The sequence below is a fragment of the Stegostoma tigrinum genome, chromosome 25, assembly GCF_030684315.1.
Source record: "Stegostoma tigrinum isolate sSteTig4 chromosome 25, sSteTig4.hap1, whole genome shotgun sequence".
Lineage (NCBI taxonomy): Eukaryota > Metazoa > Chordata > Chondrichthyes > Orectolobiformes > Stegostomatidae > Stegostoma > Stegostoma tigrinum.
In genome coordinates, this window is record NC_081378.1 from 20,862,053 (window position 1) to 20,934,141 (window position 72,089).

At 45.0% G+C, this 72,089-nt stretch overlaps 1 protein-coding gene across 4 annotated transcripts; it reads right to left on the reverse strand.

The window, feature by feature from the left end:
- Window positions 1-5,818: 5,818 nt before the first annotated feature.
- Window positions 5,819-48,629, reverse strand: LOC132210976 (C-type lectin Cal-like). 4 transcript variants are annotated; one of them, XM_059654787.1, is made up of 7 exons: window positions 48,610-48,629; window positions 44,931-44,992; window positions 22,668-22,750; window positions 21,255-21,400; window positions 12,016-12,156; window positions 11,824-11,932; window positions 5,819-6,035 (listed from the first exon to the last, which is right to left on the reverse strand). In XM_059654787.1, exons 3-7 carry the CDS (start codon window positions 22,720-22,722, stop codon window positions 5,947-5,949), a joined length of 540 nt encoding a protein of 179 aa, XP_059510770.1. In that variant the 5' UTR covers window positions 22,723-22,750; window positions 44,931-44,992; window positions 48,610-48,629; the 3' UTR covers window positions 5,819-5,946. The 4 variants fall into 4 exon arrangements, with proteins under 4 accessions (XP_059510770.1, XP_059510769.1, XP_059510768.1 ...); XM_059654786.1 differs by lacking the exon at window positions 48,610-48,629 and having other exon boundaries at window positions 44,931-45,779; XM_059654785.1 differs by lacking the exons at window positions 44,931-44,992; window positions 48,610-48,629 and adding an exon at window positions 27,727-27,818.
- Between the last annotated feature and the right edge of the window lie 23,460 nt (window positions 48,630-72,089).

Sequence of the window (72,089 nt, forward strand, 5' to 3'; positions counted from 1 at the left end):
ACATTGATTGTCAGTGACGTAGCAGGTAGGGTCAACCCAACATCGTGCATGAGGACAGGTTCGTGCTGTGAGCTGACGAATAATGGATCTCCTGTTGTGTGAATTAGAGAAACTAGAGGTGGCACCCGAGGAATCTCCTCAAATGAGCAATGACCGAACCATTGACACGTATTTGATATTCTGGACATTCCCCGTTCACTCTCTGCTAACTCCTCATATGGGCACAGCTCCCTGCACCATCCCATCTGACTTACTGCCCCTCTCCCTTTGAAAAGCCTTTGGGGTCACTGCTCAAGTGCCCTGGCTCAGGGTGTCAACAATTACATATTTGTGGACATTTAGTATCCCACAGACCCAGCCAGTGGAGTACATCAACAGGAAGGGGTTCCATTCTATCAATGTCAAATGGATCTGTGCCCACTGTAGATGGATCATTTCAGTGTGAATGCGGTTCCGGAAAGCACAGATGCTCCGGTTTCCTCCCGCAGTCCAAAAATGTGCAGTGTAGGTGGACTGTCCATGCTAAATTACCTATAGTATTCAGGGAGGTGTAACTTCGTTGGGTTACGGCGGAATGGATCTGGATGGGACGCAGATGTTCTGACGGTTGGTGTGGACATGTTGGGCCAAAGGGCCTATTTCCACACTGTCGGGATCCTATGATGATCTGTGATGGTGATGACCGACAATCAAACTTTTTTTTCCAGAGGTACAAATGGAGTGCAGGGGGTTGATGCCTTGAGACATTTCTGTTCTATAATAAATACAGAATGTTGTAAAGCATGAGGAATTCTTTCCACTTTCTAAATCAGACATTAGCTCCCCCAAAGAACACAATGTGAAGGACCACACGATGTGAACTCAAAGAACTTCCAGTTCCACAGTCCACTGTCTGACTGTGTACAGGTAAACGGTGAGAGTGAGGGAAGCAGCATACAGGTTACGGAATTTTGTAACTTAATTGGGTTTCATGGATCTGTTAGACAGCATCACCACAAACAGTCCTCTACTAGTACATCACAAGCCTCTCCTGTGATTTTTAGGGAGTCATCAGATCTGCTTCTCCCTCCATATCCTCGCCATGGAACAGGGCAATGTGCTGCACAGAAACTCCGCTGTTCAAATCTTCACCAAACCCCTCACCGCTCCAGCCTGAAGTACCACTTGCAGAGCACATCTAATCACCACAATACAGCAGACCCTGTGTTATTTGGGACCTGGTGTCTCTAGGACCCTGCGGACTCCCCTGACCAGTAGGTGTGAAATGACCTTACCCAGGTACCCTTACATGTGTCAATGAAAGGACTAAGCAGCAGGAGGCAGCAGTGAGTGGGACAGTCATGTCTTTATTTGAAGACAACACGAGTTAGAGCTGAGCTTTACAGTTTTAACAACTCTCTCTCTAACTATCCGATTTGTTAGAAACATTGATACTTCCCAGACATATGTAACTTTTGTCAGTTTGTTGAATTCTTTGGCCCGTTCCTCTCTCTTCATGGGTTGGCTCTCTCTCTGGTCAGACAGCGAGCTGCTGTGGTCTCCTCTGTGTCCACAGGGCCCTCTAGGGTCAAAGGGGTGAGTGGCGTCAGGCTGAGCCCTGCCATGACCGGCTTCTTACACCTTCTCAAGTTTTACAAAGAACTGACCCATCAGAGTTGTTGAGTTAATTGTTTTTATCACCTTGAAAGGCTGTTCATGGCTTTCGATTGCTTGCTGATTGTGAACCCTTTAATATACCTGCTTTGGGCTCTGGGGGTCTGGTTTTGGTGTAAAATCTGCACCTCGTCTTTTGTTTTACTGAGGTACATCTGCTCCATGTATCCCATGTGGCGATCTGTTTGTCAGGAAATGTTGAACTACCCTTTTACACTTGTTAATGTGTTGTGGTACCTCTCTGGTTTTCAGTTGTCAGGGCTTGAAAATTACAAGGGTCTATCTCAAGGCAGAATTGTCTCTGCGTCTCTCTCTCTGTCTTGGACTGAGGTATTCCCAGCATACCTTGGTGTCTGACTAATTTCTGCGCCTGTTCATTTCAGTTGCTGTGTTTGTATGTCTGTCATTATTGTTGTTGTAGCTGGTTCCATTTTAAAGATTTTATTTTCCCTGAGCAGTCACAGGCTACGACACCTTGCAAAGGGATAGTGAAGGGCATTACCCAATCAATCTTGGCTTCTCAATCACATTATCAAGGGACAGTGAGCTGCTCAATGCTCAGTCAGAATGCCGTGTGCTATATCTTGCAGCTCGCTTCTGCATCCGTTCTTTTCTGTCACAGGAGTGAACAGCCATGTCCTCAGTGGGTAACCCTGGTCTCCTCATATCCAGCCTGAAGGTACATGGGGCTAGAAAAGCTGTGAATGTCTGATGCATATAATACTGCTTGCTAGAACCACACTCACACCTGAATGATCCATCTACGGTGGGTACAGATCCATTAGACATTGATGGAATGGAAACCCTTCCTGTTGATGTACTCTACTGACTGGGTCTGTGTGACACTAAATGCCCACATCTGTGTAATTGTTCAGATCCTGAGCCAGGGCACTTGAGCAGTGGCCCCAAAGGCTATTCCGCTTTTCAATTATAGATTGGAAAATCCCAAATCTAACATCACTGCTTTGGAAATGTAGGAGACAGGAGTCAGGTCATCACAGGCCACTTAATCTGGTACCTGTCATCAGGAAATGCTGGATCCATTATGAAGAGAACAATAGCAAATTATTGCTCACAGAGTTCACAGAATTCCTCCAGTGTAGAAACAGGCCCTTCGGCTCAACAAGTCCACACCAACTGTTAGAACATCTCATCCAGACCCATCCCCCTGTAACACACCTCATCTCCACATCCCTGAACACAACAGGTAATATAGCATGGCCAATCCACCTCGCCACCTAGGAAATCAGAGCACCCGGAGGAAGCCCACGCATACACGGGGAGAATGTGCAAACTCTACACAGACAGTCGCCTGAGGGTGGACGAACCACTGAGCCACCGTGTTTGCTTATAAATAAGTTAAACATTGCTGAAAGGAGACACCAATTCAATGTTTTTCATCTTGCTTTCACCAGTACTAATGTGCAAGAAATCAACATTGGAAAGAGAACATTAGCTTCAGTAATGCGAGAACAGGATGCTGATTGGTTGGGTCATGGTTGGTATGGAAAAGTTTTGGGAAGTGTTGTCAAGTTTAGTCAGGGCTAATTAAACTCACACCAGTCAGACTATAGTCAGGGTGTTGTCATGGGGAATGAAATTCTAATTAACCTTTTCTTCAGTGTAAAATATACAATTTAAAGACAAGTTCCTTTTGTCAGTACAGAACAGGGACCTGTGTGTAAACATGTGGAGCTTCCAGCTCATGCAAATGAACTATACTGCAAGACAAACTAATGACCTTAAATCAATTTTTGGTGTAATTCTTAGTACAGTCCAGATGGTTGGATCCATATCCAACATGAGGGGCAAAGCCATAGCCCTGCTGTGTCCAAGGACAAGTGGAGCCTGTGTCGACACTGCACTTTGCTAGTCCCCAGGAATCGGACTGACAGCCGGAAAACTCTGGGCCTCTTCCTGCTCATTGTAAGGGATCCTGCATTTTTACTGGGAGAGTCTTGAACCAGTCAATCTAGATCCAGACGAAGAAACATTTTATTTAAAACTGAATCATATTTAGTCCAAATCATGAGTAGAAGCAGAAAACAGTCATTGGGTCAGTGCAGGGTGTTGGGGTCCTGGCCAGGGTCAGGGACAGGAGCCAGAGTAAAAGATGGCTCAGGGACTAGTGGCTTGGACAGGGACTGGTGGTCAGGGGAGAAACAGGGTCAGGGGGTTGGCGACAGAGTGCGAAGGTCAGGGTAGGGGCTGGCTTCAGGGTGCGAGGGTCACGAGGCTGGCTACAGAGTGTGTGGGCTGGGGTAGGGGCTGATGACAGAGTGTTGGGGTGTCATCAGGCGGCAGGCTACGGGGTGTGGGTGTGGGGGCAGGAGCTGGCTTCAGGATATGGGTGTGGGGACAGGAAGCCAGAGCTGGGACTTGTGATTTCTGACTCTGGCCCAGAGGTGTTCTGTTTTGGGGAAGGAAGCTGTCCATGAGCCAGGGTCTGGGTCCAGTTTGAAGCCCATCCTGTACTTCATACAGTTATAACTTCTGTGACTGAAATTGCTGTTTGCTGTTAGACGAGTGCCTTATTTAACTATACTTCGAGCACATCTGATTTTATTCATCTAACTCAACAATGACATGAAATCCCATTAAAACTGATCATTTTAAGCCTAACGATGATAGGATCTGAGTATTTAATTCTGGCGTTCTTAACGCCCACTGATTCACAGCTTAGTGTCCTTGTTAATGCCAGACCCGGAGAGATGAGGGTATACTTTCTACCTGTCATTAATGTTGAATATTAAAAATCAAAAACTTAGTTGTTAGTATATTAGATAAGGAAAGTGCATCACATGCTTGATGCCAAATTGATTTTCTTTTACATTGTAAAAGATAATACCCGTGATATTTCTACCTGACGATGATAGAAGTAGCAGACCCTCATTACAGCTTTGTTCCAAACAGGGACAAAAGGACTGAACTCTAGGAATGAGGTGACAGTAACTGCCCATGACCACAAGGCAGCACTTTAACAGGCATGGGACCATGTAGCCCCAGCTACAATGGAGTCAATGGGAATGTTCTCCACTGTTTGGAGCCATCCCTGACACAAAGGGAAATGGTTGTGGTCAGTGAAGGCCAAGCAGCTCAGCCCCAGAATGTTACTGCAGGACTTACTGAGGATATTCCTCTATTCAGAGATGTTATTACAAGCCTCTGGAGCAGAATGGAATTGAATCCAGGACTTTCAATCCAGGGGTAGGCACACTACCACTGTGCTACGAGAGGTCCCTTAAAACGAGGTACAGGCACAGCTAACATATGAACCCAGCCTTTCCTGTCTATCAGGCAGGTGCTTTAATCAACTAAGTGACAGCGCCACCACTTCCTCAGGATAAGGTCCTTGGCCCGAGTATCTTCAGCTGCTTTATCTTTGACCCTGTGACTTAACATTTATAATGTACACATCTTATCATCAGTAAGAGATAATCCAACTAAGTACCCTTGCTTTTCAAATCCCCAGCAGCAATAGCCAGGTGGCTTTTATTGAACAGCTGTATAACATGCAGGTCAGAGGCTGTGAATTCTGCAGTGACTGACTCACATTCCAACTCCCCAAAGGCTGTTGATAAGATTGAAGTCAGGAGTGCAATGAAACACTCTCCACTTGCCTGGAAAAGCACAGTTCTAACAACACTCTAGAAACTCAACAGCTTCCAGGACACGGCTTGCTACTTGTTTGGCACTTTCCCCACCAACAGCACACTCTGGCAACAGTGTGTACAATCTCCAGGATGTCCTCAGGCACTTGCCACGGCTCCATTGACACCACTTTCCTAATCTGTGACCTGCAAGTGCATGAGAACACCACAAAGTGCAGTGTCCCCTCCAAGGCATACTCCATCCTGATTTGGAACTAATGTTGTTCCTTCACTATCGCTGCTCCTAAATCCGAGAACGCCCTGTCTGTCATAACGGAGTGTACCTGTGGCAGTCATTCAGATTCAAGAAGCAAACTCACAAGCATCACCTTCCCAAAGAGGGGTAGAATTGGACCTTGCAGTAATGCTCACATTGCAGAATTGGATTGTGAAAACATCCATGTCCCTGTTGTGCTGTGTCCTCCCCTGGTATAGCATTGAAAGAGCAGATGGGTAGAAAGCATCAGTGGGACAAGAAGGCTGCGATAAACTAGACACAGTAACAAACACACAACTCATGATGCAATTTTTATTCTTGGCTGAGAAACTAAGTCAGTACAGTCATCATTGGCTGTGACCACAACTACAAGCCGATAGAAGCACGAAACCCCAGACAGGATCCATGGAGCACTTATGGATTCTTTCAGTGACTGTAGGGACTTGGCAGTTTATACGAACACAGGAAACTCAATTTTGATTGGTAAGGCAGATCGTTCCAATTAATTGTGGGGTCTGGAGGAAAGAGAGAAGAATCCAGTAAACTATTTGTATGATTGGTCAATTCCCTGTTGTTGACAGTATTAAGTGATCTTGTGCTTATCCCCATTGCTTTATTTAAGATATAGATTGTCACCTTAAATTTGCTGGTCAGCCACAATGAGAAAAACAATCACATTAAAGAGATAATGGGAACTGCAGATGCTGGAGACTCCAAGATAATAAAATGTGAGGCTGGATGAACACAGCAGGCCAAGCAGCATCCCAGGAGCACAAAAGCTGACGTTTCGGGCCTAGACCCTTCATCAGAGATGAAGGGTCTAGGCCCGAAACGTCAGCTTTTGTGCTCCTGGGATGCTGCTTGGCCTGCTGTGTTCATCCAGCCTCACATTTTATTATCTAACAATCACATTAAGCTTGCTGTATTGAAAGATCAATTGGTTGGATGATGCCTTCATTGTTCTCTTTGGTGTTCTCTGAAGGGGTGTGTGTTGTCATTAAATGTTGTAAATTTTGACACTGTATCTGGCTGAAGTTCTGATTTGAAACAAACTGGATGTGTGATGACTGTTTGTCAATAGGCCTCAGGGTCGTTCTGTATAAATGTCATTTTGTTCATTACACAACACAAATGCTGTAAGAGAATTGCTTCCATGAACAACCTGAACAAACTGGCCTGAGATCAAATATAAGCCTCTTTCCAGAGGGAAAAAGCATTTATCTTAATGAATGGAAGATGAACTGCTGCATTAAATGTTGCAAAGTTTGCCAATGATCATTCACTGAAAAAAAAGGATCTTGCCAATGTTTAATCACACTAGCAGCTTACAAGAAATGGAGGATAACAGAATGTGACGCATGGTGATTGCAAGTGAGCTCAGGAAGAGGATAACCAGGTGTGGAGCTGTCCTGCTGTGTTTATCCAGCTCTACACCTTGTCATCTCAGACTCCAGCATCGGCAGTTCCTCCTATCTATCAGGATGAGTTGTCTGGAGTAGGCTGATCACACGTTCCTGTCTGATCTGGAGTGGTTTCTTCAAAAAGGAATTTGAAAGTTCACCGTGGGAGTTGAAGGGTTTTGTTTAAAAGCAAGGCTTGCTGTTAAGTACATGATTGGTAAGGAGTGTTACTTTGCTGTAGACCCCTGCTAGGACTGTTTTTGATCAATTACTGGCTTGGGTGAATCTGTGTTTATCTGTTTCAGTTGGAGAGAGGGCTGCCTTGGACCACTTACCCCGCTGAGTGCTGCAATTCTAAAGAAAACCATCAGTTTGAATTCAGGGTGGTATAATCAGCCACAGGAGGAGAAGTGGGCCATTCAGCCCTTCAAGGCTTCTCCATCATGAAATGACATCATGGCTGATCTCACAATCCGCAACTCCACTTTCCTGCCAATTCCCCATAATCCTTGATTCCATTCCTAATTCAAAACCAATATGGGTTTGTAGCAGTATAGGAGATTGCCATTTGAGGTATTGTCAGCCTGTGCAATGTTTCTGTGGATAATGGAGAACATTTTGCATGGTCTACGCCAGGTCACCACTTAATTCGAAGACAGACTAACAAGAGGGAATGCTAATAAGGAACACTTAGAGAGATTGCATTTCGTCCTGACAAGCTTTTCCTGAGGCGAGCATATACCTTAGAAGGGAAACTTGTGTTCCAACCGATCCCAAGTGACCTACTTGAGGTACAGTGTTGACAAGACTGGGTTACACCCATTGTAAGATGAAGTGAAGGTGATCAGAAGTGCCCAGGCTCCCACATCTGTCCAGGAGCGCAGGTCATTTCTTGGGCTGGTAAATTATTATGCAATGTGCACACATAACCTGGGAACCATCCTAGTACCTTTGCATCAACTCCTAACAAAGGGTCAGCCTTGGAAATTGTTTCAGACAATCCCTAGCTTTCAATGAAATAAGAAACAGCTGGCATCTTCTGAGGTGTTGGCACACTATGATCCCAAGAAAGATCTTCTTGTATGTGATGTCTCCTGTTATGACATTTGGGTGGTGTAAGCTCATAGGTCGCTCAGTGAACAGGAATACCCAATAGCCTTTGCATCCAGGACTTTGGCTCCTTTAGAGGTTAAATATACCCAACTTGAAAAGAAGCAAATTTAGAATGAAAAAGTTATCTTTATGGGTGAAAATCCGTGATAATCACGGACAGCAAACCCCTACTTGGCCTGCTTAAAGAGGACAAGACACTGCCCCCCATGGCTTTGGGCCTCATCTGGCATTGGGCTCTCAAACTAAGTGCTTACAATTATAAGTTAGAACACGGTTCAGAAGGCTGATTAGCAAATGCGGATGCATTGAGCTGTCTCCCAATATCAGATACACCACGAAAATGATATTACATTTTCTGGACATTCCCTTGGGAACAGCCGACTGGATAAGACTCTGGACACCGAAAAATCAAGTCCTTTCCAAACTGAAACAACTAGTATTAATATGGAAAACCAAAGGGCCATCGCTGGAATTGAAAGGTTTTTGGCCAGGAGAGACCAGCTCATGGTAAAGGACAGCATATTCCATGAAGCAAGAGTAATTGTCCTGAGAAAAGGTCATAGTCAAATACTGGCTGAACTCCACCAGGGCCATCCAGAGGTCTCGAAATTAAAGATCTTGGTGAGAAGTTATGTCTGGTGGCCAGGACTGGATACAGACATAGCTACATTTGTGGGGCTGTACCAGAGTGCCAACAAGTAGAAGCCGCTGTTCCACATCTTTAGGAATGGCGAGGTAAACCTCGGGCTGGGTTTCACATTGACTGCACAGGTCTTTTCATGGGTTTGATGTTCTTAGTCATTGTAGGTGCCCACTCAAAGTGATTAGACATGCATAGGGTCCATGCATCAAACATGGGAACAATGACAGAAAAACTGTTCACCTTTTAAACATATGGAGTCCAGAAATGTTAGTCACAGATAACAGGATATTATTGACTTGCAGGGAATTTAGTTGTTTTTTCAAGTCGAACGTGTTTTGACATATAAGGACAGCTCCACACCACTCCTCATTCCATGGCCTGGCAGAAAGTGCTGCCCAAACTTTGAAGGTTGCATTGAAGAAACTGCGTGTAGTCTCGCTAGACACCAAGCTGTTAGGGTTCCTGATTGATAGTGGGACCACGCCACATGCACCAGCAGTCACGAATGGGTAAATTCTTCCCAAAGGCAGGGGAGAGTGAAATGGCGTCAGGAATTCTCAAGCCAGATCCAAGACTTTGCCAAGTGAGAAGACAGTTTGATACAGGGGGTGAAGCTCAGTGGAAGAATCACATAAATGGACCCGCATCTCAAAGAGGCGTGTTCGAATGGAGGTCAGGGCCAGTAATTTAGGAAATTCCATGTTGTGGCGGTTCTGAATAAGCATGTGGACCATATGAAAGCTGTAATTTGTCAAACAGTGCCAGAGTAAAATATTCCCTGTCCCTCAGAACCTTCGGCACATGCTGCTGGAACCCATGTATCCACCTTCACCATCAAGCATCGTTCAGCCCTCCGAATCAGAGATAGAGTTGAAGTCGCCTGTTTGATGTCCCTGCCACACAAGGGAGTGAAATTCTACCGAGGCACTCCTGGTGCAAAAGGAAAACTCCTGCAAGTTACACACTTCTCCATGTTGATGCTGAGCCAGTGCAACCTGACCTGGTGCTGGAACAGCCCAGGAAGATTTCCAAGAAAAAGGATCAGCCCATGTCCTCGGACTCAGAGGGGAAGGGACCTAGTGATTATAATGAAGTCAGCCGGGTGGATCTCACAGAAAATATGGTCTGGTTAGGGACCCTTGGCTGACATGTATAAAGGGGAGTGACAGAGATACTGTCATTTTGGTGCCTCTCTTTTTATGAAGCAGTACTTTGGTTATGGGCTGTTCATGCGTAAATAAAGGGTGACTTGGTGATGGAATACCGGCCTCTCGGAAATTATTTCACTTCAGAGACGACTTTGAGTGATTAGTAACTTGACAGGTGCCAGAACACCAGAGCAACAGGTACTAAGAAGAAAGGAAGATTTTCTGAAAACTATTACAGAGAAAGTTGGCCTTTCTTTCACTTTTCGTGAACTGTGTGTGTATTTATGTTCTAGAGATATTTCAAGGCATAATACACTTTTATACTTTTACGTCACCGACTGTGTTAAATTGATTGGTCCTTCATTCAATAAGTTCTGTTGATAATAAATCAATAAACTATGTCTATTAAGAAGAGATAGTAGGAACTGCCGATGCTGGAGAATCTGACATAACACGGTGTGAGGCTGGATAAACACAGCAGGCCAAGCAGCATCAGAGGAGCAGGAAAGTTTGACATTTCGGGTCGAGACCCTTCTTCAGAAATGAGGGAGAGGAAGGGGATTCTGAAAAAAATAGGGAGACGGGGAGGTGGACAGAAGATGGATAAAGGAGAAGATAGGGTGAGAGGAGACAGACAGGTCAAAGAGGTGGGGTTAGAGCCAGTCAAGGTGAATGTAGGTGGGGAGTTAGAGAGGGTTAGGTCAGTCCAGGGAGGACGGACATGTCAAAGAGGTGGGATGAGGTTAGTGGGTAGGAGATGGGGGTGAGGCTTGAGGTGGGAGGAATGGTAAGGAGGCGGGTCAAGCTGGGCTGGTTTTGGGATGCGGTGGGGGAGGGGAGATTTTGAAGCTGGTGAAGTCCACATTGATACCCTTGGACTGCAGGGTTCCCAAGCGAAATATGAGATGCTGTTCCTGCAACCTTCGGGTGGCATCATTGTGGCAATGCAGGAGGCCCAGGATGGACATGTCATCCGAGGTGGTGGGGGGGGATGGGGTTGCGGGCGAGTGGGGGGCGGGGGTGTTGAAATGGTTTGTGACTGGGAGGTGTACTTGTTTGTTGCAAAGTGAATGTAGGCATTCCGCAAAGCAGTTCACAAGCCTCTGCTTGGTTTCCCCAATGTAGAGGAGGCCACAACGGGAACAGCGGATACAGTATATCACATTAACAGACGTGCAGGTGAACATATGTTTGATGTGAAAAGTCTTTTAGGGCCTGGGATTGGGGTGAGGGGCGAGGTGTAGGGGCAGGTGTAGCACTTGCTTCGGTTGCAGGGAAAGGTGCCAGGGTAGTGGGGCTAGTGTGGAGTGTGGAGTGGACGAGGGAGCCGGGAAGAGAGCAGTCCCTCCAGAAGGCAGATAAGGGTGGGGATTGTTGGTAAAGGTTGTTGATCACCAAAGTAAAGCAGACAGACCAGTACAGGTAAGAATGAAAGCTGACAAGCAGTATAGTTTGTAAATAACCTGGGAGACTTCCTAAGTTTACTCTGGACTGAATTCCACATCTGTTGTGTGCATGGACAGCGCAGATTCTCCACAGGGATAAACAGTCTCCGTCCCTATGGAACAGGGTTCAGACAACTGGAATCTTCAGTGGGATTTCAGTTTCGAATAATCTATATGGATTACATAGTTTTAAATAATAGAGACAATTTCTGTAGAAAGGGGCAGTGATATTTGGTGCATTTGGAAATAGCTGATGCTGTTCCTCAGCTGCAGCCTGTGTTGTGTCATGATCAGCTCAGTGAGTGTGCACCAGTTCAATGATCATGTCATTGTGGGTCCCACAGAGACGGACAATTGAGTAGAAGCAGAAAGCTTTTTAAAAAATTGCTCATTTCTTGACATCTCAGGACCCATCACTTTTAACTTTTACCCGCAAGGTGGCTGCCAAAGGAGCTGGAGGTAAAGCCCTGTCGATATCTATTCCAATCAATTATTTACCGGGAAACATTTCCTGAGGGGCACCCTTCCTATCACAAAGAAATACATGGACTTACTTTTGAAAGTGTGCACACAGTCTTCCCGTGCGTTGTAATCATTGGGTTCACCTTTAGCCCAAAGCAAAAAATCTCCTGTCGATCCATCACTCCAGAGGAAAGTCCCCTCCTGGTGAAGTACAATCGGATCATTTAAAAATATGTAATTTTCTCACCCGAAATAATGTGCTGCAATAACTCAGGCAACATTACCTTATGGACGTCATTCGAACCGATCCAAGTTGGAGGATAACCGTTTTGGGATTGATGTATCATTTCTGCAAGAAGGATATACTGATCCACCCAGTGCACGGAAGCAAGATGGCCCCCTGGAGCCAAGTCTCGGCAATGCATCTTGAGATTAAATTATAAAGGCAATTTGTCACTTGTCACATGTTTACATGAAATATTCGAACAAGACAATTGACTAGGTTCAATGTAGAAACTCTTATTTTGCAGAATATAGCCAATAAAACGACAAACTCTTGTTGCATGTTTGCAAGGACCTGTTATGGGCTGACTCCAAGTTTCAGCGTACAGTGCCGCACTGAGGCTCATTATTTCAGAGCAGTCTCATTGCGGCTTCAAACCATCGATTGAAATGTCACGAGCTTCTGTGCGACAGCTGACATTGAACTGTGACTGTATTCAAACGTTACAGAGTGTTTCCTGTTCTCTCCAAGGTTTGTCTGTACACAGCTTTCAATACAGATGTGGATAGTTACTGTGTCCATGTGACTGTGCAGCGAAAACATCGACGGCAACAAATTTCTCATAGTGAGAGCCCGCAGCAAACAGATAGCTTGTTCATCACAGATAGTCTTCGGAGAACATCATGCGACTTGATAGGAACTGAAGAATTTCACAACTTGTCGCTATAGGGATTGAGGAGTTACACAATGAATGGGTCCAGTTCAAATGTACAAACAATGGGTGATGGAGATGGGCGGAATCTTGTCAGGGTCTGAACAACGTGGGGTATGGTGAGAGATGTGGCAGAATGATGTGAGTCCTATCTCAACATCAGGAACAAATCTCTGCAAATTTGAACAACTTCCTTGGCAACGAGGTGAGGTTCTCACTAGGTGGTGGTAAGTTGCCTGTTAAGACGGAATAATCTTTGTGAACTGCACATCTTGCCTCACTTATATGCACCTTTCCTCCTACTACCTGCCAGGAGCGAACGAGATGCTGAAAATTCAGAGAATGGAGAGCAACTACCAGACAACTTCAACTCACTGCTGGCTCCACTAAGACCTTCACGATGGACACCCGGCTCAAATATCTCCTGGCATACTCCATGGGCACCCTGCCACATGCTCCCCATGTGCACAGATACTGGCATCTGACATGTGCCAGCCTCTAAAATCCTTCATGGCACATCTCCAATCCACTTGCATTGTGTTTCTGCCTTTCACCTCTGCACCTTGGCATTGAGCAACAGATATGCACAGCATTCCTGCCTTGTCCCTCTGGCGGAGATCCCAGGCTCACAGTTCCGCAGAATTTCCATGCTGCTTCACAAAGATTCACAGCTGGGAAGTTTTGTCAGCGTGTGGTCAGTTCTCAGTCAGGTCCAAGGATGCTGCCTTCACTCAGGGGGTCCCAGCACAGTAAGGCAAGGGCAGCCTCCAGTATCAGGCCAGGGGCTTGGACATGGACAATTAGCTGCTTGGGGCAGTCAGAGTCAGGATGATTAGAGCAGGACACTGGGCATCCCATAACACGTCCTGACTCCCTCTGCCCTCATCTGAGCTGTTGCTGTCTGTAATGAGAGAGCATCAGGAATTAAGGGAGATGGAAGTGAGTGGCACAGCTGCTGCTTTTGGTGCAGATACAAATGGTTCCCTGAGCGAGTGAGTTGGTAGCACCTGAGGGTTTGCAGAGCCAATGGTGGCAGGGGATGAGGTAGGTGATAGTGATTGAGGTAAGATGTTACGTGACTGAGAGTGGGTGTATGAGCCTTATTGTGAGATGGGTATGGGTTGGGGAATGAGTATGAGCAATTGGAGAGGAGACAGTGGCACTTACCCTGCCAGGGTGGAGAAGACCATTGTCCTCTCTCCAACATTGCTGGGTATTCCTGGAGATGGCAGTGAGCTCCTGACCTTATTGCCAACAGTGGGGCATGCTGGGAAGGTCTAGTTTCATAGCATCCACTGCCAGTGCTGGGGGTAGTTGACTTACCAACACTGCACCATCCCACCACCAGGATCTCCAGGTCACTGTCTGCAAAGGGATGGTGCCAAATTTCCCTTTTCTGCCATGCCCCAGGGCAGCAGATCTCACTCAGCTTCAATGAGAGAAATCTTCATGAAACTCAATGGAACAGAACCTTAGTCAACAAACGTCTTCCCCGGACTGACCTATCCCCTCCCTACCTCCCCACCTATACTCTCCTCTCCACCTATCTTCTTTTCTCTCCATCTTCGGTCTGCCTCCCCCTCTCTCCCTATTTATTCCAGAACCCTCACCCCATCCCCCTCTCTGATGAAGGGTCTAGGCCCGAAACATCAGCTTTTGTGCACCTGAGATGCTGCTGGGCCTGCTGTGTTCATCCAGCCTCACATTTTATTATCTTGGATTCTCCAGCATCTGCAGTTCCCATTATCACTAAGATTCAGCTTGAGAGGTGGGTTTGCAAATTGAAAATGAATGTGGAAATTGGAAGGACATTTGTTCCTGAGAATGAGGACTCTGTGCGGGAATGCATTATGAATTATTGCATTTAATTTGTACCAATACCAACAATTCTGAAGAATGTCACCTTCAGGGTACACACAGTTTGAAGGATGCTGTTGTTGACAGTATCAAAACAAATCAAAATCTTGTCGAAAATAGTGGAAGAGCATGTTGTCAGATTTTCAATCAGTCACTCAGAATGATGTGAGGGTCACTGAAGGAGTTTGAAGGTGAGTTAGAAAAGATGGGGAACATGGGAGACAGACAGTAATAGAAGCCAACTCTACTTTAGCAGAGCTGCAACCATCTGCACTGCAGGAAGGCAGCTCAACTCCACAGAATCTGTGGCCGATCACTTTGTGATATTGGACCAAACAGAGGGAAATGTTCAGGAACTAGCAGGCAACAAAGAGTCTGATTCAGGGGAAATCTAGGGAATGAGGAAGTTGCCGACTCTGTGTTGGTCCTCAGGAAGAGCCCATGAGCATGAATATTTCCATTCAGATGAGAGCATTGGAACTGAAAAGCTCACAAGCAGTGTTTGCAGGATACAATTGAGTAAAATTGGTTTTGGGATGGGGTGTGGTCAATCCCAAAGTAAGACGAGCTTGGTGATCTTAGGTGTCACTGAGAGTTGGGGTTATGCTGAAACTGAGTACTGGAGTGCAAGTTTGGAGTGTCAGGGAGCTTATACCACAGAAAGGAGGGGGATATCAACCAGAATGGGCGCACTCATTGACTGAGATGAAGGAGGAAAATAAGGTCACAACCCCTCCCCATTCACGCAATGCACAATCATGTACGAGAGTTTAAAACTGAGCCCTAAGATATGCGAAATCATTGCAATGGATCACTATCCCAGAATCTGTTAATCAATCTGTGAAACTACGTCCAGCCACTCATTTTTCCTTTATCTCTGCTTCAGTGTTTTCCCATTATAAAATTTGATTTCAATGAGAATATAGAAGGCTAGTTGGTTTTCAGGCCACATCAGACTAGTAGACAGAAGAAGGTTTTCTAAGATTACAAAGGAACCTTGATCGAATGGATCAATAGTCTGAAGAACGGCAGATGGGGTTCAGTCCAGATAAATGCAAAATATTGCATTTTAGTACAATAAACAGGGGCAGGTTTTATACAATTCATGGTCAGGCTTTGGGTAGTGTTGTTGGACAGAGGGACCTAGAGTTCAGGTACATAATGCTTTGAAGTTTACTTTGCATATGGACGGGGTGGCTAAAAAGGCATTTAGCATGTTTGCCTTCATTGTTCAGTCCTTTGAGTATCGGAGTTGGGAAGTCATGTCACGTTTGTACAGGACTTTGGTGAGGTCTCTTCTGGAGTGCTGTCCTGTTCCGGTTGCCCTGTTATACAAAGGATATTATTAAGCCACAGAGAGTCACTCGAGATTTACCAGGACGTTGTCAGATGTGGAAGGTTTGAATTGTAACGAAAGGCTGGGTCGGCGGGGACTGTATTCACTGAAATTTAGGAGGTTGAGAGGTGACCTTATAGAAGGTTATAAAATCATGGGGGGCATGTACAGTGTTAATGGTGTCTTTTTCTTAGTATGGGGGATTTCTAGACAACAGGGGCATACATTTGAGATGAGAAGAGAGAGATTTAAAAAGACATGACTGGAAATTTTTATAGAGAGAGGGGTTCGCGTATGGAAAGAACTTGCTGAGGAAGTGGTGGATGAGGGCACATTTCCAGCATTTCAAAGACATGAGGATAATTTCATGGATAGGAAAGATTTGGAGGGATTTGGAGCAGCCAGGTGAGATTAGTTTAGTTTGGGATTATGATCGGCCTGGGCTGGTTGGACCAAATTGTCTGTTTTCATGCTTATGGCTCCATGACGCCATTTACCATTTCAGATCATTGCTGTATACAGCATATTCATGACATTTCCTAAAACAATGCTAAAAGTAAAATATCATAGCTGTCCTAACCATGAAATGCTTGAAATAAACTGCCTGATTTCATTTACCTGCTGAAGCTCCAAGTGGACGTACAATGTTTGATTGCAAACAAACATAGAACCGGACAGGATAGCACAGGAACGGGCACTTTAGCCGAACATTTCTGTGATGACCATGACACCATTCTAAACTCATCCCATCTGCCTGCACATGCCACATCTCCCTTTATTCCCTGCCTGTTCCTGTGTCTCTCTAAATACCTCTTCAATATATCTGCATTGACCATTCTCCCCAGCAGTGCATACTAGCTGCCCACTGCCCTCTGTGTAAAAAACCTGCATCACATATATCCTTTAAACTTCCACTCCTCCCTCCCCTACATTAAACATATACCACCCAGTATCTGGCATTTTCTCCCTGAGAAGAAGATATCCAACCTAACCATGTTTCTCATTAATTTATAAACTTCTGTCAAGGTCACCTCTCAGCCTCCAATGTTCAAGTGAAAACAATCCAAGTTTTTCTTATCTCTCGTTATAGCTAATACACTCCAATGCAGCGTCATCCTGGTAAACCTCTTTTGAACTCTTTCCAGAGGCTCCCCAGCCATTCTAAGGTGTGATACCAGAACCAAGCACACTACGTCAAATATGGTCAAACTAATGTTTTATTCAGCTGCACAGTGACTAGTCAATTTTTCTCCTCAACGTCCCCAGTGATGTAGGTACCCGTACTGTACACCTTCTCTACATCCTTCTCCACTTGTCAGAGTCTCAAACCACGGGAACAGACCCTTCGGTCCGACTTGTCTGGACGCACCAGACATCTCAATCTGATCGAGTCCCGATTGTCAGCATTTAGCCCATGTTCTTTTAAATCCTTCCGATTCAGATACCCATCCAGATGCCTTTTAAATGCTGTAAATGTATCTTCCTCCACCACTTCCTCTGGCAGCTTATTCCATACACAAATCTTTTTTGCACGGAAAAGTTATCCTTCAGGTCCTTTTTAAATCGTTCCTCTCTCACCCTCAACTTTTGCCCTCTAGTTCTGGATACCCCCACCCTGGGGAAAAGACCTTGGCTATTCATCCAAACCATGCCCAATCCATGTTCCAGGGATATATGCCCCACCCTATTCAGCCTCTTCCTAGAATGCAAACTCACCAGACATAACAACATCCATGTAAATCCTTTCTGCACCCACTCAGGTTTACCAACACTTCCTACAGAAGGGTGATCAGAAACCTTTTGCCACGTGCTGTGATTCCTGGACTTGCACCCCATTGCCCTTCTGTATGTCAATGTTTATCATGGGTCTGTCATACACTGTACACTTACCTTTGGCCTACCAAAATGCATCACCTCACACTTGTACTTATTACACACCTTGTGCCATTTCTCTGCCCAATTTCCCAACTGATTGTTATTGTGCTGTATTCTTTGACAACCTTCTTCACTATCCACAATGCCAACAATTTTTGTGTCATTTGCAAATTTATCAGTCAGATCACCGACATTTTCATCCAAATAATACGTGTAATTTATCTGTATAACAAGCAACAGAGGTCCCAGCACTGATCCTTGCAAAACACCCCTCCACAACTACACTCTGTCTTCTTTGGGCAAGTCCATTTCATATACGACTTACCAACTCATTGTGAATTTCAGGTGATTTAATCTTCTGGATCAACCTCCCATGAAGGGATTTTATCAAATGCTTTAGTAAACTCCAAGTAGACAACATCCACTTCCCCACCCTCATCAATCATCTTGGTCAATTGCTCAATAAACACAGTCAAAATTGAGTGACAAGACCTCTCTTGCACAAAGCCATGTTGATTATTTCTAATAAGTCGAATCTTTTCCAATTTGAGTCAAAACCAAAGAGAGGCATTATGCACAGAACATAGAACATAGAACATTGAACAATACAGTGCAGAACAGTCCCTTCAGCCCTTGATGTTGCGCTGACCTGTGAACTAATCTAAGCTGACCCCCCTACACTATCCCATCATCATCCATGGGCTTATCCAAGGACTCAGAATATGTGTGAAAACTATTGCCCAACTGGAAGGTAGAAAATTAATTGACCATGGAGATGTGATGGAGCAAGTGAAAGAGACCTGAGGAAGCCACTCAATGTAAATTCCCAGTCAACAAGCCAGACCAAATATTAGATACATCTTGTGGGTTTTTGAAAATGCCTGAATGCACAACTGAATGGCTGTTGAGTTTTAACACTATCTGTCTTTTGAATGGGCTGGCAGCAGATCTTCAAAATGGATCTTGTTTTCTATGATCTGAAGATCAGAATCCAAATCCTGTCCCCATAAAATTCCCACACTGTTCATTTTACAGGAAGTTTCCCTGGATGGTGATCAAGATCAGGGACTTGTGCTGTTTTCACTCTCTTCTCATTCAGAGACACTCAAATCAATTAAAACAAGCAATGACCATCTTCAACAAAAATGAACCTAAGTGTCTCCCCTTGATATTCAATGACATTACCATGACTGAATCATCCTTAATTAACATTCTCACAGTGTTCCACTCCTGGACATCCCAGATGTCCTCATTTGTCAAGGACATCAATTTTTCCCCTCCAGTGGTCAAGAAAGCCGACGACCGCATCTCTTGTGTTTCCCACAGCTCAGCCCTCACAACCCCTACCCACCATAAAAACCAAAACAGAATTCCCCTTGTCCTCACGTATCACGCCATTAACCTCCGGATTCAACACATCATTCTCTGCCACTACCACCACCTGCAATCTGACCCCAATACAAAGGGTATATTTCCCTCGCCACCCTTATCTGCCTTCCGTAGGGACCAGTCTCCCTGTGTCTTCCTCGTCAGCTCCACAGCCACCACTAGCCCCACCACCCCCATGGAACCTCTCCCAGCAATTGCAGGAGGTGCTACACCTGCCCCTCCACTCCTCCCTCACCTCTATCCCATGTCCTAAAAACACCTTCTGCATTAAACAGATGTTCACCTGCACATCTGCTAATGTGGTATATAATATCAGCTTTTCCCAACATGACCTCCTCTACATCGGGGAGATCAAGTGGAGGCTCAACGGCTGCTTATGGAGCACCTACGCTTGTTTGGTGATAAATAACAACATCTCCCAGTCGCAAACCACTTCACCTTCCCATCACACTCCCTGGACGACATGTCCAACCTGGGCCTCCTCCAGTGTCACGATGATGCCATCAGGAAACTGGAGAAACAACACCTCATATTCTGCCTTGGAAACCTACAACTCAATGGTCTCAATCTGAACTTTACTAGCTTCAAAATCTCCCCACCCCCAGCCTCATCCCAAGACCAGCAACCCCTCTCATCCCCATCTCCTTGACCTGTCCATCTTCTCTCCCACCTATCCGCTCCTCCCACCTCGCTGACCAAACCCCACCCCCACTTCCTACCTACACTTACTTTCTCTAGCTTTATCCTCACCTCCTTGATCTGTCCATCTTCTCTCCCACCTATCTGTCCCTCCCACCGCACTGACCAACCCCCATCCCAAGTCCCTCCCTACACTCACCTTTACTGGCTTCATCCCCACCTCTTTGAGCTGACCATCTTCTCTCCACCTATCTGCTCCACGATCACCTTTTATCACCGCTCCCTCCGTCTCTATTTATCGCAGGGCCTCCTTCTCCTCCCCCATTTCTGAAGAAGGGTCCTGACTTGAAACGTCATCTTTCCTGCTCCTCCAGCTCCACACCTTGTTATCTCAAACTTCAACATCAGCAGATCCTACTAACTATAAATAAATACCTGTTGCTACAAGAGCAGAGGTCTGGAATAATGCGGTGATTATCTCACCTCACAACTCCTCAAAGTCAGCTCACCATGTGCAAAGTAGAAGTCAGGAGTGTAAGGGCGTACTCCAGTTTCCTTGAAGAATGCAGCACCAAGAAAGCTCATGTAGTTCGAAGGCATCAAGGAGAAAGCAGTCTGCTTGATTGTCCACCCAGCGGGCACCTTGAACATTCACTCCCTCCATCAATAAAGAAGTGTATACTCAAAACATTATCGTGCTCTCTCTCCATGGGTGCTGTGATGTCCAGCATTTGCTGTTTTCATCACACACCACCTAGTCTTGTATCTATAATCTCTTTTTCTCCACTGTTACTCGATCACATTCTGGAAGTTTCCTTACTACAGCACTGCAAGGTGAGCTGACACTGCAAGGACTGCAGAATTTGAAGAAGGCAGCTCTTATCACCTTCTCAGGGGCAACGGAGCTGGGCTGCAAATGTTGATCCTGCTGGAAATGCCCACATATGCACTTAGATCATCGGGACAGGAATAGGTCATTAAGCCCCTTGAGCATTTTCTGCCCTTCAAGATCATCATTGCTAACCTGTGGACAACTCCATGTACCTTCCTTTTGCCCCTCACCCATAAAACCTTCGTGTAACAAAAAATGATCTTTCTCAAATTTAAAATTAACAAGTGATCTTGCACTCATTGTTGTTTGTAGAACATAGTTCTAAATATCACACACCGTTTGTGTGTAGAAGTTTCTCCCAACCTCTCACCTGAATAGTCTGGCCATAATTTTTAGAGTATGTCCCCAATCCAACAAGTGAATAAATGAAGTCTCAATGTTGTTCATAGATGAATAAAGGACCCTCCATGTCTGACAGATTCATATCACAGCTCATTCATCTCATCATTTAGTTACACATATGATGGAGTTCATGTTAGTCGGGGAATGTACACATGGGTTCAGAAATGTACAAAAAGCTTATTTCGTTCTGTGTTCAGTCATTTCAGAAACACTGAGGAACAAACCCAATAACTCACAATGGAGATTCCAAGCACTTACCTCAGCATCAATCCAAGTCTTTTTCTCAGAAACAAACTTGTAGCAAGAACCAAAATAAGTGATGCCACCAGGACAATCCCCTTTGCTCGTGAGATCACGTTTCTCAATATCCTGATCTAGATCTGTCGAATTCTGCACATGATCAGCTGCAGATTAAAACAAAACACAATCTCATCATTCACAGTTCATTTCCCCTTCATGGGGCTACAAACTGATGAGCACGTGGTCACTGGGGCCTGCCTCAGTGTGGCACTTTTGAGCTGATTGCAATGTTTGTTTACATGGAAATATAGAGAAAGTGCAGCACAGAAACACACTGTTTGGTCCAATCAGACAAAGACTGTGTTTATTTCCGACAGGAGTCTCTCTCCTTTCTGGTCATTTTGTCCAACTCTACAACCAAATCACTTCATTCCCTTCTGCTTGTCTACTTTCCCCTCAATGGGGCTGCACAATCTGCCTCTAGCACAATGGCAAGTTTTAGAGTCTCAACACTCTGGAGGAGGTCATTTCTCTTAAATTCCTTAAGTCATTTGTTGGTAATGAGCTTAGATTTTATAAAAACATCTAAAATATTCTGAACGTTACACCAAGTTTTCACACTTCTTTTGCCTTTCATGGTTAATCTCAGGCTCTCCCTTCTTCAACATTTCTCTTTCTGAGGTTAAGCTGTCAGTGGCAGAACTGGAGAAAGGCACCAGCTCCCACACATGCCTTCATTTCACTTACTCCCATGTCACACTCTGTCAGGAGTGTGTTCCATGCAGTTTCTTGGTCTGTGCTGTTCTACTGATGCCACTGATGATATCAGTGTTTCTGAAATCTCTCCTGTTTCTTCCCAGAATGAGAACGCATTCCACCGTGATTGGCAATCCCTTCAACTGTCCCATTTCACACACTTCCTGAGTTCCTTCTGTTCCTTCATTGAATAATGTTAGAGTTCCCTTTTACATTATCTTCCCCCTCTCAGACCTCCGCACTGTTCACATTATCAGCTCATATTTCTGCCACCTCCTTCATTCCCATCCCCATTCAGCATTTGAAGGCCTTTGTCAGTTCTTCAAACACTTGACCCTTGGCCACAATCAGTATTCATGAGGACGCATTCTCTATCTCCTCACTAACAGTGCACTTCCTACAACACACTTCACCATCAGAGCAAGAGAAATCTGTACAGATGTTCCCCGTCCCTCTGTCTTGTGTTGGGGTGTGCCTAACCCACACTAAAGTGCAGTGAGTGTGGGCTGCAGTGTCTTAGGAAACAGACACTTCCTACAGGTTGACTCATCCCGTTCAGTCTGACTGCACCAAATTCCCAGCCTGTCTGGTCCTGATACACTCCCTGCACTACAAGTAACATCTTGATATTTTGTTTGCGATGATGGATTTTTAGAGATGAGAGAATCCGCTTACCTGCCACATTACTGACATACAATCCACTCAGCAGCAAAACTCCAATCAACTTCATGCCTGCGGTGAAGATCCACTCCTCAAATCTGAAATACAGAATGAATACAGCATTAACATGAGTACATCAGAATAAAGGTGGGAATTTCCCACTCCGATTGTTACCTCTCTCTTTCCCAGATATCAAATATGATGGGGCTTCTGTTGCTGCTGCCAACATATATCATCAACTGTGAAGACCATGGAACCATTGAATCAAATCTGGATGGCCTGACCAGTAATGATGTCAACATTATTGTCGAATAAACGGTGGCTGACAGCCAACAGGAGCGTCTCGAACATATTCACAAACAGGATATTCAAATATGTTCAAAATATTTGCTGTGCCTCACCTAAGAATTTAAGATGTGGCATTGAGTGCTGAGTGGGATCTGGAATTGGCAGTCACTTTTTCTACTGCCTACTTCACAAACTAGGATTTAATAAATGTCATCAATGCCAACAATTAGGAGATAATAGGAAGTAGGGTCCCGACCCGAAACGTCAGCTTTCCTGCTCCTCTGATGCTGCCTGGCCTGCAATGTTCATCCAGCCCAACGCTTAGGATCTGCACATTGTTGTAATGAGATGAAGTTCCCAGAAAAAGGGGAGAGAACTGACATAACTTGAGAACTTGATTTCAATTTAGTTTTCAAGCTACTGGAAATAACTTTGGGATGTTTTTATCAAACTAAAAGTGTATATCAATGTCAGTCATTGTTGTTTCATTCTGTTTGCTACAATCTCTCCGACTTACTGGTTTTAAATTTCTTGGCTTGTTCTATTTCCCCTTATATATATGAACCATATTCACTGCGCCCCTGTCTTATGGCAGTGTGATGTTTTTCAAAGAGTTACATGTAAACGTGCCTCTGCTCTCTTTCCCCGAACTCCATTCAATAGGCACCATGTGCCACAGAGCCGGACCAGGTCTTTATTCTCTTTAAGTTTTCGTCGTTAATGCTAAACTCTGTTTCCCATTCCGTTTTAAAATTGTTTTAAACTTAGATCATAGCGGGAGCATGTGGAAAGCTTGAGCAAAGATTGTGCAGAGACAAATGGACAAATTTGGATCCACTTTGTGTTACTCTATAGTTACGAGTGTTTGTCAAAGATCTTACCTGTCACAGACAGGGAGACAAGCCAAGATGGATTTTAACCCGTCATTATTAACATCAACCGATTTGGACATGACCTCTAAATCTCACCTCCCTCAGGCCCTTGAGCCTGTACCATTGCTCAGCTAGAGCTGAGCTGATTTGTGCCTTCACTCAATTTAGTTTCCATGCTCCCAGTCATTCAGATTTTCCAATGAAATTTTCCATTCAGTCCAGATTCAACACCATTTGGGGACCGAGTTCTAGATTTCCATTATCCTTGATATGAGACAGAGCCATATGATATCACCTTGAATGGTATGACCTAATTTAAAGATTTTCCCCTCCATCCTGTCAGCCTCAAGAAACAAAATCATTTCTTCAAATCAGCTCATTGCCTGAATTCGGTGAAGGCCAAACCATTTCTTACTCAGAAACAATCTACATTAATATCTGGACCAACTTCTTTTAGATAAAGTCAGAAGTCTCACAACACCAGGTTATTGTCCAAAAGGTTGATTTAAAATCTCACGTCGTAGGAGAATTGCTCACTCATCAGCCTCCTTCACCTGATGAAGGAGCAGTGCTCTAAAAGCTTGTGATTAAATAAGCCTGTTAAATTATAACCTGCCATCGTGTGACTTCTGACTTTGTTCACTCTAATCCAACAGTGGCATCTCCACATCATGGCTCCTTTGTTCAGAGATGTTATGACACATCTCAGGTCTAACTGGTGCTTAAACACCAAGAGATAGGGGCATTACTACTGCACTTCATGCTCAGTTTGGCTGATGTAATCATTTTCAGCCTAAGAACCATCTGCTGAATCTGCGCTGTACCCATTTCATGGTCAATATAATAGTCCTGCAGTGCACTGACCAGAACTCACTGCAGCATTTTTATTGTGTTGGAAAATCTTAAAATCATGCAATAATGTTCAGAAGGAGGCCATTTGGCTCTTTATCTTTGCTAATGCTGAGAAAGAACTCTCAATTTGGTCCTCTGCTCGGCCTCTTCACCACACTTCCACTTTAACTATTTGTTCAATATCTTTGGAAAGTTGTTAATAACTGTACTTTGATAGCCCTGTTTAACTTTGTGTTGTAGACAAAGTAAAGAACTGCACTAAAACATTGTTTCTCTGGTCCTTCTGTTAATTAATGTAAATGTGCCTCTACCCAATTTCTGATGAATTTGAAAATCTCAACTCAATCTGATCTTCACTTACTCTGTCCAAAGAACTTTGTAGTAAATCGGCAGATCTGGAGGACAGGGGATTCAATAGCATTGGATTCTCCAGGTTTCCTTGAAGGAGTGTGGAGGGACACTCCTGTTCCCCCGGTCACTAGCTTTAAACATTACTCAAATCTCAATCAGTTTCTGAGTCCTCTGTGTCCAAGATCTTCACTGCTCTGAGCTTCAGTTGCAGTATTTATGTTTGTGCGGACCCATGACCCACAGTGAGCAGGTTCTAATTACATTACATTACTGCGGATCAATGACTCTGTTTAAACAAGGTTCCCTGTTCCTGTGGGATGGGTGGCCATCCAGTGCCCAATTTCAGTGAGATTCGTTAGTGGGGAAAGTATTGAGGTGGTGTGTAGACAGAGTGCGAATGTGAAATTAAATACTGCCACGGTATAAATCTTTGTCCCCATGTGGACCTTTGGAAACTGGTGATGCCAAAAGTTAAACACGCCACCAATAATTCAACCACAGGCAGCCCCATGAGGTGGTCTTATCACCCAGTGAAAGCAAAAGACATGCATCTCGTGTCAGTATGAAACATGATTTGACAAAGTGCCCTCAATCTTCCATTGAGAAATTTTTCCAAGTCACATGTGAAATTGTTTTACTCAGTCAACAAGGAAGTTGGAACATATTCACGTTCAGCAGAAAACATCGTGTAGTAAATAAAAAATTGTTGACCTAAGACCACAGGTATTTGTAATACAATGGAAATCATTTTTCGGATATTATCTGCTCCACTGTCAATTTTTACTGACAATTTCCAGGAATATGAACAATTATTTATACTCATACTGTAAACATTGGTGTGTTCACGCATCAGCAGGTCTCAAGTTCAGATAAAAGTCTGTTTATTCAAATTTTCCCGTTTCACTTAACCCTTATGACATCTTACCAGAATGAGAGCCTTCCACTTTACAAGAGAAATAACAATTGTTTAATCAGATCAATAAAAGAAAGACATGAACTTTCATAAAATTAAGATTCCCAAATACTTGACAGCTACTGTTTCTCTCATTTCATTTGTCTGCAATAAAAAATAAATCATTTCCAATTGATCTCAGATTTTCAGTCCAAACTGACTGATGGAACAATCTGAATTGTTTTAGGTTGTATGTCAAATTCCTTTGAGGAAAGTGTGAGGGATGAGTTCCAGGGTCTGATTAGGAAATCTGCAGACTCATGACAATACTTCCCTTTTCCATCATCAAGTCACAAAGCATTTAAACAAGCCCCTCAGTCCAAACAGTTCATGCCGATTGTGATGCTAAACTAAAGTGGTCTCACCTGCCTGCTCCAATTCTATATCTCTCCAAACCTTGCCTATTCAGGTGCTTATGAAAGTGTCTCTTAAACATTGTAACTGTGTCCACGTCCACCACTTTGTCAGGAAATTCACTCCACAAGCGAACCACCCTGTGTAAAAATATTGTCTCTCATATCTTTTTGAAATCTTTCTCCTCTCACCTTAAAAATATGCGCTTGAGAGTGAAATGCTCAATCCTAGGGAATACATACCTCCCATTAACCCTGTTTATACCCATTATGGTTTTATACACCCCTATTAAGGTCACCTCTCAACCTCCTATGCTCCAGTGAAAAAAAGAGTCCCAGCCTTTCTTTGTAGCTCAAACCTTCCATACCCAGCAACATCCTGGTAAATCTTTTCTGACCCCTCTCCAGCTTAATAATATCCTTCACATAACAAGGTGACCAGAACAGGACACAATACTTCGTAAGAAGCCTCACCAAACTCAACATGATGTCCCAACTCCTGGACTCAAAGATCTGAGCAATGAAGGCAAGCATGCTAAATGCCTTCTTCATCGCTCTATCTGTGTGACGCAAACTTCAAAGAATTATGTGCCTGCCCTCATCTGTCCCTCTGTTCTACAACACTACCGAAAACCTGGCCATTAATTGTATAAATCCTTGTATAAGATGGGTTGAGGGGCTAAAAGTTAATGATGATATTCAACAGCTGCATGAGAAGACAGATTGTATGGGTTGGGCTGCATGACCTTGGATGAATCCTGTGAACATTCCTGTACGTGCTGCAGGCAGCACTATTGAAAAATTTGTTTTCTCTACGACCCAGCAGTTTTGTCAACTGTATCTGCTGTTTTCAGTATTGGTTATTTGTGATACTGCATTCGAGACAGAGAGTTTCGTTCCAAGCTGCTGCTGCTGCTGCTACTGAACTTCACTTTGGCTTGGAATAGTGAAGAGTGCCAGGAATGAACCTACACCTCCAGCCCAGCCATCGATTGGGGCATCCCCAACAGACAGAAGAAAGTGAGACCCTACCGCTTCTTCTAGAAAAGTGTGAGACACTTTTCTGTCTTTACTTTTCTTTTCCATTTATTACTACAATCAGCTATTATTGCCATTATAATAATCTATTATTACTTAATAAACATTCGTGTTTAAGTAAATTGCTGTTGTTGAGCCTTCGGTTAGTTATATTTACTGAATCTGAAAAGAACTGCTGGAATACATTGTGTGATCCACGACATTCCTGCCCCTGTTTGTTGGACCAAAGTCCATTTATCAAAATTGGATTCCATCTGCCATTTTTCAGCCCATTGATCCATTTGATAAAGATCCATTTGTAATCTTAGAAAACCCTCTCCACTGTCTATTATGCCACCTCTATTGGTGTCATTCACAAACTTACTTACCATAATAGCGATCAGGATCTTCACTGCTGTCAGCTTCTGCTGCAGTATTGATGATAGTGTGGACCCAAGACCCACAGTGGGCAGGTTCAAATTAAATTAAATTACCAGCAATCAATGATTCTGTTTAAACTAGTTTCCCCGTTCCTGTGGGATGGGTGGCCATCCAGTACCCATTTTCAGTGAGATTCAATAGTGGGGAGAGTGTTGAGGTGATGTGTAGACACAGTGCAAACGTGAAATGAAATACTGCCATTGTGTCAAATCTCTGCACCATTGGAAACTGGTGATGCTAACAGTCAAACATACCACCTGTAGTTCAGACACATTCTGCCCCATGAAATGGTCTTATCACGCAGTGAAACATAGAATATGCCGTGTGTGTGTTTACAAAAGAATCATTTGGCAAAGTGCCCTGGATCTCAATATGAGAAGCTATTCCAAGTTACACAGTAGATTGAGCAAACCAATCAATAAGGAATTTGGAGCATTTTTCTATTCAGTCTGAAATATAGGGAAGTAAATCAAAAATTCTTGACCAAAGATTTCAAGCCCTGGTTACACAATGGATAATATTTTATGGGTATTAGCTGGACACTGACACACTGAATTATTGTAGGACAGTGAACTGTTGTGTTACAGGATGAATAGCTTGAAGCTGCTTGAGAAATTCCTTTGAGCAAAGTGTCCAGTGATGAATGCCAGGGTCTGTTTAGGAATTCCAGTCTCATGATGAGAATAGTTACCTTCTCCATCATTTGGGAAGGTGGTAGCTGTTGTCAGGGCCGTTTCTATGAAGATTGCTTGTTCGCCATCTTTGTGGAGAAGGCTCAGTGATACATTGGAGTTCTCTAGAAGGAATTCATTTGGTAAATCCCAATTCTGTCAAGAGTTGCACCATCATGACTGAAGAGTGTTTCTTCAAGTTTCCAAGTTCATCAGTGGACTGCTCAATGAGAGTTCTCATAAGCACATAGCTGTCATGGTGATGCCTCTGTGCCTCCACTTGCGTTGCAGTCAATGATTGAGAAACTATTTTGTGGCTTGCTTAGTGTTGAAAGGAAAGCCCTTTTCTTGAAATAATTCCAGCCCTTTTGGAATGGAAAGGAACAACAGCAAGTTTCATGGCAACTGGCAGGGCAGGATGGTCACCTTGCGGTCACAACACAAGTGCACTCTCAGGTCCCCCACATTATTACATTGTGCTAGATAGTCACTGGATGGCTGAATGGCAGCATGTTTGGAGTATACAATGCTCTGCACTCTGACAGTGCACGGTCAGGGGTTTGCTGAGGAGGCAGTGAGGGAGATGTTTCTTTCTTTCTTAACTTTGGCAGCCACTCGCAGAGCAGGAGATTAAAATGCTGCATGGCCGGGAATGGGGGTGTGGGGGGAATCAGAGAGTTCACAAGTGTTTGGTTTTGTGAAAATCTCCAGCTATATACAGAGGAAAATGAATTGCAACATCACAAGGAAATGGATATTTGATTGTTTGACCATTTAGTCCACTTACTTTTAAAATGCAGGAAATCTAAGTTATGGTAAGATTTCTGCAATATCTTGTGGTTTATTAATGGAAATAAATCTTACTGGGAATAGAAGTGTTAATTCATCACAAATTGTCACGCCTCACTGGGTTAGCATTTTGGAAACCAAGCCCCATTGTACCCAGAGTCATAGCAGAAGTTAAAGATTTTGTAGAAGTACACAGAATTCCCCTGTTTACCTGCAACTACAGCAATGACCAGGTTTCCATATTTTGTAAGAAATATTCATTCATACAAAGAAATAGATTCTCGCTGCAGAAAAGCAATTGTGAAATGTCAGCCTACAACTCTTCTTGTTAAAACACTAACCCCTTGTGGTCTCCCATTCTGATCACTGATACAGACAGACGCAACAAAAACATGGGCGTTACGGACAGAGGGAAAGGCTGGGAAGGTAGTTCTGATGACTTTGTTCACCTGGCTTGCTGTGATGATTCTTGGACTGATCTTGTTCATGGTCATTATTGAATTCAAAAACACAAAACTCAGCAGATTTATTTGAAAATTGGTATACAGTTGGGAAGGTGTTGCTCTGGGAATCCTCAAGATTGACTCCAGTCTCATGAAGTCTCATGGCTTCAGGTTAATGTGGGCAAGCAAACTACCTGCTGACACCATGTACACTTAGCTGATGAATTGGTGCTTGTCCACGTTGAACAACACTTGGAGGAAGGACTGAGGATGGCAAGGGAACAAAATGTTCTCTGGGTGGGGGCCTTCAATGTCTACCACCTAGACGGGCTCATCAACCGATCAAGCTGGTTGAGTCATAAAGGACATAGCTGCGATACTGCATCTTCAGCAGCTGGTGAGAAACCAACAGAAGGACAAAATATACTTGACCTCATCTTTTCCAATCTGCCAGCTGTAGCTGCATATATCCATGACAACATTGGTAAGGATGACCACCGCACAGTCCTTGAGAAGACGAAATCCCATCTGGCAACTCACGACTTTACATCCATGAGGCGCTGTGAGCCATCAACAGTAGCAGAATTGTACTCCAGCATGACCTGTAACGCCATGCCCTGGCATATCCCCCAGTCACCCAATACCATCAAGCCACAGGAATAACCCTACTTCAATGGAGAGTGCAGGAGGGCATGCCAGAAGAAGGACCAGGCAGTCCAAAAGATGACGTGTCAACCTGTTGATGCTACCAACCAGGACGACTTGCACACCAAACAGCATAAGCAGCAAGTGATAGGTAGAGCTAAGTGATCCCACAACTAAAGGATCAGATCTAAACTCTGCAGTCCTGCCACATCCAGTCACGAAAAGTGATGGACAATTAAACAACTCACTACAGGAGGAGGCTCCACAAATATCCCCATCCTCAATGATGGGCGAGCCGAGCACATCAGTGCAAGAGAAAAGGCTGAAATATTCGCAGTGACCTTCGGCCAGAAGCGGTGTGCGGTTGTTCCAACTTGGCCTCCTCTAGAGGTCCCCAGCATTATATATACCAGTCTTCAGCCAACTCAGTTCACTCCATATGATATCAACAAAATGGTTGGAGGCACTGGATATTGCAAAGGCTACAGGGCCTGACAACATTGGCCCTGACAATAACACTGAAGGTTTCCGTTCCAGAACTTGCCACTTCCCGCACCAAGCTCAGGTATGTCCAGTACATAAAAAAAAACGACAAATCCAAGCCAGCCAATTACCACCCCATCAGTCTAGTCTCAACCATCAGTAAAGTGGTGGAAGGTGTCAGTAACAGCGCGATCAAGCAGCTCAGCAATACCCAGCTCAGTGACGCCCAGTTTGGGTTTCACCAGGGCCACTCAGCTCCTGACCTCATTACAGCATTTGTTCAAACATGGATGAAAGAACTGAGTTCCAGCAGTGAGGTGAGAATGACAGCCCTTGACATCAAGTCTTCATTTGATTAAGTGTGGCATCAAGGATCCCGAGCAAAATGGGAATCAATGGGTCTTGGGGAAAAATCCTCAATGGTTGGAATCACAGGAAAATGGTCAACTTTGTTGGAGATTAGTCGTTTCAGCTATAGGATAGCTCTGCAGGACTTCCTCGGGGTGCTGTCCTAGGCCTAAGCAACTTCAACTGTTTCATTTATCACCTCCCCTCGATGATCAGGTAAGAAATGGGGATGTTCACTGATTGAGCAATGTTCAGCACTATTTGTGATTCCTCTGATATTGAAGCAGTCCTTGTTCATTCAATCATCAAGAAGCTTGACACCATCAGGACAAAAAGGCAAAGCAAGGCAATGATGCTGTGAACTTCCAGGTGGACTCAAATTAGAGAGGACGGTAAACTAGTAAATGAACAAGACTGAGATGCAAACTTGTTCACCCTATGAACTGAGTGCCTATCACTGAGTGCACAGTGTCCTTGTTGTAGCTGCTGGTGTGTCATATGGTGCAATGTTGAATTACAGGTCCTGAAAGTGGATCGGATATGCACCATGACGGCTCTAAAGCCTGGCATTTTAGGAGCCTTTGTCCTTTGAAGTTCATGGCGATTCACAGGGTTGCTCGCTTTACTTGTAAGACAAGAATTGTTGACGCCTGCTTTGTTCATAGTGGGTGGTACAATAGAAAGCTAAATATTGATGAGACATGAGGTCAAGAACATGCAACAATCTCCCTTCCTAAGGGGTGCTCACTGTAGACGTTTAGAATCTCTTCTCAATGTCCAGAATTTATTTGAAAAATTCAATGTGTTGGATGTTGAGAAAGACCTCACTGGTCTTCTCACATGAATTCTATTCAATTTCTTGCCACAGCCAACTTTTTTCAGGGTCCATAAGATTCCAGTGCTGAATCTTTACAGTACTGAAGAAGACCGTTCAGTCATCATGTCCCTATTTGCCCAGCTAAAGTTTACTCAAAGAACTGCCACTCCATTGCTCTCTCCCCCCATGCACCTTCCTCTTGTTGAGATCTTCAGAATATTCAGAAACTGCTGAAATAGTAAGGGCACAGAAGGAGACCACTCAACCCATCAGTCCCAATGAGATTGGGAGTACCTGCCTGCTCTCCTCTTTGTAGAAGGGGGATTCCCGACTCCTTTGATCTTTGACTTCTCCTCTCCTCTCCATTCCTTCTACTAATCCTTTTACATTAATGGCCCCTCGTCGCTGGCCACTTAACAACACCAAAAAATCCAACCTCTCACCATAGCTGCTTTTTCCCAGTCCTGACATGATTCCTCTGTAAATCTCCTCTGTACCCTCTTTTATAACATTACATCCTTTCTGGAATTGAGTGACCAGAACTGCACACAATACTCCAACTTGTAGCATAACTAATGTTTCATAGAGCTCCAGCACATTCTACTTGCTGTGTTACATTCTGTGTTTTGACTAATAAAGAAAAGCATTGCATATGCCTTCCCAACTACCTTATCGATTTGCCCTGTTACCTTCAGGGAGCTTTGGACATTTATCTCAAGACTCCCTCCTTCCTCCACACCTCTCAGTATCCACCCAATCATTCTGTATTTCTTTGTCTTGCTTGGCCTCCACAAATGAATCACACTTTTCTGGATTGTATTCCATCACTGCGTAGCTGATCAGCACATTGTTATCTTCCTGCAATCTCGGGCAACCTTCTTCACTTTCAAATATATGGTCAAATTTGATGTCATTGGCAACCGTCTTCGTCATGCCCATTGTCAAGGCTGAAGGGTTCACAGAGCTCAAGCTGTTATGTTGTATTTTACCACTCGCTTGTTTATCTGTGATAATTTGTGATCAGAAATCCTTTTCTGTAGATAATGATGAGGTTATGAGTGATGCCAACTCGATAAGACTGAGAATGTTTTTGAAACCAGTGCACTTAATCCTTTTAGAATTTTGCATTTTTCAGAATTTTTTATTATGCTCCTTGCTGATTGAGAGAGAAAGAACAAGTTAAAGACACTTTGAGTCTTGAATGAGAAAGAAAGAGGCTTAGGGAATTGCAACAGTAGGTTTGAGAGTTTTAGATTGGGACCAAAACTTCGAGAAGGAGAATATAAGTTTGAACTGCTTGTTTTTAATAAAGAGCGTTGAATCATCTCTGACCCTGAGTGCGGCATTTGTTCCAATCCACAAATTGCAGAGCACCGAGTAATGAGTTCAGTGGTATGTCACTCAAAGCAAATTTCTCGTCACCATTTTCCATTCAGTACCAGCCTCAAGGATACTTTGCGTGTGAGAGTTCCAGATATTCAGTAACCTTTGTGTTAGGCAATGCTTCTGACATGACCAGGAGCGAATTTTGAAATTTCCCCCTTTGTACTGGAATCCCCCGGCAGATAAAATAGTTTTCTCTCTACCTAACCTGTCATCTATTTTAATCGTCTTAAATTCCTCAATTAGTTTATCCTTTAGCTGCCTATTCAATAGAAAAAAGCCAAATTAACCTTTTACTTTATTCCTTCCAGCCTTGGTATTGTTCTGTTGAGTCTGTGCTCTATCCCGATCAAGGGATATCAGTACAGTCTGCCTGAGTGCTTTGCACAGAGCTGTACAAAATTCTTTAAATGGGTCAGAACATCATGGAATGACTTTCATGTTTTTGGGCAGTGTGAAAGTCTGAAACTGAGTGTGTTTGGTTTGTGTTCATTCCAGACAAAGGAATCATAGCATTCTCTCAGAAAATGGAGACAATCGAAGAGTGTCAATGGTATGCCCGAGTTGTTAGCAATGACTAACCAGCTAGGGGAGTGCATGTTGAATTTGGTTACAATCCTATAACCTTTCAGACACTTTTGACAAAAGGTCAACAGTAGCTTGGATATTTGGAGCAAACATGGAACCTGACATTTTGGAAGCTAAAATATAAACTACTGTATTTCAGGTATGCCAGCTCATTTCAATTCCAGGTTTCTCTTGGTGGTTGCTGTAAATGCATCTTCAACACAATCAGGTGCAGAATTCATCCAGGTCCAGAATTTCAGCAGAATAAGCCAATTTGTTTCATAGCAAGAGTATGAACTGACACACAACTACTTTCAAACTGTCATGATTGGATCGAGGTCAGCAGCTGGACCTCATAGAATATGAATTTCCTTGTGTTGGGGCTGTTGATCTGGTCCAATCAGGGAGCCCAGGCTGACAAATAAAAATAGAAGTATCAGAGGTTCTGCTCATTCTGAGAGCTGGCTCCGAGGAAGCTGGTCCAGTGTCAAGTACTGTGCACTTGTAAATAAAGGCTGACTTGATAATGGGATACTGGCCTCTGTGGAGTTATTTTAGTGATGACAAGAATCCTGAAGAAATTCTCATGCAACAGCAATCTTTGAGCTGGGGTTAAATATTTCTTATATTATGTGTTTTGCTAGGCATCTTGACTAATTCAACACTGCGTGGAGACCAATACCCATTGTGTAGAAAGGATGCAGTTTTTCTGAGCAAATTATTGAATCATAGAATCCATGCAGTGTGGAAATAGGCCATTTGGCCCAAGTCCACACAGACTCACCCTCCTATCCCTGCGACCCTTGACTTCCCATGGCTAAAGCACTTAATGTACACATCCCTGGACCTAATGGGCAATTTAGCATGGCTAATCCACCTAACCTGCACACCTTTAGACTGGGAGGGGAAACCCCGCAGACATAGGGAGAACATGCAAACACCACAAAGACAGTTGCCTGGGGCTGCGATTGAACGCTTGTTCCTCTTGGTGTGAAGCAGCAGTGCTAACCACTGAGCCACTGTTCTGCCCCAAATGGCATTGTGGCAGATGAGAAACAGTGGGTAGTTCTCCTGACAACCTGTGGAGTGGCAGCATTTTCTCTCATTAGGAGCCTTACTTTCCCTGAGGCACCAAATACTAAAACTAAAATTTTGAATTGAATAATTGACTGACATTGTTCCAGAATATTAAAACCTCAAGCCTCCTGTCGTTCTGAGACAATATCACTTTTACTCACAAATTCAAGAACGATGGCAATCTGTATTGGGATTTTCTGACCTAGGTTATGATGATGGCAGAAGCCTCTCAATCTGCTTCACCCATTAACAAAATGCTTGGTGACCATCTGGTGATTGGGATTAATGATGTAACTGTGCAAAACCGCCTGCCAGCTAAAGCTGAGCTGCATCTCAAACAGGCGCTACAACCGGCTTTCTCACTGGAAAAATGTGGCAAGTGGAGCACGTGAGTTGCAAGCGATTGTGATGGAAGTGGACCCGCTGGCCAATCCAACTGATGTTGGGAATATCATTTGAGTGCAGGCAATTTGCATAGCATCACTGAGGACATATCCAGATAAGTGTGATTCTTGGACAGCCTACAGCAAAATGCCAAAATAATGCCAAGCCTCGGCCTTGGTTACTTACAATTACATTTCAAACAGGATTCCCAAAAACATGCTACGCTTGATACCTGTAAAGGCTTGTACCACATGCCTTTCGGGCTATCGTTAGCCTGTGCAATTTTTCAGTGGACATTGCAGAACATTTCGCAAGGTCTACCCCAGGTTGCCATCTCTGACCATGGCGTCCTCAAAACAAGAAAAACTGAAAGGAAGTCTTAGAGACTTGGTTAGTCCTAAGGTGATTTTCGAAGGCAGGCATATTCCTAAGAAGGGAAAATTGTGTGATCCAGGTGCACCAAGTGACCTATTTGAGGTACACTGTTGACAAGACTGAGTTATACCCATTGGAAGATGAAATGAGTGCAATCAAACGTACCTGGCTCCCACGTCTGTCCAGGAGCTCAGGTAATTTTTGCGCTGGTAAATTATCATGAAAAGTTCATACGTAACTTCATGTCCATCCTGGCACCTTTGCATCAACTCCTAAAAAAAGGTTAGCCTTGGAAACTGTCTCAGACACAAGCCTTTGCTCTCCATGAAGAAAAGTAGCAGCTATCAGCTTCTCAGGTGTTGGCACACTATAATCCTATAATAAACTATAATAGAAAGATCTTCTATCCGCATGTGATGCTTCCCCATTTTGCACTGGGTTAGTGCAAGCTCACAGTCGGTTCAATGGACAGGAACACCCAACAGTTTATGCATCCAGGATATTGGCTAATGCAGAGTGTAAATACACCCAGATAGAAAAAGAAGGATGGGCGGTCATATTTGGAGCCAGGAAATTCCACCAATAGCTTTATGGATTGTAAGTTGTGATGATCACAGACCTCAAACCCCTACTTGGTCTTCTTAAAGAGAACAAGACAGTGATGGGCTCTGATGCGCAGTGTTTACAATTACAAGATGGAACACCGTCCGGAGGCTGGGTGGCGAATACAGATGCATTCAACTGCCTCTCACTGGCAGACATTCCACTGGTGGTACCCCCTAATGAAAGAGTCTGAAATGACCTGACATTTTCTGGACATATTCCCAGTCATGGCTGAAAATACCGCACTTTGGATGGAGGAAATTCCAGTCTTTTCCAAAAACTGAAACAACTGGTATTGATGGGGGAAACTAAAGGGTGGGCACAACTAGAACTGAACCTTTTTGGATGTGGAAAGCGCAACTCCTCATGGTATAGGATGGCATATTCTTACAGAGAGCAAGAATGATTGTCCAAAGCAGCAGTTGTGGTCATATAAGTAAGTGAGCTTCACCAGGGCCATCCAGGAGATGCTGGTGAGAAGCTATGTCTGGTGGCCAGGTTTGGACACAGCAGTGGGCCAGTGTCCACAGTGTCAACAAGGAAAACACCAGCAGCACCTGCCCCAGATCAGTGCGAATGGCCAGGTAAACTTTGGTCTTACGTACACATCAACTCTGTGAGTCCTTTCATGGGTTCAGGCTTCATAGTCATGACAGGCATCCACTGAAAGTGGTTGGAGGTTCATAGAGTCCATTCATCAAACACTGGGATGACGATAGAAAACCTACGCGCATTGTTTGCAACACAGAGAGTCCTGGAAGCATTGGTTAAAGATATCTAGCCATTTTTTTTACCAGCAGGGAATTTGGTTATTTCTTAAAATTGTGTGGGATTCAACATATATGGACAGCTTCATGCTATGCATCAGGCAATGGCCTGGTAGAAAACGCAGTCCAAATTTTGAAGGCTGGCTTGAAGAAACAGCCCACTGCCTCACTAGATACCAAAGTGTCCCAGTTCCTGTTTGATTGTAGAACCAATGTGACACCCCCTACCCCATCCCGACATGCAAGTACAGGGGATAGCACTGGCAGAGCGGCTAACGGACAAAAGACTCTGTACCAGGTAGAGTTTGATCTTCTTGGACATGAGCAGGGAGGGTGAAATGGCATCAGGAACTCCACAGCTGCATTCAAGATTCTGCCCAGTGAGTGACAGTTTGATACAGGGGATGAAGTTTGTTGTAAGAATCATGTAAATAGCCCCACATCGGTAAGAAGCATGGTCTAAGCGAGGACTAGAACAGGAGTGTATTAGGTTCAGGATGGTGTAATGGTCCTGAATAAGCAGGTGGACCACATAAAAGCCATGAATCAACAAGCAGTGCGGGAGCAAAACATGTCCAGCCCATGGGAATCTTTGGAAAATACTGTCAGAACCCATGGATTCACCCTCACGTTGTCGAGGCCTCTGATTAGAGGTCGACAAATGGAAGTAGCTGCCTTGATGTCTTTGCACTGAAAGAAGTGAGAATGGAATTTCACCAAGTCCCTGCTGGCGCACAAGGTGAGCCCTTTGTTGGACACTGAGTCGGAAGAACTTGGCCCTCTGCAAAAATGCCTCTGGAGACTCTTCGAGAACAAGGGCCAGCCTATGTCCATGGCTTCAGACAGCGAGGGATGCAGTCATTGTAACAAAATTACCCAGGTGGACCTCATTGAATATGAGTTCTCTGATTGGGTCTGTTAATATGACCCAATCAAGAAGTCCTGGCTGACATGAGAAGAATGAGTGCTTGGAATGTACCTAGTCTATAACCAAGATTCAAAGGCTTTTAAGCACACAGTAGAAATAACTCCAGCACTCTGATACATTCGACAAAGACAACAGCTTTGTAATGGATTAAATACACTTCAGGGCAGCTTACAGACACTAATACAATTCTAAGAACATCAAGCGCTTAATTTTCTTTGTTCTTTATTCATTTGGGGATGAGGGTATCGCTGGCTGGGCAGCATTTATTGCCCATCCCGAACTAGATTCAAACCCAGGTCCTCAGGACATTACCTAGGTCTCTGAATTAACACTCTCATGATAATACTACCTGGCCATTGCCTCCGCAATCTCTAGCAGGATCCAGTCCATCTCATTTACAAGGGAGGAAGACCCTTTTCTTTGTCAAGTCTTTGAGTTGGAAGTAATTAAATTTCAATTCCTCTGCTGGAAGGGTGGATACATTTTTTTAACTATTATCATGCTCCTGATTTTGATGCTTCCAGTGCAATTCAATTCCAGATGCAGCTCCAATTCATTTTCTTCCCCTTTTAAAGAAGAACTTCAAGATCCTCACTTCTTTTCAAACAACTACATGCCAGCAACCTGGCCCGCCATTGATAAAATCTTCCTATTTTCAGACAATTTTATTGCTTTCAACCCCCTTCCTTTGGATGCTGCTTAGCAAGTGTTACACAGCGAAAGACATGTCAGCACCCCAGAGCTTGATACATGCTTCACCCTCCAACATGTTCCCAGCACAGACTGAAATAGACAATCAGAATCTGAAAAATAATCCCCTAAGCCCTCTGGCCAATTCCCTCAGAACCCTGGATAAATTCCTCTCCCTTGGGATGATGTGGTTTGTAGGGTTTTGAACGGGAATTGTTTACTCTTAAAAACACAGACATACTAATATGCTTACAATTCTCAGAAACCAAATGACAAACAATATTAGGTGCATAAATACTAAACCTCACCATTATATCACAATAAAAATGCCAATATGTATCCAGACTCACGTTGGTTCAACACAATTACGCTGCAGTCTACGTGGCCAGGGAAACTCAAACCACTGCTGATACATCATCAAAAGTGACACTGGATCAAGCTGAAGCACAAGATTTCGTGCTTATTGAGGGAATAAGAACTTAACGAATTATAATAAGTCAGCTCCTGAAAAGAATTACAGAAAATTCGAGAAACACAAAGACTGATATAGAAAGCGGAGTCAGATATCCCAGGCCAGCCAGTGATCTGCGGCACAAGGGTATCGTTACACTTAGATGGGATTCTGACTTAGAGGTGGTCAGTCATAATCCCACAGACGATAGCTTCACACTATTGGCTCCTCAGCCAAGCACATACACCAAGGCGGGTGGCACAGTGGCTCAGTGGTTAGCACTGCTGTCTCACAGGATCGGGGACCCAGGTTTGATCCCAGCCTCAGGTGACTGTCTGTGAGGAGTTTGCACATTCTCCCCGTGTCTGCATGGGTTTCTTCTGCGTGCTCCATTTTCCTCCCACACTCCAAAGATATGCAGGTTAGGTGGATTGGTCATGCGAAATTGCCAATAGTGTCCAGGGATATTCAGTTGGGTGGGTTAGGCATGGGCTAGGAGAATGGGAGGGGGAGTGGAAGTGGAAATGGTTTGCGACTGGGAGGTGCAGTTGTTTGTTGCGAACTGAGCGGAGGTGTTCTGCAAAGCGGTCCCCAAGCCTCCGCTTGGTTTCCCCAATGTAGAGGAAGCCGCACCGGGGACAGAGGATGCAGTATACCACATTTGCAGATGTGCAGGTGAACCTCTGCTTAATGTGGAATGTCATCTTGGGGCCTGGGATGGGGGTGAGGGAGGAGGTGTGGGGACAAGTGTAGCATTTCCTGCGGTTGCAGGGGAAGGTGCCGGGTGTGGTGGGGTTGGAGGGCAGTGTGGAGCGAACAAGGGAGTCACGGGGAGAGTGGTCTCTCCGGAAAGCAGACAGGGGAGGGGATGGAAAAATGTCTTGGGTGGTGGGGTCGGATTGTAAATGGCGGAAGTGTCGGAGGATAATGCGTTGTATCCGGAGGTTGGTAGGGTGGTGTGTGAGAACGAGGGGGATCCTCTTGGGGCGGTTGTGGCGGGGGCGGGGTGTGAGGGATGTGTCGCGGGAAATGCGGGAGACGCGGTCAAGGGCGTTCTCGATCACCGTGGGGGGAAAGTTGCGGTCCTTAAAGAACTTGGACATCTGGGATGTGCGGGAGTGGAATGTCTTATCGTGGGAGCAGATGCGGCGGAGGCGGAGGAATTGGGAATAGGGGATGGAATTTTTGCAGGAGGGTGGGTGGGAGGAGGTGTATTCTAGGTAGCTGTGGGAGTCGGTGGGCTTGAAATGGACATCAGTTACAAGCTGGTTGCCTGAGATGGAGACTGAGAGGTCCAGGAAGGTGAGGGATGTGCTGGAGATGGCCCAGGTGAACTGAAGGTTGGGGTGGAAGGTGTTGGTGAAGTGGATGAACTGTTCGAGCTCCTCTGGGGAGCAAGAGGCGGCGCCGATACAGTCATCAATGTACCGGAGGAAGAGGTGGGGTTTGGGGCCTGTGTAGGTGCGGAAGAGGGACTGTTCCACGTAACCTACAAAGAGGCAGGCATAGCTGGGGCCCATGCGGGTGCCCATGGCCACCCCCTTAGTCTGTAGGAAGTGGGAGGAGTAAAAAGAGAAGTTGTTGAGTCTGAGGACGAGTTCAGCTAGGCGGATGAGAGTGTCGGTGGAGGGGGCCTGGTCGGGCCTGCGGGACAGGAAGAAGCGGAGGGCCTTGAGGCCATCTCCATGCGGAATGCAGGTGTACAGGGGCTGGACGTCCATGGTGAATATGAGGTGTTGGGGGCCAGGGAATTGGAAGTCCTGGAGGAGGTGGAGGGCGTGGGTGGTGTCACGGATGTAGGTGGGGAGTTCCTGGACCAAAGGGGAGAAAATGGAGTCCAGATAGGTGGAGATGAGTTCGGTGGGGCAGGAGCAGGCTGAGACGATGGGTCGACCAGGGCAGGCAGGTTTGTGGATTTTGGGAAGGAGATAGAAACGGGCCGTGCGGGGTTGGGGAACCATGAGGTTGGAGGCTGTGGGTGGGAGGTCCCCTGAGGTGATGAGGTCGTGAATGGTGTTGGAGATGATGGTTTGGTGACGCGGAGCGATGAGGTCGTCGGCCGTGGGCGGGGTTCCGTCGGCCGTGGGCGGGGTTTCGTTGGCGTTGGCCGTGGGCGGGGTTTCGCCGGCCGTGGGTACATTGATGACTGTATCGGCGGCGCCTCTTGTTCCCCAGAGGAGCTCGAACAGTTCATCCACTTCACCAACACCTTCCACCCCAACCTTCAGTTCACCTGGGCCATCTCCAGCACATCCCTCACCTTCCTGGACCTCTAAGTCTCCATCTCAGGCAACCAGCTTGTAACTGATGTCCATTTCAAGCCCACTGACTCCCACAGCTACCTAGAATACACCTCCTCCCACCCACGCTCCTGCAAAAATTCCATCCCCTGTTCCCAATTCCTCCGCCTCCGCCGCATCTGCTCCCACGATAAGACATTCCACTCCCGCACATCCCAGATGTCCAAGTTCTTCAAGGACCGCAACTTTCCCCCCACGGTGATCGAGAACGCCCTTGACCGCGTCTCCCGCATTTCCCGCGACACATCCCTCACACCCCGCCCCCGCCACAACCGCCCCAAGAGGATCCCCCTCGTTCTCACACACCACCCTACCAACCTCCGGATACAATGCATTATCCTCCGACACTTCCGCCATTTACAATCCGACCCCACCACCCAAGACATTTTTCCATCCCCTCCCCTGTCTGCTTTCCGGAGAGACCACTCTCTCCGTGACTCCCTTGTTCGCTCCACACTGCCCTCCAACCCCACCACACCCGGCACCTTCCCCTGCAACCGCAGGAAATGCTACACTTGTCCCCACACCTCCTCCCTCACCCCCATCCCAGGCCCCAAGATGACATTCCACATTAAGCAGAGGTTCACCTGCACATCTGCCAATGTGGTATACTGCATCCATTGTACCCGGTGCGGCTTCCTCTACATTGGGGAAACCAAGCGGAGGCTTGGGGACCGCTTTGCAGAACACCTCCGCTCAGTTCGCAACAAACAACTGCCCCTCCCAGTCGCAAACCATTTCCACTCCCCCTCCCATTCTCTTGATGACATGTCCATCATGGGCCTCCTGCACTGCCACAATGATGCCACCCGAAGGTTGCAGGAACAGCAACTCATATTCCGCCTGGGAACCCTGCAGCCATATGGTATCAATGTGGACTTCACCAGTTTCAAAATCTCCCCTTCCCCTACTGCATCCCTAAACCAGCCCAGTTCATCCCCTCCCCCCACTGCACCACACAACCAGCCCAGCTCTTCCCCCCCACCCACTGCATCCCAAAACCAGTCCAACCTGTCTCTGCCTCCCTAACCGGTTCTTCCTCTCACCCATCCCTTCCTCCCACTTCAAGCCGCACCCCCAGCTACCTACTAACCTCATCCCACCTCCTTGACCTGTCCGTCTTCCCTGGACTGACCTATCCCCTCCCTACCTCCCCACCTACACTCTCTCCACCTATCTTCTTTACTCTCCATCTTCGGTCCGCCTCCCCCTCTCTCCCTATTTATTCTAGTTCCCTCTCCCCATCCCCCTCTCTGATGAAGGGTCTAGGCCCGAAACGTCAGCTTTTGTGCTCCTGAGATGCTGCTTGGCCTGCTGTGTTCATCCAGCCTCACATTTTATTATCTTGGAATCTCCAGCATCTGCAGTTCCCATTATCTCAAATACCATGAAAACTTGTTTAACAGGCCTGACATAAATATCATGAAGAAGGGAAGCATTTGAGCAGAGTAGTTCATCTTCTACTTCTCAGTAACAGGCTTGTGATAACAAAACCTTTGAGGGAAGAAGCAGTACCTACCCCCTAGACTGAATTGAGGAGTGCCTGGACCAGTTTCTGACCAAGCCATTTGGTTGAACAAAGGTACAGTGTGTTTGCTGAGCCGGTAGCAGGCACCTACTTTAGGTGTTAGATTGATGTCTCATCACTCAATATTTCTTCTTAAAGGCAGCATGTCTGTGCTAGAGTGCACACCAATATGACAGCACTGATAGCTTTTGGCACTGGCTCAAGCACCAACATGCTCACATGCAGGCATAGCGTGGCACGGCCTGACAATGCAAGGATGCACCCGATACTTACGTAGGTGCTCAGTGAGCGAACACAAACAGAGCAAGCAATCAGCACTGAGCTGCAGCCTGGTCCGATCTGTGAGCGAGGTAACTTGGTCTTGTGTGCTAAATAATACTGCTGCAACCTTTCAGTACAAATCACAGGAGAACCATGCATTATGAACCTGTGCTTCCTAAGCATCTTATAATTCTACCTAAGATATGCCATGATGGGGATTTGTGGGGAATGCTGGATGTGGGTGAGGATGGCTGGTACCTGTGGAATGGGCTCACAGATGCAGTTTGGTTGTACATAACATGGTGCAAGCGGCCAGCTGAATCCACTCAAGGAGATGGCTCACAGTCACCACCTTCTTAAACAAAATAAATTTGGAACTTGTTAGCAACACTGACACCCTGTGAATGAATGAGAAAAACATCCAAAACTCCATTGTCTTCTCCCCAAGAGGATACTGACTGATGAGGTGGATAGGAATCTACAATACGATAGGGCAGTAAGACTGAAACAAACCAGATTCACACATGATCAACTGTAGTGTCTCACTCAGCATGCCTCAATCCGATGCAATTTTTTTGTCAGCGCAACAGGTCCACAGCACATGCTATCTCCATGGCCCAACACTCAATTCTGGAGCATCTGGATGATAAAGATACCGATGCCAGGCTTCTACTTCTTAACTGCAGCTCTGCCTTCAACACAATCATCTCAACCAAACTCATCATATCATGCAATAACCTTCTTGTTGTCTGAGAACAGTGCCATGTCTGAATGATATGGTGGTTAGTGTGAGGGAATCAGGTGACATGTGCAGCCAAGCCCATCTCGATTGTTGGGATCATCTCACTCCATCTTTTACACTTTACACAAGCGGTGTGGCAAAATTCTCATTAGGCAGCGGCGAGATGCCAACTGACAGGGATTGCCACTTATTAAACTCCTTGTTAATGCCACAAATTGCCTCATTAATATTCAGCCTCCCATCTTACCCAACTAACCAAACAAGCTCAGGAAAAGCTGAAATCAGGAAAATTCAACAAGGAACCAGAAAAAGTACCTGGTGGATTCAGCTCCCCAATTGGTCCAAGTGACCACCACGAACAAACCATTCCCTAAGGCATGATCAAGGGACACCAGCTGCACTCACTCCTCCTCCATGGCATTTGACATCTGACATCCCAACATGGCCATCTTTGGCATTTCTGTTGTGCACTGGCAGTGCCCTCTGGAAGCACAGACCTCCATTGCATGGCACATCAGCAACTTGCCCTGAAGGCTCAATGGAGACACTGTATGCATAGGGAGAGGCAACAGCTCATGGCCCAGACTACATATCAGGGCTACCCACTTCCTTTCTTACATCTCACTGAGGTAGCGCCGACATACCCAGTCACAGAATCCCTGCCTTGCCTTGCTGTGCGAATTAGCACAGTCACAAAGCCAGGCAGCTTGCCTTGCTGCTGAGCAATTCTCAGCCAAGAAGTTGCACAGTTTGCTAAACGGTAGTACACTAACACAGCCTTGGGAAAGCTTGCTACACCTTGTCGCCAAAAACTCTCCCGAAAATCCAACGTAACTCAGACTTCACCAAAAAAAGTGAGATGCGTATTGTCTCTGTTTCTCTCCACAGATGTTTCCTCACCTGCTGGATGTGTTCTTCCTTCAGATCGCCAGCATCCACAGTGTTTTGCCATCATTTCAAGCCTGCAAAAGTAACTCTGCTCAAATTAGCAATTTTATTCAGTACTAACATAAAGTATTATTTTGAATAAACCAAAAAATATTACTCATGCTCCACACCTTTGATCTATTTCTTTCCTATTTGAATTTATTTATAGTTTACTTCTGCTTAAAATATCATTTAATCAATTTTAAAACTGAGCAGCACTTACATAACTTGGGATGAGGTTTCACATCAATCATTTTTCATGCCTGATTGGGTTAAAAAAATAAGCTGATATGAAGACTCCTATTCACACAACAACACATGGGAAGACTACTTACTGTGCTTCTCCATAAGGACATAAAGGATATACAGAGACCTCTTATAACTCCTGGGATTCTTAGCACCGTCCTCAGTGTGCCCAAACAGACCTGCCTCAGGCTGGGAAGCAAGAACCATGATTGTAGATTCTTGATTATTGATGGAATCTATTCAGAAATGTCCATGAAGCCAATCAAGAAGCAAAAGAAATTTAACTGTCCTCGACATCGGGAAACCAAGCAGAGGTTTGGGGACCACTTTGCAGAACACCTGCGCTCGGTTCGCAATAAACAACTGCACCTCCCAGTTGCGAACCATTTCAATGCCCTCCCCCACTCCTCAGGTGACATGTCCATCCTGTCCTCCTGCAGTGCTATAATGATGCCACCTGAAGGTTGCAGGAACAGCAATACATATTCCACCTGTGAAACCCTGCAGCCCCAATGGTAGCAATGTGGATTTCACAAGCTTCACAATCTCCCTTCCACCACTGCATCCCAAAACCAGCCCAACTCGTCCCTGCCTCCCTAGCCTGTTCTTCCTCTCTTCTATCCCCTCCTCCCACCTCAAGCCTCAGCCCCATTTCCTGCCTATTAACCCCATCCCGCCCACTTGACCTGTCTGTCCTCCCTGGACTGACCGATCTCCTCCCTACCTCCCCACTTACACTCACCCTTACTGGCTCCATCCCTGCCTCTTTAACTTGTCTGTCTCCTCTCCACCTATCTTCTCCCCTACCCATCTTCTATCCACCTCCCCGTCTCTCCTTATTTATTTCAGAACTCTCTTACCCTCTCCCATTTCTGATGAAGGGCCTGGGCCCGAAACATCAGCTTTCCTGCTCCTCACATGCTGCTTGGCCTGCTGTGTTCATCCAGCTCCACACCTTGTTATCTTAGATTCTCCAGCATCTGCAGTTCCTATTATCTCTAACTGTTCTTGTAGTTCACTTTTAAATAAAACAATTACGTGAGGAAAGTGTTGAACAGAGTACGCAGCAGTCTACAAATGATCTTTATACAAGATATCAGGTGAATTCACCTGAAGAAGGGGCAATGCTTTGAAAGCTTGTGACTTTAAATAAACCTGTTGGACCATAACCTGGTGTTGTCTGTCTTCTGATCTTTTCCACTCCAGTCCAACACCCACGCTTCCACATCATGGCTACTAATCTTTACGTAAATTAACCTTTAGTCTTTGCCCTTCAACAAAACATTTGAAGTTAATTTTAAACAGATCGCTAAACTGTTAAAAGAATCACAAATTGCCTACAGCATTGAAGGAGACCGTTGAGCCCACTATGCTCATGCTAGCCCTCTGCAGCAGTAATTCAGCTTGAGTCATTTCCCTACCTTTACCCCATAGCCCTACACATTTCTCCTTATCAGATCATCATCCAATTCCTTTTCAATGTCTTGACTGAATTTCCCTTCACACATTTGAAGGCAGCATATTCCTAATCCTAAACACTCACTGCATCAGATGTTTTTTCCTCTTTTCACCATTGCTTCTTTCACCGGCCACCTAAAATATGAGCCTTTTTTGTTCGCTATCCATCCAGCAATGGGAACGGTTTCTCTCCATTATTTCTATCAAATCTCTTCTCAGCTTTTTGGACACTCTCGAAGTAACTCTCCTACTTTTCCTTTTAGTCCTCTCCTCTCTCAAGATTTGTACCTAGGTTCTTGTATTTGAGATGGTGCCATTGTAAAACCTTTTCACTGCACTCCCGTATGTCTGTCCTGGAGTGCATGTGACAATAAAAGGGTACTGAAGTTCACAGGAGAGGCACGATGAGATACTTGCAAAGGAGGCTCGAGGTATACTACTAGAGGACAGTTTCTATTGATTCCTATCAACAGATCCATGAAACCCAATGAAGTTACAACATTCTGTTGTCTGTATGCTGCTTCTTTTCTCACCGTTTACCTGTACAGTCAGACGTTGGACTGTGGCATTGGAAGTTCTTTGAGCTCACATCGTGTGGTCCTTCACATTGTGTTCTTTGGGGGAGCTAATGTCTGATTTCGAAAGTGGAAAGATTCCTCATGCTTTGTAATACTGCACATTTATTGTGGGGCAGAAAGACAGCAAGGCAGCCTCTTCTGCTCCAATCCCAGCTCTGGAAAAAAACATTCTGATGGTGGGATAGACACCAATCAGTCATATTTTCTGAGCTGTTCCCTGCAACCCAATTTCCATAGAGGTGGCAAAATTCAGTGTTCTTTCTGAGAACTGTCACAGTCAGAATATATGTTTCGGGGCTGCAAACTTGAATGGTTATAATTCAGTGCACTGGCAGTACCACTCTAGACCAGCAGATGACAGTGTTCAGCAACAGCAACAATGGTCTCAAATATGTGACAATGGGAACTGCAGATGCTGGAGAATCCAAGATAATAAAATGTGAAGCTGGATGAACACAGCAGGCCAAGCAGCATCTCAGGAGCACAAAAGCTGACGTTTCGGGCCTAGACCCTTCATCAGAGAGGGGAATGGGGGGAGGATGGAGAGAAAATAAGATAGGTGGAGAGAGTATAGGTGGGGAGGTAGGGAGGGGATAGGTCAGTCCAGGGAAGACGGACAGGTCAAGGAGGTGGGATGAGGTTAGTAGGTAGAAGATGGAGGTGCGGCTTGAAGTGGGAGGAAGGGATGGGTGAGAGGAAGAACCGGTTAAGGAGGCAGAGACAGGCTGGGCTGGATTTGGGATGCAGTGGAGGGGGTGGGGAAGAGCTGGTCTGGTTGTGTGGTGCAGTGGGGGGAGGGGACGAACTGGGCTGGTTTTGGGATGCGGACGGGGAAGGGGAGACTCTCTTGTAATCTCTTTCGCCTTGAAACTGCTCGACCATGTCCTGAAGCAAACCAGGTACCACAGCAACATCACCTTCCTCAGCACCTGCCTGCGGAACCGGATCATCCCCAATGGACTACAGTCTACAGTCAAGCCTTCCCAATTTGGCCCCAACCGTGACCACCTCTACACCCAGAATATTCAGACCCTTCAGAAGCGTTTCTCCCTGCGAGTCCTGAAACAGACACTCGCAGCCATGCGCCGGCACCTCCACACACTGCAATCCAGCCTGCCCCAGCTCAGAGCCTCCCTCTCCCAGACCTGCAAAGGACCCCTGCTGTTTTTTATCCTCCGCAGGATCCACAGACTGAACACCCAGTTCCACTCAGCTTTACTGGACACCAAAAATCGTAAGTACAACCAACTCACTGGCTCCTGCCACCCACAAGAGGATTCCTGCATCTCCCAAATCCCGAGTCTGTCCCTGCCCCTCCCCCACCATGCACCCGCCGCCATTGACCATGAGGACACGGCCGGAGACCCCACCGATGACGTCACATCCGCCTCCGCCGAGCACACCACTTCTGGGACTGCTGCTGCCGTCACCGCCTCCACTTGCAGTCACAACACCACACACACCACCCTCCCCGCTGCTGCTGCCGCCCATCCCGTTCTGCCCACCGCCGACGGAACCCCGCCCACGGCCGATGGAACCCCGCCCACGGCCGACGCCGATGGAACCCCGCCCACGGCCGACGCCGACGGAACCCCGCCCATGGCCGACGGAACCCCGCCCACGGCCAACGCCGACGGAACCCCGCCCACGGCCGACGGAACCCCGCCCATGGCCGACGCCGACGGAACCCCGCCCATGGCCGACAACCTCATCGCTCCGCCCACAACCTCCACAGCCATCAACCCCAGAGGAGACAGCCACACTGACCCCTGCCACATCTTCACCATCCCCCCAGACCTCCCACTGACTGAGGACGAACGGTCAGTCCTAAGCAAGGGCCTCACCTTTGTCCCCCTACAACCACACATCAACGAATACCAGTCACGGTTGGACATAGAGCAGTTCTTCCGCTGCCTTCGCCTCCATGCCTACTTCTTCAACCGGGAACCTAACCCTCCCTCCACTGACCCCTTCACCCGCTTCCAACACAAGTCCTCCTCCTGGACACCAACCCCCCGGCCTCCTACCCTCCCTCGACCTCTTCATCTCCAACTGCCGTCAAGACATTAACCGCCTCAACCTCTCCACCCCTCTCACCCACTCCAACATCTCCCCCGCAGAACGGGCAGCCCTCCGCTGCAACCCCAACCTCACCATCAAACCCGCAGACAAGGGTGGCGCTGTGGTAGTATGGCGCACTGACCTCTACATCGCCGAGGCCAAACGCCAACTCTCCGACACCACCTCCTACCGCCCCCTCGATCATGACCCCACCCCCGAGCACCAAACCATCATCTCCAACACCATTCATGACCTCATCACCTCAGGGGACCTCCCACCCACAGCCTCCAACCTCATTGTTCCCCAACCCCGCACGGCCTGTTTCTATCTCCTTCCAAAAATCCACAAACCTGCCTGCCCTGGTCGACCCTGTTCCTGCCCCACTGAACTCATCTCCACCTATCTGGACTCCATTTTATCCCCTTTGGTCCAGGACCTCCCTACCTACGTCCGTGACACCACCCACGCCCTCCACCTCCTCCAGGACTTCCAATTCCCTGGCCCCCAACACCTCATTTTCACCATGGACATCCAGTCCCTATACACCTGTATTCCGCATGCAGATGGCCTTAAGGCCCTCCGCTTCTTCCTGTCCTGCAGGCCCGACCAATCCCCCTCCACTGACACCCTCATCCACCCAGCCGAACTCGTCCTCACCCTCAACAACTTCACTTTCGATTCCTCCCACTTCCTACAGACAAAGGGGGTGGCCATGGGCACCCGCATGGGCCACAGCTATGCCTACCTCTTTGCAAGTTACGTGGAACAGTCCATCTTCCACACCTACACAGGCCCCAAACCCCACCTCTTGCTCCGTTACATTGATGACTGTATCGACGCCGCCTCTTGTTCCCCAGAGGAGCTCGAACAGTTCATCCACTTCACCAACACCTTCCACCCCAACCTTCAGTTCACCTGGGCCATCTCCAGCACATTCCTCACCTTCCTGGATCTCTCAGTCTCCATCTCAGGCAACCAGCTTGTAACTGATGTCCATTTCAAGCCCACCGACTCCCACAGCTACCTAGAATACACCTCCTCCCACCCACCCTCCTGCAAAAATTCCATCCCCCATTCCCAATTCCTCCACCTCTGCCGCATCTGCTCCCACGATGAGGCTTTCCACTCCTGCACATCCCAGATGTCCAAGTTCTTCAAGGACCGCAACTTCCCCCCCACAGTAGTTGAGAACACCCTTGACCGCGTCTCCCGCATTTCCCACAATACATCCCTCACACCCCGCCCCCGCCACAACTGCCCAAAGAGGATCCCCCTCGTTCTCACACACCACTCCACCAACCTCTGGATACAACGCATCATCCTCCGACACTTCCACCATCCACAATCCGACCTCACCACCCAAGACATTTTTCCATCCCCACCCTTGTCTGCCTTCCAGAGAGACCACTCTCTCCGTGACTCCCTTGTTCGCTCCACACTGCCCTCCAACCCCACCACACCTGGCACCTTCCCCTGCAACCACAGGAAGTGCTACACTTGCCCCCATACCACCTCCCTCACCCCCATCCCCGGCCCCAAGAGGACCTTCCACATTAAGCAGATGTTCACGTGCACACCTGCCAATGTGGTATACTACGTCCATTGTACCTGGTGTGGCTTCCTCTACACTGGGGAAACCAAGCGGAGGCTTGGGGACCGCTTTGCAGAACACCTCCGCTCGGTTCACAATAAACAACTGCACCTCCCAGTCGCAAACCATTTCCACTCCCCCTCCCATTCTTTAGATGACATGTCCATCATGGGCCTCCTGCAGTGCCACAATGATGCCACCCGAAGGTTGCAGGAACAGCAACTCATATTCCGCTTGGGAACCCTGCAGCCCAATGGTATCAATGTGGACTTCACCAGCATCAAAATCTCCCCTTCCCCCACCACATCCCAAAACCAGCTCAGTTTGTCCCCTCCCCCCACTGCATCCCAAAACCAGTCCAGCCTGTCTCCGCCTCCCTAACCTGTTCTTCCTCTCACCCATCCCTCCCACCCCAAGCTGCACCTCCATTTCCTACCTACTAACCTCATCCCATCTCCTTGCCCTGTCCGTCTTCCCTAGACTGACCTATCCCCTTCCTACCTCCCCACCTATACTCTACTCTCCACCTATCTTCTTTTCCCTCCATCTTCAGTCCGCCTCCCCCTCTCTCCCTATTTATTCCAGAACCCTCACCCCATCCCCCTCTCTGATGAAGGGTCCAGGCCCGAAACATCAGCTTTTGTGCTCCTGAGATGCTACTTGGCCTGCTGTGTTCATCCAGCTCCACACTTTGTTATCATGGTCTCAAATAATGCAGTGTTGAGCTGGAGGAACACAGCAGGCCAAGCACCATCAGAGGAGCAGGTAAGCTGACATTTCGGGTCGGGACTCTGCTTCAACGTCGGCACTTCTTACTATCCCTGAGTGAATTATAACCCCACTGCGAAGCCTCTTGTATGGATGCCTACCTTGAAGAAATTACTTTCCTCCCTGTGGAAAGACGTTGGTGGATCAAACCTCTGATAATCTCTTTGATCCTGAAATTGCTCACATCCCTCCCTCATTGAACTTTCTGTCTTCTCTCCCAGCAATCTGCTCCTCCCACCTCATTGACGCATCCCCACTACTATGTAAATAAAAACCGAAAGAACTGCAAGTGCTATAAATCAGAAACAAAAATAAAGTTGCTGGAAAAGCTCAGCAGGTCTGGCAGCATCTGTGAAGGGGAAAACAGGGTTAACGTTTTGGGTCTGGTGACCCTTCCTCAGAACCCCACTGTGTTCTGAGGAAGGGTCACTGGACCCAAAACATTAACACTGTTTTCTCCTTCACAGATGCTGCCAGACCGACTGAGCTTTTCCAGCAACTTTGTTTTGGTTCCACCACTACCTACCTGGTATCATCACCCTCCTTCTCCCGATTTATTTCAGAGTACCCTTCCCCTCCCCAATTTCTAAAGAAGGGTCCTGATCCGAGACAGCTTTGCTGCTCCTCTGATGCTGCTTGGCCTGCTGTGTTCATCCAGCTCTGCACCTTGTTATCTCAGATTCTCCAGCATCAGCAGTGCTGTCTCCGACATTGGTCTCAACATTGCCACCATTTGTTCGACGCTGGAACTACAGCACCTCTGGCTGCAACAACGGAAGGTTAAGAAACTTGAATTTTTACTGCTGTAAGTCACCTCACTGTACGACAACCAGATGCATTTTCTTTCACACACATCATTCATCTGTAACTATCTTCACTTTTATGCTATTCTGTCCCTTCAATGTCCCTGTGGAATCTGACTGGTCAGAGTTTGCCAACCTCAAAACCAAACCTGTATCAAAATCTTCCCTCCCCCGACTGCATCTCTAGACCAACCCAGTTCGTACCTGCCTCCTTAATCTGTCCTCACACCGATCCACTCCTCCCACCTCAAGCCACACCCCCATCTCCTAGCTACTAGTCTCATCCCGCCCCTTGACCTGTCTGTCTTCAGTGGACCGACCTAACCCCTCCCTCACTCACCACCTACATTCACCTTTACCTGCCCCAACCCCGCCTCCTTGACCTGTCTGTCTCCTGTCCACCTATCTTCTCCTTTATCCATCTTTGATGCCCCACCCACTTTCTCCCTATTTGTTTCAGAATCCCCTTCCCCTCCCCCATTTCTGAAGAAGGGTCTCGACCTGAAACGTCAGTTTTCCGACTCCTCTGATGTTGCTTGGACTGCTGCATTCATCCAGCTCTACACCTTGTTGTCCCTGTATCCTCACCGGCTTCTTTGCTGCTTGTGAGCCTTGCCATTGAGCGACTACAGAAAAGGCAGTGTTCTTAGATAACAAGAATGTTATTGCATAATAACAGCAATTACTTTTGCACTGGGGGACAGGTATATCCCAGAATGAATCCTAAGGGCTTCTTGTGGTATAGCGATGGTGTCTCTACTACTGAACCATGAGGCTTAGGTTCAAGTCCCACCTTCTCTACAATTGTGCTGTAACATTTCTGAACAAGTTGATGAGAAAATAACTCTTGGATTGAGCCCTAGCTTGATTGATGATACATTTATATTTTATACTTGGCTACATTGGTGGCCACTCATTGAAACATAAGTGCCTATGGCTGTTTATGTTTGTCAACAATAAAACAGTATTTTATTGGACAAAATAAAGGAAACAAACAAAGCAAGCAGTAGAAGGATCATACAATTAAAAATACTCTAAAATGAACGGCAAAACAAAGTTTCAGCCTGTTTCCCTGCACTATCCTTAAGAGATACTCAATTCCAGAGACATTTAACTCCTATCTCACTGCTTCAGGTTTTTACATCATCGACTCTTCCCGGTTTCTTTTGCTTGAGCAGTAGGCTATTTCACAATGCTGGTCTGAGTCCTCTGGCATGAAACTTCCACAATTCTGATATTTTTCTGAGTCCTAATGACTTACGCATTTTTATCCAAACTCCTCTGGTTTAGAAGCTTCACAAGCAAAAACACTCTGACTATTGTCACTGCTTCCTGTGCACAAACACTTGGTTCTCCACCTCAGAGAAAACTGAAGCATGCTTCTGAATTAAACTTTGATTCTTGTAAAATTAGATCTGAAACATTGTGTCTGAAGTAAAATACAGCAAATGATCTGTATGTGTTGCCTCTTTCTATGACTCAGTTGTGTAAAGATTATGTCTATTAGCATGACAGGAGCTCCCAATAGGTACTGAACTGCAGTCACATACGCTCTTTCCAATGACGCATTTCCAAATGACTTTCTCACTTCATTGTACTGACTGACATCCATCTCCCTCTCTCTTGAAATCTACATCTCTATACACAATATACAGCACCCACATTTCTCCTCTTAAGAGTTATTTTATTGCCTAACAAAAGGTATCGAAACAACTTTGTTTCTGTATTATGTATTCAGTAATAATTTACACGAAACACACATTGATGGTTGTGACCATATTCTACACAAGTCCATTTTGATCACACTGTGAGACCCCATTCAAAGAACCAGTGGACCAGGGTCAGTGAGTGGTGAAAATAGCCTTTTTATTGCACATTCACAGCAACACGATGTAATGCGAAATAGAATCCCAAAATCATAGCTCCAAAGCAGCCATTTTAAACAGTATACAAGTATGTATTAACATTGAAACACTTGAGCGTTAAGCAATAAATATTGTACACAAACTGCTTTGCAGGACATCGGAGATGGTTTAAACATGCTAAATGTTTGCGGTTATTGTTGAGTTTTACTGCTTATTTTAATGAGATTAGAGTGTCTGTCTCATTCGTCCTTGCATATTTCAATAGGTGTTAGTCTTGTTACTTTCAATGTTAGAATTTTAAAGTTAGAATAAGGCACCTTGTTTTTCTTAAATAAAAGTCTGAGTTCCCAACAGTTTTGATTGTCTGTGGATTTTATTTACTATCGCTTGTTTAGTTAGTTTCATGGTTGCGTCCATCTGTGGGTTCTATTTACTATCATTCATACATTCATTCATTCAGTTTCATGGTCACACCTGTTTTAGTAGTGCTGTCAAGTTTCATTCATTCATTCATTCAAGGTCGCGCAGATCTGGGCACAGCACCGTTAGTTTTATTCGTAGGTTAAAGGTTACATACACTGCATAGCGTTTGTTAGTTTTATTAGTGGGGTCAAGTTTTATATAGATGTTGAATAAAAACTTGGGATAAGTATCTGGTTGCATTAGAGACAGGAAAATTCTTCAGGGAAGTAACATTTTACGTTAATGCAAGAGTTCTATCCAATCTTTGATTGATACTTGGAGCTACTCCAGCCAGAGGGAGAAGATGGACGACTTGGTAATAGCAGCTATTCAGCTGGATTTTAATATCAAATAACACTCTTTTTGGTGCGGGGGTGCAAAAAGGTTCCATCCTGTAGTGTCTGGGCAGTTTTGTTAGCCGTCACGCCTTTTTCTGAAGAAGGGTCTAGGCCCGAAACATAAACTTTCCTGCTCCTCTGATGCTGCTTGGCCTGCTGAGTTCATCCAGCTCCACACCTTGTTATCTCAGATTCTCCAGCGTCTGCAGTTCCTACTTCTCTGCACCTTTGAATGGAAGAATGTCGGACTTGTTTAAATGGGGTTGTGTTCATCGAGCATTCTGGATGAGTGCACTTTCAAGTGGGGTGTAACCCCAAATTGAAGAGGTTGTAATCTGATACGGTAGTGAGCCCCCGAATTAGTTTCAATGCGGGGCTGGCTAGTACATGGAAATCCGCAGTGAATATTATAACCAAGAATTAATGGGTTAATGGATTAGTAGACATGATTTATGCAGTAATATTAAAAGTTGTTAACACCTTTGAATTCTGATATATCAACACCATTCAGTCTCCTTTGAGTTTGCTCTCACAAATTGACTGCTCTAACTTTGTCTTTGCTGGCCACGTGAATGATTCTAAAATAGTTTGTCTGTAACATTTAAATCCAATCAAACAGTGTTAAATTAGTGTGATGAAATCTCTCAAAATATACAAATCAGTGACACTTCTTACAAGTGAGCTTTTCTGCAATGTTCCTGGATATGTGAGCATGGAATTTCGAGACAATCAGCACAAGAATCAGTGTCTGTCTCTCCAACATTGAAACTTTCAGTGGACGCACATTTAACTTTATGAGAAAGTTAACTGACAGGTCATTGGATCCTCATCTTGTCTTCTTGTACTAAAACAGCACCCACACTGACTGGTATCAAAAGCCAGTTTGCATCGATTCACATAAAGTGGTGCTGCTTAAACTGCCGTCGTTGTCAGCACAGACATCATGTCGTCAACAGCACTCCAACACCGGGCACAAAAATGGTGAAATTTGGAACAAAACTCCAATGGATGTGAGATAACAAAGTGTGAAGCTGGATGAACATTGCAGGCCAAGCAGCATATCAGGAGCACAAAAGCAGACATTTCGGGATTTGCTGTTCTAGTGACATTCATACGGGGTGACCAACTTGGGGAACTGAACATCCAAAGTATTCTACTTTTTTGATGGAAAGTTAAGGGAAACTGGGTAGAATCCCTGCCTGTATCGGGTAATATTGGTGCAACGGAAAGAGAGGATCTTTGATTGAACTATCCATCTTGGCGTGCTCCTGATCTCTCAAACGTCACAGATGCCAGTCTTCAACTGATGTGATTCACTTCATGTGATAGAAAGATATTCCAAAACAGATTCAATGCCATAAAGGCTATGGGCCCTAATAACTGTCTGCAATGGTACTGAAGACTTCTGCTCTAGAATTAGCCATTTCTCCACCCATAATGTTCTAACACAGCCTAAACACTGGCATCCACCCAACAATGTGGAAAACTTCCCAGGTATGTCCTACCCAGAGGAAGCAGGACAAATCCAATCCCTTAATTACTCTCATGTCAGTCTTCACTCCATCATCAGGGAAGTGATGTAATTGGTTGTGAACACTGCCACCAACTGGCACTTGCGAAGGTATAACCTGCTTCCTGTTGTTCAGTTTGGGTTCTGCCAATGCCAGATGTTCAGCTTGGCACCTGGCCCAAATGCAGCTGTGGGTGAAACATAGATTAATAAAGCTGAACCGCGGAGGTGAGCTGAGAGTTATGAACCATGACTTCAAGGAAGCGTTCAACTGAGAGTGACATGAAGGAATTCCAACAAAGTAAGAAACAATGGGAATTGGTGACTCTTGGGAAATTGACAGTGAACACATCTGCAGTTTGTGTTTAAGCTGGAGAAACTTTGGAATAACAGTTGGTGATTTGGCATCTGAATTTGAGACTATGTGTTGTATTAGGGAATGAGCAGGTTTCCTGGACACTTGGTTACAGGAGGCAGTTCCTCCTGGTCTACCTGGTGATAATTCATTCCATCTATCTGTCAACTCTTTGTTGCTGTGGGGTTACTAACTTCTGAAATGTGTCAGTCACAGAATCGCCATTTTCCTGCATACATAATAGTGACGTTAGCTAAGCCAAACTCTGATACATCAGGCTCTCGTAATTGGGAGCTCCTCCTGCATGAGTAGTTTTCCAGGAGTTAATAAACCTTCTGAAGTTCCAGCCCTCGACTGAATGGACATGTGACAGGCCCCTGCTCTCTGTTCGCTGCAGCCAGTGGTGATTTATAATTGACTTTAGGGAACAATTTTAACTATTCAGATCATATTATAACCTTGCTAATTGTTTAATGCGACAGCATTCGGAATTTAAAAGAATGATTTTCCTTCTCTCCGACAGATTGATGCTTGGCTTTGGACTGATGGTTCTTGGACAGCCAACACAAACTGGCATGTGATGGAACCTGGACAGACTGCATGACTCCTAACAAGATGTGTGCAGTTTAACTTTGGTTAGTTGACTCATGTGTGACTGAACAATATTTAACAGGACATGAATCCCAGAAAAAGGAACAGATCAACAGATGAAACAAATGAGATATTGACTGGGGTCAATGAAGTTGAATTTTAAATTTAGACAGAGATCTATGTCCTGTTTTGTTAGCAGCAGATTACAGCCACAATCTGCTTGGGTTGTCCTGGATTCTCAGGGCACTGTAATTGGGACCTGTAAAAGATATTTCCCCTTAATACATTTCATTCTCACCATCGCAGCTGGTTCTCCATTTGAGCATTCTCTCTTAATCTTGAGCTTTCAGTTTAATCTCAAACATCATTCCCAGTGTAACTTCTTCCTTTTCCTCACCGTGTCTCAAAACTCTCTCCCTCTCTTTCCTGAAATTTTCACAGTCGTTTCTCCTTTTGCAGTTCTATCGACTGTTTTGTGTTGAGGGTGACTATTTTAGCAACAGAAATCTAATCAGGTTTGGTACTAACTCTTGACAGGGAATTGGGTATGTAATGATGCCAGCTGGTATTTACACAGCGGCACAGGGAGATCCCAGAATGAACCCTAATGGCTTCTTGTGCTGCAGTGATGGCCTGTCTCCTTCTGAGCCATGAGGTTTGTGTTCAAGTTCCACCTACTCTACAGTTGTGCTGTAGTGGGCTAATGCATATCTTGATGTGCTGCAATTTGAGGAACACTTCACTGTGAGAGGAATGCACACTGTGTGTCACAAAGCAGATGGACATGAGTACACTTGTGTAACACTGTATATCAAGAAACGTACGCTGGGGGTAACACTGCAGACAGCAGAATGTTTACTGGGAATAAGACTGCACACAGTTATGGAAATTGGGAATGACACTACAGATAGAGAAATCTACACTGGCGGTAACATTGTGGATAAGGGAATGTCCACTGTTAGTAACAATGTGTAGGTAGAGGAAAGTACACTGGGGTGTATCACTACAGACAGAGGAATGTACACTGGGAGTAACACCACTGATAAAAGAACGTTCACTGGGAATAACACTGCAGACAGATGAACACTGAGTGTAACATTGGACATGGGAGAATATACACTGGTTATAACAGAGCAGGGAGAGCAATGTGCACTGCAGATCATACACAGGAGAGAGGATCATGCACTGGGCCGAGCATTGCTGATAGATTGTGTACAGGTTGTGAAACTACAGAGACAGCAATGTACACGGTGTATGACTGTGACCTCTGAGAGATGAACAGTGTAAGTCACAGTGTGGAATGAGGGGCTTAAAGTGTCTATCAGTGCACAGAAAGGAACATAAAACTGATTGCAATGATTCAAATAGAGGACTATCCATTGAGATGAGCAGTACACAATGTCAATGAACACTGGGATTAATGCTGCAGTTAGAGGAATGTACACAGAATGTCATATGCAAGCAGGCAATCGTGCACAGTTTCTGACATTGCAATGGGAAAACTGTCCGGCGTGTGTGTCGCAACAGTGACAGGAATGTAGAGAAGCCTCTGTACATGGCGGGGTAACAATGGAGCCAGGACGAGTGCAAACCCTACACTTGGAGAGACTAGCCTGCAGCATAACACCACAGCAAGAGATCTGTCCAGGTTAATATTGTTAATAAAGGAATCTGCTTTCCCTCACCCGGGCACTGTGAGCCTTTGAAGGAGGACAGCTCCCCACCCCGGGATGACAAGCTCCCCACAGGGTGGCAGATCTTGGGTAGTCCACTTGATAACAGGCTCCCGGTGGCTGATGGCCCCAGCTCCTTCACTTACAACGAGGAACCTCCATTGACATCGGGACGGAAATGTTAGCCATTGTCCAACTGAACAGGAATTAATTCCAGGGGGAGAGAAGGCAGTGGCGTTTGGGTATAACACCATCCCGTCTCATAAAGTGTCATTCCTGATGGCATGGTCATCACCTCCAGGAGCACAATGTCCCACCCACTGGCTCAGACAGATTGATGTATCAGCAATCCCTCTATCTAAAGAGAAAGGATGACATTAGCAAACAAACAGCAGCTGATTCACTGCATCAATGGTTCAAGAGATTGAATTGTGGAGGCAGTGAATGAGGTGCCAGTCATACAGAATGCATTGTCCCAGTGGTGTCAAGCCTCTTCACTTTTGCTGGAGCTGTCGCCATCCAGGAAAATGGGGAATATTGTATCACAGACCTGTGATTAGTGTTCAATCATCTTCACCTTAGTACATCACAACGACTTCCTCTGTCCAACCATGTTCAGGTGCTTCATCATTGAGCTTCCCTCCAACATAAGGTCTAAAGTGGAGATGTTTGCCAAGATGTTCATCACCATTCATTATTTTTTGGGTCCCGATAGGAACAGAGGAACAGGAGTAAGCTATTCAACTATTGAGCCTCTTCCATCTCCTAATACGATCATGGATTATTGAAAACTACAATGACTTTAACCCACACTATCCCCTTATACTTTCTGCTGTGGCATTCCACAGAAATCTAACAATCTCTACGTTAAACTTACTGAATGACTGAGGCAGGGAATTCCAACAATTCACAACACATTTATGACTCTTTAGATATCGGATCCAACTATGTCCAAATGCTCGAAGACCTTTACACTGTCCAGCTACCAAGTAAATTTCATAATACACAAATGTCAATTGGTAACGATATCCAAAAAGACAGGTTCTAAACATTAGGCATGATATTCAATAGAATTTCAAATGCTGAATCTCCCACTGTACACATTCCTCAGAATAAGTTTTCACCAGAACTTGAACAAGGCTCGCTTTTCAAACTCTGTGACTACAAGAGCAGAACTGAGGCTGAGGAACCTGCAGTGAGAAAATAGCATCCTCACTCCCAAAGCCTCTCCACTATCCAACAGGCATGAACCAGGAGTGTGTTGGGATAATCCCCACGTGTTTGGATGCATGTCTCCAACACCATCCACGAAGCAGATACCATCCAGAGCAAAGAAAACCATATGATTGGCTCCATATCCACAGACCATCACTCCCTCTATCATTGATATACAGCAGCGGCAGGGCATACCATTGACAACGTTCGTTGTCAGGATTGACCAAGAATTATCAGGGACCTTCTTCCAAACATTCAACCAATAAATCTAGAAGGACAAGACCAGCAGAAACAAAGCGACACCAGCACCTGCAAGTGGCTCTACGAGCCAGTCACCAATTTACTTTAGAAATGTATAACTGTTCCTTCAGTGTCACGGGGACAGTATCCTTGAACACCCTCCATAACAGAATTGTCAATGTAACTGCAGCAAATGGACAGAAGCAGTTCAAGAAGACAGCTCCCAAACACCTTCTCAATGCCAACTATGAATGGGCAATAATAGCTGGCACCGCTCACGATGCCCATGGGCTACAAATGGATTTTTAAAAATGTAGACGATGTATTACCCAGGAAATAACTTCCCTACAAAGTCAACCCACAGAAATTAACCCAAGCAAAAGAAGAGATCAGGGTTATGATGGCATTTTCAAATGAGTTGTAGAAGCTGGAGCTCAGCAATGGTGGTGGTGTTGAAACCAACCAATCACCAGGACAGTGTCAATCATTGCAAGGTCAAAGAGTAATAAACGGCAGATTCACCCCTGACCCTATGACTGGGGCATTGTACTGAGAGGATTGGACAAGTACAACTTGTTATAAATCCTCCCTTGTTAAACGCTGTTCGACATTTCCATTTGTTAACATTCCAGCCGATGGGTTCCTGAACGAATCAGATCACAGAACTGAATCTGGCCCAACATTCCATTGTTTCTTTTTAAAATTAATATCACGGTCTTTCACTGATAGAGAGGCAGCGAGGAGATGGATTTGGATTTTTTTTCTCTCCAATTGTAAAACAGCCAAAGCATAAGCAAATTTCCATTAACAGTTCAGGTGACACAGACTGGTTTAAAATCATACTTCTGGAAAAGCTGATGTTGTTAACCACCTTCAGAAAATCAGACTGAAACCCACAGGCCAACAGTTTCAAAATCAAAACAGAAGAAAAATAATACTTATATCCAGAAATCATGCACCTCTCCACATTATGCTGAGCTTGGATTGTCACTTGGTGTGACAATGCAAGATGTCCCCAAACCCATTAATGCTGCAGCTTCCTGCAGTCTTTTACAATTTATATAGTAGTTAGCTCCTGATTCTTCCTGAAAATTGCATACTGTCTCATTTCCAATGTTATACTCCATCTGCCAAGTTTATCCCCACACACGTAACCTGTCTATATCCCTCTGTTGGCTCCGTGTCATCCTCTGTGTCATACTCACCTACATGACTCTTTGTGTGCCAAATGGGACATGCCCTGTTGTGAACTATTGGTCCCCACACAGCTCTCTCCAACCTATCAATGACATGATTCATTCTCTTTCCTTCTCTTATTTCCAATTGGAAATATTGATGCTTTTCTCCTCCCTTTTCCATGCAGCTCTCATCTACACCAGGTCTAACTTCAACTCCTCCTTTCCATTACTCGACATCTCTTCTTCCATTTCTGGGAAACACAAGTCACCAATATCCACTGCAAATGCACTGACACCTGTTAGCTGCACTTTGCATGCTCACACCCTGAATTCTGTAAGGACTTCTTCCTTTTTTACCAGTCTTTCATTCTGATGCTGCCTCCTTCCATGGAGGGCCTCGGAAACACCCATCTTTTTCCTCAACCCAGGATTCCCCGTTATCCATGTTCGAACCATCAGACACTTTTGCCCTCACTCCTTCTATTCACACTCATAGCAATGATAGAGACGCCCAGTTCTCACTCACCAGCAGCCTCCACATCCAAAGAACCACAAGCTGCCATTTGTATCTCCTCCAGCAGAATGGCACCACCAGACACATATTACCCTCCCCTGCCTTATCAGCATTTCGCAGTGACCATTCCCTCTGCAACAGCCTGGTCCATTCCTCCTCCATTCCTATCATTTCTCACACACCCACCAACGAAACCTTTCCTTACAATTAGAGAAGGTGCAACACTTGCTTCTTTACCTCCTCCCCCATCACTATGCAAGGCCCCAGAGAACTTCACTCAATCTATTCGATGTTTTAAAATTCACACCCAACAATCCTTCATTATCAGGACCTGCCCAGTGATTAGCCAGACAGAATACATCTCCAGACAGGGTCTTGAGGGAATGTCTGTACAGATCAAACTGTAAGTAAAGAGTTCTTCCACAATGTTTCATTGACACACGGACATGAATTAGTGTCCACATTCACAAGATTCATTATCTCCCTATTCCTCACTCTCACTCCTGAACAAACATCAATTGTGTTAATTTTTGAAAGCTACCAGTGGTTCTGAATGGACCGTGTCCATTATAAAGAGATTCAATCACTTTGCTGCTTTTGGATGAAGGAAACCTTCCGACACGGAGAGACATGGGGGACAGATATGACGGGGATCTGGGCAAAACAATCCTGTTAACCAGAACAAATCGTAAAATACTTCACATATCTATGTGATAATTATTCATTTATTTTGATCTGTTTAATGCCATATAATGGAGAGTACATTGAAAATATTCTCATTGATATAATTCATTAATTTCCAATCTGAGAAATACATTCTCTCCCAGCCTGATTACACATGCCAGGAACCATGAGTACAGTTTCATTTCTCACTGAGCTCTTCCATGCCACGTTGTACAATTTAATGTGTAACTCCAGGAACATTCTCATGGTTTCCAATCCTTTCTGCGCTGAGTGGTCAGTCTCTGATTGGCCAGCGGACATCCTTAATTCTCAAACCTATTGGATCTGATTTCAATGGTTCTTTCTTTCCTCGCTGTCTGCTGTATATATTTACAGTAAGACTTACCACCTTATCACATCAGACAACTGGGACAGAGACAGACAGACAAAGCGATTGAGATAAGAACAGGAGCAGGAGAGACCCACCTTAACTGTGAAACCTTGACACTGACGGTGAATTGTTTTTGTTGTGTTTCAGGTGAGGGGAAAGGAACTTCACTGCAGACATGATGCTGCTGTTGGGATTGGTGCTGAGTACATTGATCATCAGTGACGTAGCAGGTAGGGTCAACCTAACATAGTGTGTGAGGACAGGTTAGTGCTGTGAGCTGAGCGGGTAATGGATCTCCTGTTGTGTCAATTAGAGAAAACAGACCGAGGCGGGACCTGAGGAATCTCCTCAAATGAGCAATAACCTAACCATTGACACATGTTTGACATTCTGTACATTACTCACTCTCTGTTCACTCTCCATATGGGCACAGCTTCCTTCACCATCCCACCTCACATGTTGCCCCTCTCCCTCCTGAATTCCTTTTCCCAATGCCGATGGAATTTCTCCAGCCCAGCTGTCTCTCTTCATCTGATCCACATTCCTGTTCATTCCCACGCTCTTCTGCTCACTCTGCCTGAAATAATTTTCTACTAAGTCCAAACTTACTCTCCCGTTCACAGTTCAAATGCTTTAATCGCCTCTCACAGATTAATCCCATTCTCTTCTCACTCATAGAGACCCATTAATAACCCACTCAATCTGATCCCATTCTCACATCTACTCCTCAAACGTATTCCACTTCGTTATCTACTCCTGTACTCACTCCCTGTCTCATTTAATATCCAAATCAATCTAACCCCGGTATCCTGGTCACTCCCCATACTCATTAATATTCACACAGTCCAGTCCTATTCTTCACTTCATTCCCAATTCACCCCCATTTTTAAGACGATCTCTCATTCTCTTTTTGTTGAAGTGAAGTTGTCAGTTTTATGGTTGAGGAATCTCCCCCCCCACCCCCGCCAACTCCTACATTGTAGGGAGAGCACTGTCTGTGAAGAGGTAGAGAATGAGGACTCATAATTACCTCATTGTGGTCGAGTGTCAAGTCTTTGACGAACTGACCTGAGTCATTTAATTTCAGAGCCTGAGATTAAACATGACATCAAAAGAAGGGTGAAACTTTGGAGTAAACTTGATCACATTTTAGCTGGATTTATAAAATATAAGCTCATCATCAACAAGTCCATTGAGGAATTCAAGAGAAATGACCTTCTCCAGAGTACTGAGGCTGTGAGACTTGCCATTTTCTGTTCTGCTAGAGGCAGATTATATAGCCCCATTGAGGGGAAAGTAGACTAGTAGAAGGGAATGAAGTGATCCGATGGTTGTAAATGGAGGAACTGACCAGAAAAAGCGGACACTCCTGTGGGAAGTAAACATTGTCACTGACTACTTGGGCTAAACAGCATATCTCTGAGCAATACATTCTCTATATTTCCACGTAAAGAAACATAGAGTGTGCGAAGAAAGTTATTGCAGTCAGGTGAAAAGTCCCACATCGAGGCAAACCCCATTTGTTGCTAGCCTCCTGGAATGGAAGTAAATTGTGAATGATGTGATTAAATTGCAGCTTGTTTTAATCTGCAGCTGATCGTCTGCCTGTGCAGAATTCGACACATTTGGATTGGAGCGATGAGAATCATAGTCCACTGGGCAATGGAAATTGTTCAGGTGGCATTGCTTATTTTGGTTATTGCTACAAGTTTGTTTCTGAGAAAAAGACTTGGATTGAGGCTGAGGTAAGTGTTTGGAATCTCTCTTGTAAGTTATTAGGTTTTGTTGCTTAGCATTTCTGAAATGACTGAACACAGAATGAAAGACGCTTCCTGTCCATATCTAGACATTTCTGAAGCCATGTGTTACATAACCTGAGGTAACATGAAGACCATGATATTCTAAATTAAATAGTGGAGGAACTGAGTTGTAACATTGAATCTGCTAGACATATAGGATCCCTTAACAAAATAATTTTGCCATAAATAAAAAATGTTCAATATGAACCAAGTCTGAAAAGCTCAGATATGATTAAAAATCAACAGCCAATCAGCTATACATTCAGGTCTTTTCAAAAGCCCTCAACACATCCCGAATATTGGGTTTGGCTTGTTGACTGGGAATTTATATCGAGTGGCTTCCTCAGGTCTTTCACTTGCACCATCACATCTGCGTGCTCAATTAATTTTCTACCTTCCAGTTGGGCAATAGTTTTCAAAAATCCAATCACGCGGGGCATGGATAGGGTGAATGACCAAGTTCTTTATCCCCAGGGTGGGGTGTCCAAAACTAGATGATTAAGATGAGGGGCAAAAGATGGAAAAAGGACCTGAGGGTAATTTTTTTCACGGGAGAGGATAGTGCATGTGTGGAACAAGCTGCCACAGAAGCGGTGGATGTGAGTACAATTACAACTTTTAAAAGGCATCTGGATGGGTCTATGAATAGGAAGGGTTTAGATGAATATGCTGACAAATGGGACTGGATCACATTGGGATGTCTAGTTGCCATGGACAAGTCAGACCGAAGGGTTTGTTCCCGTGCTTTATGACATAACATCAGTTGTGTTAATTTTTTAATAAACATAATAACAAATAATAATAATAATAATAAATAATAATAATAATAAACATAATAACAAATAATAATAATAAACATTATAACAAACATCAGTTGTGTTAATTTTTGAAAGCTACCAGTGATTCTGAATGGACCGTGTCCATTATAAAGAGATTCAATCACTTTGCTGCTTTTGGATGAAGGAAACCTTCCAACAGGGAGAGACATGGAGGACAGATGCAACTGGGATCTGGGCAAAACAATCTTCTTAACCAGATCAAATCGTAAAATACTTCACATATCTATGTGATAATTATTCATTTATTTTGATCTGTTTAATGCTATATAATGGAGAGTACATTGTAAATATTCTCATTGATATCATTCATTAATTTCCAATCTGAGAAATACATTCTCTCCCAGCCTGATTACACATGCCAGGAACCATGAGTACAGTTTCATTTCTCACTGAGCTCTTCCATGCCACGTTGTACAATTTAATGTGTAACTCCAGGAACATTCTCATGGTTTCCAATCCTTTCTGCGCTGAGTGGTCAGTCTCTGGTTGGCCAGCGGACATCCTTAATTCTCAAACCTATTGGATCTGATTTCAATGGTTAGAACATAGAACATAGAACAGTACAGCACAGAACAGGCCCTTCAGCCCACAATGTTGTGCCGACCATTGATCCTCATGTATGCACCCTCAAATTTCTGTGACCATATACATGTCCAGCAGTCTCTTAAATGACCCCAATGACCTTGCTTCCACAACTGCTGCTGGCAACGCATTCCATGCTCTCACAACTCTCTGCGTAAAGAACCTGCCTCTGACATCCCCTCTATACTTTCCACCAACCAGCTTAAAACTATGACCCCTCGTGCTAGCCATTTCTGCCCTGGGAAATAGTCTCTGGCTATCAACTCTATCTATGCCTCTCATTATCTTGTATACCTCAATTAGGTCCCCTCTCCTCCTCCTTTTCTCCAATGAAAAGAGACCGAGCTCAGTCAAACTCTCTTCATAAGATAAGCCCTCCAGTCCAGGCAGCATCCTGGTAAACCTCCTCTGAACCCTCTCCAAAGCATCCACATCTTTCCTATAATAGGGCGCCCAGAACTGGACGCAGTATTCCAAGTGCGGTCTAACCAAAGTTTTATAGAGCTGCAACAAGATCTCACGACTCTTAAACTCAATCCCCCTGTTAATGAAAGCCAAAACACCATATGCTTTCTTAACAACCCTGTCCACTTGGGTGGCCATTTTAAGGGATCTATGTATCTGCACACCAAGATCCCTCTGTTCCTCCACGCTGCCAAGAATCCTATCCTTAATCCTGTACTCAGCTTTCAAATTCGACCTTCCAAAATGCATCACCTCGCATTTACCCAGGTTGAACTCCATCTGCCACCTCTCAGCCCATCTCTGCATCCTGTCAATGTCCCGCTGCAGCCTACAACAGCCCTCTACACTGTCAACGACACCTCCGACCTTTGTGTCGTCTGCAAACTTGCTGACCCATCCTTCAATTCCCTCGTCCAAGTCATTAATAAAAATTACAAACAGTAGAGGCCCAAGGACAGAGCCCTGTGGAACTCCACTCACCACTGACTTCCAGGCAGAATATTTTCCTTCTACTACCACTCGCTGTCTTCTGTTGGCCAGCCAATTCTGTATCCAAGCAGCTAAGTTCCCCTGTATCCCATTCCTCCTGACCTTCTGAATGAGCCTACCATGGGGAACCTTATCAAATGCCTTACTGAAGTCCATATACACCACATCCACAGCTCGACCCTCATCAACCTTTCTAGTCACATCCTCAAAAAACTCGATAAGGTTTGTAAGGCATGACCTACCCCTCACAAAGCCGTGTTGACTGTATTTGATCAAGCCATGCTCTTCCAGATGGTCATAAATCTTATCCCTCAGAATCCTTTCTAACACCTTGCAGACGACAGACGTGAGACTTACCGGTCTATAATTGCCGGGGATTTCCCTATTTCCTTTCTTGAAGAGAGGAATTACATTTGCCTCTCTCCAGTTCTTTCCTTCCTCGCCGTCTGCTGTATATATTTACAGTAAGACTTACCACCTTATCACATCAGACAACTGGGACAGAGACAGACAGACAAAGCGATTGAGATAAGAACAGGAGCAGGAGAGACCCACCTTAACTGTGAAACCTTGACACTGACGGTGAATTATTTTTGTTGTGTTTCAGGTGAGGGGAAAGGAACTTCACTGCGGACATGATGCTGCTGTTGGGGTTGGTGCTGAGTACATTGATCATCAGTGATGTAGCAGGTAGGGTCAACCTAACATAGTGTGTGAGGACAGGTTAGTGCTGTGAACTGAGGGGGTAATGGATCTCCTGTTGTGTGAATTAGAGAAAACAGACCGAGGCGGGACCTGAGGAATCGCCTCAAATGAGCAATGACCGAACCATTGACATATGTTTGAGAGTCTATACATTTCTCATTCACTCTCTGTCCACTCCCCATATGGGCACAGCTTCCTTCACTATCCCATCTAACATACTGCCTCTACCCCTCCTGGCTGAATGTGCCCAAGGCAGATGGAAATACCCAACCCAGCTGTCTCTCTTAGCCTGGCACCACATTCCTGTTCATTCCCTCTTTCATCACGCTCTCCTGAGATTAAACATGAAATCAAAAGAAGGGTGCAAATTTGGAGTCAACTTGATGACATTTTAGATGGATTGCTCATCATCAACAAGTCCATTGAGGAATTCCTGGGAAATGACCTCCTCCAGAGTACTGAGACTGTGAGAGTTGCCATTATATGGTCTGTTAGAGGCAGATTTTATAGTCCCATTGAGGGGAAAGTAGGCCAGTAGAAGGGAATGAAGTGATCTGATGGTAGTAAATGGAGGAACTGGCCAGAAAAATCAGACACTCCTGTGGGAAGTAAACATTGTCCCTGACTACTTGGGCTAAACAGCATATCTCTGAGCAATACATTCTCTATATTTTCACGTAAAGAAACATAAGAGTGTGCGAAGAAGGTTATTGCAGTCAGGTGAAAAGTCCCACATTGAGGCAAACCCTATCTGTTTTTAGCCTTCTGGGACAGAAATAAACTGTGATAGATGTGATTATTGCAGCTTGTTTTAATCTGCAGCTGATCGTCTGCCTGTGCAGAAGTCAACACATTTGGATTGGAGCGATGAGAAACACAGTCCACTGGGCAATGGAAATTGTTCAGGTGGCATTGCTTATTTTGGTTATTGCTACAAGTTTGTTTCTGAGAAAAAGACTTGGATTGAGGCTGAGGTAAGAGTTTGGAATCTCTCTTGTAAGTTATTAGGATTTGTTGCTCAGTGTTTCTGAAATGACTGAACACAGAATGAAAGAAGCTTTCTGTCCATATCTGGACATTTCTGAAGCCATGTGTTACATTACCTGGGGTAACATGAAGACCATAATATTTTGAATTAAATAGTGGCGGAAATGAGTTGTGATATTGATTCTGCTAAATATATAGGATTTTGCCAATAATTTTGCTGTAAATAAAAAATATTTAATATGAATCAAGTTTTAATAGCCCAGATATGATTAAAAATTGACAGCCAATCAGTTGTGCATTCGGATCTTTTCAAAAGCCCTCAACACATCCCGAATATTGGGTTTGGCTTGTTGACTGGGAATTTATATCGAGTGGCTTCCTCAGGTCTTTCACTTGCACCATCACATCTGCGTGCTCAATTAATTTTCTACCTTCCAGTTGGGCAATAGTTTTCAAAAATCCAATCTCGCGGGGCATGGATAGGGTGAATGACCAAGCTCTTTATCCCCAGGGTGGGGTTTCCAAAACTAGATGATTAAGATGAGGGGCAAAAGATGGAAAAAGGACCTGAAGGTAATTTTTTTCATGGGAGAGGATAGTGCATGTGTGGAACAAGCTGCCACAGAAGCGGTGGATGTGAGTACAATTACAACTTTTAAAAGGCATCTGGATGGGCCTATGAATAGGAAGGGTCTAGATGAATATGCTGACAAATGGGACTGGGTCAGATTGGGATGTCTAGTCGCCATGGAAAAGTCAGACTGAAGGATTTGTTCCCGTGCTTTATGACTCTACCACAAGTGGAGAAGGCAGTAAAGATGGTGTACAGTATGGGTCCCCACATAAGTGGGGGCATTCAGCAGTTGTCAAGTCGCTGCACAGCTGAATAAAACCTTAGATTGGCCATATTTGCAGTAGTTTATCTGGGTCTAGATGCCAAGCCACAGAAAGCTAAGGGAGGCTCTGGAAAGAGTGTAAAAGAAGTTTATCAGGATGTTGCTACATTGGAGTGTTTTGCCTATCAGGAGAGGTGAGACAAACTTGGATTGTTTTCATTAGAACATCAGGGGCTGAGAGACAACCTCAGACATAAACTAGAGAGGCATGGATATGATGGATAGTTGGAATCTTTCTCTCAGGGTGAAAATGTCAAATATTAGGTGGCAGAAGTTTAAGGTGATGTGAGAATTTATAGGATGTGTATGAGGGAGGTTTTTTTATACAGAGGGCAATGGGCTGCTATTATCACAATGTCAGGGAAAGTAATGGTTGAAGATACATGTTAGAGCTATTTAGACAGACACGTGAACTGTCAGGGAATTGAGTGAAACTGTCCATATGCAGGTATTACTTTCATCACAGGAATGGCGGGCTGAAGGACTGTTTGCTGTGCTACACTTCTGTTCTATGTTTGGATTTGCATTCAAATGCTGCACTTCCACTTGGAACTCGAGAATGTAAGTGAAGTGGTATGATTTAGTAAGAGCCTTAGTGGTTAGGATTTCCATCATAGTTTATGTTTAGCATTATTTTTGGAAATGTTGTTCAGATGTTGTATTTAATCATGATCTGAAATAGTAAATCTCCGTATATGCATTGCATTTCCTGTCGACAGTTGAGTCAAATTTTATAATTGTAATATACCCCAGTGTAGATAAAAGAAAACATAATGCCTGTACTTATTTTTCCCAGGAAAATTAAAAAAAATTAAGCAATACTCTCATAAATCATTGTGCATTACATTAATGGGGAGGGGGTGTGACCTTATTTCTCTCTTTCATCTCAGTCATCAAATGCACCCATTCTGGTCGATATCCCCTTCCTTTCTGTGGTGTAAGCTCCCTGACACTCAGTTTCAGCGTAACCCCAGCTCTCAGTGATACCTAAATCACCAAGATTGACCACACCCAAAACCAATTTTACTCAGTTGCATCCAGCAAACACTGTTTGTGAGCTTTTCAATTCCAATGCTCTCAGCTGAGTTGAAGTACTCATGCTCACGGGCTCCTGTTGAACCCCACCACAGAGTCAGCAACTTCCTCATTCTCCAGATTTCCCCTGAATCAGACTCTTGGTTGCATGCTAGTTCCTGAACTTTTCCCTCAGTTTGGTCCAATAGCACAGAGTGATCCGTCTCTTGTGGAGTCCCCCGACACAGATTCTGTGCAGTTGAGCTGCCTTCCTGCAGTGCATATGTTTGCAGTCCTGCTAAAATAGACACAAAAACAAAGTTGCTGGAAAAGCTCCGCAGGTCTGGCAGCATCTGTGAAGGAGAAAACAGAGTTCACTTGTGGGGTCTGGTGAAACAGAGTGGACTTCTATTACTGTCTGTATCCCATGTTCCCCATCTTTTCTAGCTAACCTTCAAACTCCTTCAGTGACTCTCACATTATTCTGAGTGACTGATTGACAGACAAGCAACATGCCCCTCTCCTGTTATTGGACAGAATTGAATGTTAACGTTTTGAAATTGTCAATTGCAGCAACTTTAAAGCTGTGTGTAGCTGAAGGTTACATTCTCCACAATGCACAGTACAATCACAAATTAAACACAATGATAGTAATGGGCCTTATCTTCAGGGATAAACTTCCTTCTCGTTTCCACATTCGTTTTCAATTTGCAATCCCACCTCTCAGGCTGTGTCTTATGAGAGATAATGAGAACTACAGATGCTGTCTGAGGATGCTCTCTGATGAAGGGTCTAGCCCTGAAACGTCAGCTTTTGTGCTACTGAGATGCTGCTTGGCCTGCTGTGTTCATCCAGC

Bases quoted from the DNA above. Each gene is read 5' to 3' on its own strand.
- LOC132210976 (XM_059654784.1), bottom strand. From the start codon at position 22,912: ATGGTTCCATGGTCTTCACAGTTGATGATATATGTTGGCAGCAGCAAC. The intron at 22,751-22,826 runs GTAACAATCGGA...TCTGTATTTCAG, and splicing joins GATATCTGGGAAAGAGAGAG to ATTTGAGGAGTGGATCTTCA. The intron at 6,036-11,823 runs GTAAGTCCATGT...TCTTTCCTCCAG, and splicing joins CTGTGTGCACACTTTCAAAA to ACCCCACAATTAATTGGAAC.